Source organism: Heloderma suspectum, chromosome 8 (genome assembly GCF_057233095.1).
Source record: "Heloderma suspectum isolate Gila_16-S chromosome 8, 16-S_ref, whole genome shotgun sequence".
Lineage (NCBI taxonomy): Eukaryota > Metazoa > Chordata > Lepidosauria > Squamata > Helodermatidae > Heloderma > Heloderma suspectum.
In genome coordinates this window covers 6,744,190-6,815,933 of record NC_139465.1, presented here as the reverse complement: position 1 = coordinate 6,815,933, position 71,744 = coordinate 6,744,190, and the positions used below count along the sequence as shown (strand labels likewise).

The 71,744-nt window shown below is 45.7% G+C and overlaps 2 protein-coding genes across 2 annotated transcripts; one reads left to right on the top strand and one right to left on the bottom strand.

Moving 5' to 3' along the window:
• Positions 1–17,083: 17,083 nt before the first annotated feature.
• Positions 17,084–19,710, bottom strand: FOXC2 (forkhead box C2). The gene has a single exon (XM_084812397.1). The coding sequence runs from the start codon at positions 19,708–19,710 to the stop codon at positions 18,124–18,126; it is 1,587 nt and encodes a 528-aa protein (XP_084668523.1). The 3' UTR covers positions 17,084–18,123.
• A 5,490-nt stretch (positions 19,711–25,200) lies between these two features.
• On the top strand, positions 25,201–64,126 carry MTHFSD (methenyltetrahydrofolate synthetase domain containing). Its single transcript, XM_084812834.1, has 8 exons — positions 25,201–25,311; positions 28,642–28,745; positions 40,350–40,463; positions 41,702–41,815; positions 43,133–43,223; positions 48,908–49,020; positions 51,023–51,148; positions 62,466–64,126. Exons 1-8 carry the CDS (start codon positions 25,281–25,283, stop codon positions 62,961–62,963), a joined length of 1,191 nt encoding a protein of 396 aa, XP_084668960.1. The 5' UTR covers positions 25,201–25,280; the 3' UTR covers positions 62,964–64,126.
• The last annotated feature ends 7,618 nt before the right edge of the window (positions 64,127–71,744 follow it).

Here is a 71,744-nt window from a genome sequence, read left to right as displayed (position 1 = left end):
GGTGAAGTTGATGGTATATGAGTCCCCTTTCATCTCCAGACTTTTTGATTACTTGTGAATTGAAAATGGAATGAACTTAATTGACTACTAAGATCAGTAAGGTTGGCAGGTGCAGGGGGGGCACTTCTCTGTGGTGGCCCCTACCTCCCAGGAGATATACAGCTGGCCTGTGTTCTGACTTTTAATTGAAAATGTTTTGTTGTATTTGCTATGTATTTGAGTTGACATTGCATTGCATTGCATTAATTTAAGGTGGTTTTATATTTTGTTGGCATTGAGTTTTATTGTTTTATATTGTAAGCCACCTTGGGAGGACTACCATCTTGAATGGTGGCTAAGAAATAAGTTAAATAAAATTAATAAAAATAAATGCACCTTTCCTAGATTTTTTTTGGAGCAAAACCTGTGCTCCTGAGGCTCTCTATGCTTAATGATGTCTGTCAAGCTTAAACCTATGGACATTTAGTCAGCAATAGGTCCCATTGCTATTACAATGAGACTTACTCCCAAATAAATGTGATTTGTTTTGTCCTCTACTCCCAGGCATTTAATGGTGTATGATGGGGCATTTATGCCAGCCATCTAAACAGGTTTAGTATTGTATTGAGACTGTTTTAGCTGTCTGTTTTAAATATTGTATATTTAAATGTTTATGCTGTGTTTTATGCTGTACTTTTGTGCTATATTTTATTGTCATATGAATTGTTGTAAACTTCCCAGAGAGCTTCAGCTATTGGGCAGTACATAAATGAAATAAAATAAATAAATAATTTCAATGAGCCTTACTCCCAAGTAAATGTGCCTAGGATTACACACAAACATCTTTAAGGCATTCCTTGAAGTATTATACAGAGTTCTTTTATTTGTGAATCCATTTCCTTCTATCGTCACTGGAATAATTTAAACTCGAGATCCATGAACATCAGCAGCTGAGTGCAAGTCAGGAATTATTATTGTTGTCCTTTAAATATTAGGAAGGTAGATTAAACAGGCCAGCTACTAAGCGCCCAATGTCAAAACCTCGGAGTCAGCTCTCCAAACAAATCAACGAAACAGTGTAAGCCTGTCTATACAGGTCTATTGAGAAGCAAGTCCTATTGAGTTCAGTGGAATTTACTCCCAAGAAAGCGTGCTTAGAATTACAGCCTCAATTTATTTCCGGACACCATCGCTATATTACTGAGACAGTATATGCCCATACATTATCTAAGGCAAAGCCGAAGGGAACGTGCCGAAGGGAAACCTTTTTATTTTCCCAGGCATTTTAGCTTTCTACATTTTTATCTTTGCTGTTTTAAATCTGTATTTTAAACTCCTGTACTGCTGCTAGGTTTTATTGTGGTTGTATTGTTATATTGTGGTTTTAATGTTCTATATATTTTAAATTGTTTTATTGTGTGTTGTTTGGTTTTAGTTTTTGTGAACCGCCCAGAGAGCTTCGGCTATTGGGCGGTATAGAAATGAAATAAATAAATAAATAAATAAATAAATAAAATAAAGGTGTGGATTTTAAACCCCAAACCACAGAAGAAAGAAAAAATAACGAGAAGAAATTCCACATCGCCATCCCACCTAAACTCACTTACCCGGAAATAAATGCCATTGAAACGAATGGGATTTCTTTCTGAGTAAAGCGTGTTAGTTCGGGATGTCCGTCCCGAATGAAACGGGAAAACAATCGAAAAGGTCGAATCCTTGTTGCCTCCTCCTCTTTTCTTCCTGCGGCTCGTGGACACATTCAAGAATTAAATCCATGTGATGATTTCCACGATATTATTACATCATGATTTAGGAACCATGAGTCTCTGCTGTATAAATGCAACCGGGGGGTGCGAACTGAAGTGAAAAAAGAGACTTTGAGAACTAGTAATCCGCAGCATCCCCCCTGGGTTCAATGTGGATTCGGGTCTTGGAACCATCAATTCGGATCAGTGTCCCGGGAGGTTCGTCCCTTGCCAGTCTTTCGGAGCTGAGATCGGCGGGGAAACTGAAAGCCGAAGTGAGGAAGAGCTTCTTAAACCTTTGGAGGAAAAGGTTTGTTTAAAATTTCCGAGTAGCTCTCTCCTTAAGCGGGGGGAGGGAGGCGGAATCTAAGCAATACCTATTCAAATAATAAATACTCCCTTTAGAAATCCAGGGTGGCCGGATTTAGGAGCATGTTTACACGAGTCCAAGAAAAATGAAGCTGGTCATGTTTGTGAGGGTAGGGGAGCAGTTTTAAAGGTAGATAGATAGATAGATAGATAGATAGATAGATAGATAGATAGATAGATAGATAGATAGATAGATAGATAGATAAATAGATGCGGGAACTCCCTGGACGTAAGAGAAATACGGTAGGATGGTAGGGACGCATAGGCCACCAATCAGAGGCCCCCGAGCTTGCGATTGGCTCCTCGGGTGTCTTTTTCATCCCTTTGTGAAATTTACTCGACCGCCTCGTGGCAAGAGAGGGAGGAAACCGAGGCTTTGATCTGGAAGGCGTGAAGCGCTGAGAAAAGCAAGTGGTTCCTGAGCATATCCAAAGTATTTTCCCCCGCCGGTTTAGGATTAAGGGGCAGGGTCCCCAAAGCCGAAGGCAGGAATTCTGCGGCGGACTTCATGCCCGGAAGCTCTCGGGGTTTTAGGCGTTAAAAGGAACAGGGAGAGAGATCGTAGCTCAGGGGCGGAGCTCCCGCTTTGTACGCAGAAGGTCCCGGCTTCGATCCTCGCATCTCCAGCTAAGAACGGATTAGGTAGCAGGTGATAATAAAGATGATCACTCTCTCCCTTTTACCTTGGCTGGATAGACAAGCAGAAGGCAACTGGGAGAAACATATGAACCATGTCATCGTCACCCCTACGCATAAGTCAGTCCCAGTAAGTGTGTGTAGGATCTGGAGCCTAAAACTGCAGTCCTATGCTCACTTACCTGGGAGTAGGCTCCATTGAACTCAACTGGGGTTATTTCTGAGTAGACTCGAATGAGATTACACAGTGCACTGAAGGTTTTCTTGGGCGTCCAAAATAGTTGCTCATTTAGCAGGCCTTTGTAGAGCTGAGCCAAAATTTCTCAGAAGACATTTTTCTATGAAATTCTGCAACTTTTCTTTTTCATACCCCCCTCCCCAAAAACCAGTTTCTCCTTATTTTAGAAGAGTTTTTTTTTCCCCCTCCCTCTTCCTCCTGGAGGGTGATTTTTCTCTGAACAATCACCACCTTTTATTTTTTTATTGTTGTAGCTTCAACTCCACACATACAGCCCTGCATAATGCCCCAGAATGTTGCTAGATCTGGGGCATTATGTGGGGGTCTGGGGCATTAATGGGGTGTGTGGAATTGACAGATGACATGGTTGCCAAAGCAACTGCTGCAGCTGCAGACACACACACACACACACACACACACACGTTATTGTGCAGGGGGAAAGAAGCTATGCTACTGCTGCTGATGATGTTGAGCCTATCCTAGCAAGTGGTGGAGAATTTCTCCCCCTCCTGTACAAATGTGAAAAAATAGTCTCCCCACTTTATCTGCCCATAAATTGTGTGTGTGTGGGGGGGAGGGAATAGAGAGGCCATTTCCACATGGCTCTAGTCCTCCACATGAGTCTGGCCTTGTCTTCCTTTCAACGGGCTCCACAGCCCTCCTGAAGGGGAGGCTACGCTTTTCATTTGAGGGATGGGGGCAAGTCAATCATGCGATCCTTCCCAGTCTGACCATGCTTCCACATGGAAGACTCCTAGGCAGGTTTACACGAGCCCAAGAAAAATGAAGCTGGTCATGTTTGTAAAGGTAAGGGAACAGTTTTTAAAATAAATAAACAAAAATAGTTGCTGGAACTCCCTGGAGGTAGGAAAAATATGGTAGGATGGTAGGGACACATAGGCCACTATTCAGGGGGCCCCAAGCTTGCAATGGGCTCCTTGGGTGTCTTTTTCATTAAGGGTAGCATGGTCAGGCCCCTGCCCAAGGCCCCCACCACAGCAGGAACCCCCTAGAGTAGCTCCTCCGCTTCACCACTGCAACCTGCTCTTCACGTACCTCTCGCTCTGGCCCCGGCAATGATGGTGGTGAGAAGGTGGAGCAGGAGATGTCATCGCCTACTTGCTCACTGGCTCTCTGCCTGTCAAGCAAGCAAGCTGGAGCAATGATGAGAACGAGAGGATAAAGAGGAGCAAGAGCAGCTGGTGATAGCGATGGTGAGAAGGAAGATGCACTGAGTGAGGAGGCCCATTGAGCATGTCTTCCCCAAGGGTCCTCCAAAACCTGGAGCTGGCAACTGTTCCTGGCACGACCAATTAAAAAACAATTACACAGCTCTTCCATTTTTTCCTTCTAAACAGTTTTTGTTGTTGTTTGGGTTTTATGTGGAAAGAAAAAAGATGGAAGGGGTGGGAAAACACAGGACATTTTACAAGATGTAGACAGTCATGTCTGGTCTCCTGAAACATTATTACTTATTTTTTATTTATTGCATTTACTTCCTGCCTTTTTTCCTCCAAGGAGCCCAAGGCGGCATACATGATCCTCCTCCTCTCCATTTTATCCTCACAACAACAACCCTGTGAGGTAGATTGGGCTGAGAATCTGTGACTGACCCAAAGTCACCCATTGAGCTTCCATGGCCGAGTGGAGACTAGAACCCAGATCTCCCAGCTCCCACTCCAACACTCTTGCCACTACTGGCTCTCTAAAATTATATAAATGAGGCAGGGTACTTGAAAGAAAGAAAGAAAGAAAGAAAGAAAGAAAGAAAGAAAGAAAGACTTATCTGCAAGCACCCCTGTACTCTTCTGAGAATTACTCAGAAAAGATTGCTGAGGCCTGTTTCATGCCTGTATGGTGCTTGCAGAGTGCTGCTGGTTCTCACACACTCTAAAAAGAAATCATTGTATGGTGACATTTGTTTCCCCTGGGTTATTTATTTATTCTTCAGCTCTCCGACTTTGGGAAGCACAGCACAGGTACCTAGAACATGTGCTTGGAATAAAAACTGTAGTCAGGCTTTGAGCTTCCAGAAAATGCTTGCCAATCCATGCTCCTAGTAGCCATGTCAGTAGAAATTACCACAATACCAAGGACAACAAGAATAGTTCCCAAGGCCTATATCCATTCGGTGAGGTCCCAGCTTCCAGAAGGCTTGTCATTTTAGTCTGTCAGACCAGAAACAAAATGAGTCTTATGGAATCTCAAAGACTGACCCATCTTTTATTGCAAAAGGTTCTGACATAAGAAATCTGTTAATCTTCAAGGTGCCACAAGATTCTATGTTGTTTGCTTTTAGTCTATTCTGAACCCAAATGGTTGCAAAGCCCTAAAATAATGATCTAAGGCTGACTTCAGGCTTGTGTGATCTATGTTGCTTTCATCCCTGGTTTGAATCTTGCCTTAGGCATTAACTCACTAGGTAATCCTAGGCAAGCTGTTTTCTATCAGCCTCACTCCTCACCCTATTTAGAATATGGGGATGAATAATAATTCTGACCTACCTTACAGGTCTGCTGTAAGGAACAAGATAAATGTGTGAGAAGAATTTTGAACTTTCAAAACTGCCATACAAATGCTTTGGCAATGGTACCACTTGGAGGAACTTCAGTTGAGTAACTGTTCCAGCAGTTGTAACAATGGTAGTTATACAAAATGGAGGCAGCGATGGGTTCAAATCCCAGTAGACATTTGCTCTCAGCTGCAGTTTTCTACAGTCTGTAAAATGGGAACACTAGTGAAGTTTCTGTCACGATGGTTGCGAGGACAAAATGTCATAAGGCATTTTGCTTTCTATAACACTACGTAAATGATAAACAGTCATGGTTGTTGGTAGTCATAGTAATTGTGGTGGTAAAGTACTGAATCAGTACAGTAAATTCCACCACCCCTTAACTACTGCTACAACCTGATTCAAGAAATGTGAATTAGTAAGGAGTGTCAGTCAATCTATCAATTAAATTTGCATATGGGTAAAAACAATATTGCTAAAGCAAAAAGCATGCCTGCTTTGATTGTTGTTATGTATGCTTCCCAATTAATTGGAGCATCCTTTTAGTCAAATAAGTTTTTTTGTAATCAACGTATTTTTTTTAAAAAAAATCAATTTATTAAAAAAATATATTATAAAAGGGCTGGGCAGACTTTGGGCTTATGGGATGTACTTTGTTTTTCTCTAGAACCTCATATCCACCAACTGAATTCAGGTGCAAGATTGTGGCGCAGGAAGACAGACCCAGAATTACAGACTAAGGGGCCTCTGAGCACATGTGTAGCCCAGAAATTTGTGTTCAGAACCAGAACATGCACACAGATCCTTATACAGAGAAATCTACTCCTATCCTCCCACCCCCGACACCATGGATTGCTGCCCCTAATCATAGTTTAATTCAGTCTGATCTCTCTGCAATACAAGATTAAAGTTGCTTTGGCTATTCCCTGAATTTCCACAAAGCAGGATGGCTGCTCTAATTTCCATACATGCCTGCATGCCGTATGACTTCCCTCTACTCATTCATGCCGAACGATTGTCAGATGAACACGTACATTGACTCTTTTGAAAAGCATATTTGAGGAGAGTCTCAAGGTTTTATCTCTGTGATAATGTTGCTTACATTGCTGGCCAAAGACGTTTTGCTACCTGAGGACAAGATGATGCCCCCTTCCATTCCATGTACAAAAGCTAACTGGACTGACAGTTGAGTCTTTCTTTGACACTGGCAGTGGGACATTATCCTTCACCCCACTCGAAGGCAGCAGCCTAGCTTGGGCGGCACAGGGTAGGCTGTCTGGAACACAGCTGTCTCTCCTCCAACAGCTTGCTGCCACCTCCCAGAATCTGCCACCATCTGCCCCACTCTGCCTAATGGTAGGGCTGGCCGTAGTAGACTTCACACAGGCAAATTATCCCTTCCCACTGCAATCATCGAATGATGAGCATGCCTGTGTGAGCCAGACCTACACAGAAAACAAGACATTAACCATCACAAGAACCATTATACATGGTATGGAGAAAGTGGATAGGGAGACATTTTTCTCCCTCTCTCATAATACTAAAACACGGGGTCATCCCATGAAGCTGATTGGTGGGAGATTCAACATTCAAGACAGATAAAAGGAAGGACTTCTTCACATTGCATATAGTTATAAACTATTCACTGCCACAAGATGTAGTGACAGCCACCAATTTGGATGCTTTAAAGGGGATTGGACAAATTCCTGGAGGAGAAGGCTATCATGGCTACTAGTCCTGATGGAAATATGCCACCTCCAGTATCAGAAGCAGTATGCCTATGTACACCAGTTGCTGGGGAGCTTTGGAGGGAGGGTGCTGTTGCACTCATGTCCTGCTTGTGGGTTTCTTGTGGACAGCTGGTTTACTCCACACACACACATGTATGCGCACCAGATCAACCTACGCAACCCAGACCATCAAGTGCCACAACCCATGAGTAGCAGTGTGCTAATGCCAAAGGATGCTTGCAAGGGAAAAAATTATCCAAGAGACTGACACAAGCGAGCCAAGCCACAGGCCAAAACAGAAGCCAAAGATAAAATAAATAAAAGGAAAATGCAGGCTCTCAAGCCCAGTTGTGTGGGACTTGTGGCCATCCAGGTATTTGTTGGACTCCAATTCCCATCATCCCCAGCCAGCATGGCCAATGGGCGGTGATGATGGGAGCTGTAGTTCAACAATATCTGGAGGGCTAGGGGCTACCCCTCTTCTACTCCATCCAATCTGATGCTAGCGGAGGCGGCCTGTCTATGCGGTAAGCCGAGAACATTCCAGATGGTGTATTAGAGCCACCATGAAAGCAATCAAAGTGGGGGATAGACTGATCTGGTCCATGGGCCATGCAGCCCAGTGAAAAGTTCACTTGCACAAGCCTTGCCAAGATGAACAGCAGTTGTGCTTGATTTCCAAGCACATCTCCTTGGTGGGACATTCAGGACAGATTAAAAAAGGACTTCTTCAGACAGCACATAGTTAAACTATGGAATTGACTATCACAAGACGTAGTGATGGCCACCAATTTGGCTGGCTTCAAAAGGGCTTAGACAAATTTCTGGAGGAGAAGGCTATCAATGGCTACTAGTCCTGATGGTTATGTGCTTCCTCCACTATCAGAGGCAGTGAGCCTATGCGCACCAGTTGGTGAGGAACATGGGCAGGAGGGTGCTGTTGCACTCATGTCCTGCTTGTGGGTTCCCCATCGGCAGCTGGTTGGCCACTGTGTGAACAGAATGCTAGACTAGATGGACCCTTGGTCTGATCCAGCAGGGCTCTTCTTATGTTCCAAATTGATTGTTATTTATTATTATGGAATTTTAATTGCATACATTTCTGTCCTGTCATTTTCAGCACATATGTTCACAAGGTTGAACCCCAATGTTTGGATTTTGATTGACCCATTTGAAATGCAAGCCACCAGAAAGAAGAAAAGGGGAAGAAAAGGTTTTTTTAAAAAAAAATACAACATGGTAGCCAGGGTTTAAATAACTGTGCATCTAGTGCTGTCTGCCCAGCGAGAGTTTGGCTTTATATATCACAGAGCCAAAGCACACGAGGCCAGGATCTAATCAGTATTGTCCACTCTGAATGGCAGCACTTCTCCGGGGTCTCAGTCAGAGAGGGGACTTTCCTATCACCTGCTAAGGGATTCTTCTACCTAGAGATTGCAGGAGATTGAACCTGCTGGGACCTTCCTCATGCAAGGCCGGTGCTCTAACACTGAGCTACAGCCTTTCACTGCCTATATTAGACTCTGCTTCTCAGTCAGGCAACAATGTTGGCTTGCAGTGCAATGTAGGAGGTTGACCCCTCCACTTCAAAAGTGGACTTATGCAATTCAGGAGCCAGGACTGGATCTCTCCCTTCCTTAAATCACAGCAGGTAATTTTCCAGAAAATAATTTCAACTCCGGTTGGCCGTGTCATAATGGGAAGGAGGAAGCACTCTTGTTTGTTGCTTTGGCTGATAGCACTGGAAAGAGATACATGATACAAAAGAGCGCCGATTGTTTGTCAGGACTTGCCCAGATTAAATAGGGAAATTGGGGGTGGGGGATAGAAGCTTCTTACGCCCTCTCCTCCTCCCGTCTAAAGTTCTAAGTGATTTTGGCTTTTGGATTTCTTGATATTCCCTTCCACGGGCTCGTCGAGGCCAAAATAAACTTGAAGCACAAGCAGGGGAGCACAGGGCATGTCTTATAGAAACTGAAGTAACAAACACACCATTGTTCGTAATGGAAACCTCAGTCTCCCTACAGCCATTCCGCTAGAGCAGGGGCGGGAAACATGTGGCCCTCCAGATGTTGTTGAACTGCAACTCCCATCATCCCTGGCCATGGGCCGTACTACCTGGGGTTGATGGGAGCTGAGATCCATCCTAAAGAACAGTACCTCCATTGTGTTTCATCACTTTTGTCGTACAACCCCCAGCACCACTTCTGCACTATTGGCTATGCTGTCCAGGGCTGACAGGAGTTGAAGGCCCAAACAATGGGCCATAAAAGCTGCCCAGTGCTGTGCTTCAGCAAAGAGAGTAGGATCCCCATCCTGTCACACTAAGTAGGCAGACGCTTGTCAGTTTTGAAAGAGCCACCTGGTTCTTGGAGGCAGAGATCAGGTGGTATCTTGTCTTAGCTGGAAGAGAAACCCCAATCAGGATCTGTTTCAACCAATTAGTTTGATCCCTGAACATCAGTACAAATGTAATTATTAAATGGACAAACCCACAGTCCATTTTCTGCTAAAATACTACAGTCCTACTCTGTCCCTAATTAAAATACAAAGCAGCAAGGGACGGGGAAATCTATCAGTTCTGCTTTCTCCTGCATTTGATTTTTTTCTCCAAGTTCTTTCTCTCCCAGATATGAACTTTGACAGTTTTGGTAAATTCTTATCAAAAACAAAATGAAATGAAAATCTCACCCATCTGCACAGGCTAAATTCAATCGGTGAAACTCTTCCCAGCATGGAGAGGACCGTGCTGTACCTGCCTGCCTTGCAGCTGTTAAAGGTGAAGAGCCTGCCAGGAGAAAAGAGGTGGCCGTCCCAGCTGAGCAGCACCACTATGGTTGGATACAAAGGGATTCAAAGCCAGACTTTTAAGAAGCAGTCACTCAAATCCCTGAGCTTTGGTGGATGAATCTGTTAGTTTTGGTTTCTCCCAAGCTAGATCTTTTTAAGAAGTTCTTTCTGTCCCAAATTCAGAAAACTTTGTGAATGTTGGTAAATTCTTATCAAAATGAAACTGAAGCTAAATTCTCACCCTTTACTAAAAGCAATGCATCCATTGTGCTTCATCAGATTCTTGTACATAGAAGTACACAGTTCTTCCAACTATGTATGTATTGTAAGGGGTGATATAGAGGAGTGGAAAGGTCCCGTTCTTCCATTTCCAACACTAGCTGATTCAAGATGCTTCCTGAATGCCCACATGAAGGGCATCAAAATCAATGGCCATACCCCATTGGTTCTCCCCAGGATATAGTATTAAAGCAAAGGTATGCTGCCTCCAAGCATGGATGGTCCATGTAGCTATTGTTTTATCTGATTCATTGTAAGCTGCTTTGAGTGTCTTTATTGGAAAGTCAGAGTATAGTACTCACGTAAATATATCATGGTTAATTATAGCTACTGAAATGTTGAAAATATAGACAATAGAGCTGTATGGGATTCCCAGGTTGGTTTACAATCCTTATGTCCCCTTCTTTTCCTAGGAGTTTATTTTCTCTCTTTCTGAATAAAAACACTATCAATATGTAATAATAACCATTTGGTCTGGTTTAATATTAGACAGCCCTGGACTCACTTTTAGCAAAGAAAAGGGTTAACAAGATCACATTTCCAAAACATGGTGAAGAGAGGCAGTCTTCAAAAGTCCTATTCCCTTTTAAAACTTGGTATTAGATTTGAAATTATCCTTCTTTATTGCCACTGAAATCTAAACTTAGTTGTCTCTTTCAAGTCGGGGGTGGGGGAATAACTGGAAGTAAATGGTGAAAGCTTTTGTTGCTAAAAGGCAAAGAGAGCAGAACTGGAGGGTTGTTTTTTTAAAAAAAAAAATGACTGCAGCAGTTTAGGCTTATATGGATGAAATCTGTTGTAGACAGGGATAAAAGAAGGCCATGGTCTTAGGAATTTTTCCTCAGATGCATGTTGCATTGAAAACATTGGGATTTACCTCCAAGCAACTGAATGTAATTAGGACTGACATTTTTTTAAAAATCAAAACAAGTGCATTTCATTTAATTTATTTTAATTAAACTTTAATTTAGATCGTAGCAGCAGCAAAGCAGTAAAATGAAAGTAAACCTTCTTACACTGAAAACTAATTTGAGCACCCCTCGTTAGTTAGGAACTATTCTCAAAAACTGAACTTTTATACCGAGAGAAACTTGATGCGGGAACATATTTAATGTCCCTGCAGACTCTGTTTCCTACTTAAGGATAGCCTTCCTGTTAAGTGCGCTGCAAAAAAAAGAAAAAAAAAGCGGTGGTGGGAAGAAAAGAAAAATATGCTGAAGGGGGAGGGGGAAATCTAATTTTGAAATGTTATATAAGCCCATGAAAAGGCCACAGTCATCAATGCAAAAAGACGATAATGACTGCAGCTTCAAGTCACACATGAACGAACCATCACAGATCATGCATCGCAGACTGAATTTTCATGTCAGCTCCAATACAATATTGGTCAGCAGAGCCATTTTGCACATCCAGGTATGAATCACGTGATTTAGACTCAATGGGATATGGGCCATACATTATGGCTCTTGATCACTAGGGACGAACAGTGTTGAATGCCCCATCCATGTAAAACCCATAAACTCCCAGCCACAGATCCAGTCACTTCAGAGATTACCAGGTCACCTTTTGGATCCTCTATTATAAAATCAACCTAAAACTGACCTTTCAATTTGTAGGAGGGAAATTAGCTCCAGTGGTAAGTTTCAAGCAGAATCCAAGGTTAACTTCATTCATCCTTGCCATTGGCTCTCACACTTCCACACTTTGTCAGAAATGATGGGTCCCAGAGCTGAAAGTTGCCTCAAAGTCATGCAGCTATCTTGGAGGCCTTCTTTTAGTCCTGAGTGTGAATGGCAACTCTTAATGAGGGGGAAGCAGTCTGCGTGAGCTCAGAGGTACCACCTGCTTTATTTCACACCTTGCAGAGCTGAGCCTTGGCAAAACAAGCAAGGTTTGGGGGGTGGGGGGTGGATTGTGTCCTAACACAACTTCAGCCGCATTTGCACACAGCAGTGAGGAATAATAGCAGCTGTTATTTTAGAATGGTGGAAAGCTATTTCTCACTCTCTTCTCTTAATAAGAGAGGCTGCGCTTTGCGTTTAAATTGGAGGATCAACCCCGCACCCTGCACATGCCAGTGCCCCCGTCTACATTCTCATGTTTGGCAAATCAGTCCAGGTTTCCAGCTCATTCAGCAGCAAGAGCAAGATCCATGGACCAATTCTGGCTTTAAACCCAGAACCTCCTTAAACCAATGTTTAAAACACATGAAACTGAGCAGGTCAGAAATTACCCCGGGAAGAAGTATGAAAGGAGAAGGGTTTTCTCTGTCCCACAGCGAAACACCTCTGAATCCTAGGGCATATTTACTTGGAAGTAAGTCCCATTTCCAGTGTAATCCGTGGAGGTGTACATCAAGAATCCAGGTGTCATTCTCCCTTTAACTGTAGCACTTATTTGAAGAAGGGATCGCGGTATGACAGCATACTTTCTTTAAAAATCTCCTATTTTATAATGCTCTTTTCAAGAACACAGGCAGTGATCCCGAAGAAGGCAAGCCACCAAGAGGTTATTGCAAGTGTTATATTCTTGGGCACTGTAAATCATTATTCCTTATTATAATTTCTGACTTCAAGTGCAAATAGCTAGTATTCCATTGCTGGTACTGAAAATATCAGTATTGAATTAAATGGTCCTAACAGCACTTTTTTTCTTCTTTTTTTGCTAGGATCTTGAAGGGGTACTTCGGATTAGTATCACAAGAGGCTAAGAGTGCAATCCTATGCATGTTTAGACAAAAAGTCCTACAACTCCCAGCATTCCCTAACCAGCAGAGCTAGCTGGGGAATACTGGGAGTTGTAGGACTTTTTTCTGTCTAAACATGCATAGGATTGCATGCTAGGATGCTGTCCAGGACAAGACATCACACTGCATTTAAACAGAGCATGATTCCAGCACAGGAGTTAAGATTGGGCTGTCAGGTGTATTACCGGTTCATATAGCAAAGGTTAGCTGCTATAGATAATAAAACAGGGTATACCAGCCAGAGAGAGAATTCTAATTGCTTTACTTAAATTAAATTAATTGGTGATCGATTTGCATAATTTAAAAAAGCCCTCAATGTAGGTGCATCATTAAGATATTGGAAGAATAAGAATTAACATGAACTGCCACATTATTAGAAGAAAAGGCCTTTAAAAAAACAATTACAGTACCAGAGCTAAAATAAATACTCTGAAGAAATTAACAAACATGCCCTTAATATGCATCTTCACAAATTTAAAATCCCCCCCCCCCCCGAAACCTTTCATCTCCTGGCTATGTAGCTTACAAGTTTTAAGCTTGCAGGCTTGCAAGAACTGCAATTCTGTGCCCATTTACCTGAGAGTAGTTCCCCTTAAGCAAAGTGTGTCTTACTTCTGAGTCTACCTACTTAGGTGGGTTGGAAGTCTATCATATTGTTGGATAGATAGGCAAATAGAAAGGTGGCATTTCTATTTATAAATAGAAAGATACAAAGAATTTTAACATTTGTATGTTAAATATAGTCAGGGGTAAATTAAACTCTGTTTTGAGAGGTTTAGAACTGCTGTGGTTTACAAGAGTCCCCATGATCTACTGATGTGTATTAAATATACAAAGCAAGAGTGTGTACTTTGGATCTCTTAACTCAAAAAGGATATATATCAGAGCTGGGGAAAGTGCCGAAAATGGCAACCAAATAGGTCCAGACTCAGAGTTCCCTGCATGGAAAGATTAAAACACTAAGGGGATTTTCAGTTTAGAAGAAAGATGATTAAATAGGGATGTGATGTGATAGGTCATTATAAAAGTTTGCACGATGTGGAACGGGAGGCAGCCTGGTTTTGGGCTACAGCTTCCATCAGCTCCAGCCAGTATAGTCAATGGCCAGGGATCATGGTAGTTGTAATCCAAAACATCTGCCTACCTCTGGTGTGGAGTAAGTAGACAGAGAGCTTTTCTTCTTTCCTAATACTAGAATTCCAGGGCCATCCAATGAAATGGATGGGCTGTCCATTCCAAGACAGACTGAAGAAAATACTGTTGCACACAACACATCATATTTATTGAATCTGCCCCCATCCCCGCAAGATGTGGTGACAGCTGCTAGCTTTGACAGCATGGAAAGGGACATTTGACAAAATTCATGGAGAGGAGAACTATCAGTGGCTATTAGTGATGATGGATAAATGAATCTCCCACATCCAGAGGTAGGATATCTTCGACTACCAGTTGCTAGGAACAGCAGGCTGGCTGGGGATGCTGGGAGTTGTAGTTCCACACATCTGGATGGCGCCAGGTTGGGGAAGGTTGGATTCAGTGGGATTTGGGGCAGATCTAAAAAAGGCACAACTGATCCATAATCCTGTGCTCCTGCATGGAGAGCTTCCACTTAAGAACATAATTTGGCTGGTGAGCGGCCTCCTGCAAAGCCCTGCCTGCCATGCATTTAGCTTGTAATCCTTTCCACCAACCCTGTGAGGTTGTTCCTCAGGATTATCCCCATAACACAGGAGTGAAACCAGGAGGGAGCAAGTTATCCGAGGCTACCCAAAGAGGTTTTATAGACCCCCCACCCCCACCCCGCGATTTTATTCTTTAGATGTATTTCTTTGCTGCAACTCTTCCCAGCTAGCCCTCGAATTGGCCACCTTTTCTAATCCTCTTCCTTGTAAAGTGGAAGGGCTCGAAATAAATGCAAATCCATCCAACTCTTGGATTCACTGGGGAGGGGGGGGGTAATAACTGGGAAAGATCTTTAAAACAAAAAGCTCAAGAAAGGGGTAAATGCAAAGAGGGAAGACAGAGAAAGACAGAGGTTCCTAATAAATTACAAGAAAAACACCGATTTCAAGGAAATGGGCTCCCGAAGTGACTTGAGAGAGTTTAACTAATCCAGAGTTGAAATGCAAGCTTAACTCTGGGAGTGAAGCGACGGCTGCTTTATAAACAGGGAGACCTGCCGGGGCTCAGATTCGCCTGCCTGAATATCACCCCAGGACTTCGCTCTGTTGCCAAATTTTTGGTTGCACTTCGCACATGCCTAGAGAACGTAAACAAATGGATAGAAGTAGGATGCAAGGACTACGGTCCCACACTCCATTTTCTTGGGGAGCAGTAGGTCCCATTTTCGCTTAGTGGAACTGACTTCCGAGTAAACCTCCATATAAGATCTGACAAAGTCTCTCCGATTCGAACCACCTTTGCTCGGGAGTCAGATGGCCTGATGAAATCGCTAGCGCTTTGCATCCGAATGGGTTGCTTCGGAATCAGGACAACACCAATTCGAATCCATTGGGTTTGGGAGAACTGGTGTTATTATTATATGGCTTTCCTTTAGCAAAGAAACCCAGTTGACTACATTGGGGCTTTCTTCTATCTGAGCTGTGTAGGAGCTGAAGAGCATTCGTTTCTCTAAACACATAGATGCAGAAGCTTTGCTGTTACTAAGACGCATCAGTGACAAGACTTCCGAGTCAAGAGAAGATGCAGTGCGCGCAAGCCTATGCAGGTCGACTCAGAAGTAAGTCTTCTTGAGTTGAACGGAACTTACTCCTGGGTAAAGGTATATCAGATTGCAGCTAATTTGGAAGTGAACATCTTTTTTCCTATCTTCTAGCCCCGAGCGACTTTAAAACGCGCTCCTAATAACGGGGCAAGAAAAAAATAGCCAAAGTAGTGAAGAACCATCGACAAGAAAAGACACACAGAGACACACGGCCAGAGGGGGGAAAGGAGCATGGAAGGGCCATGGGGGGGGGGGGGTAATTAAATTGCTTCCTTAAAAAAAAAAAAAAGATGATGATGATTATTATTAATTTGCCTACTTTTGGAACTTGGCCTGGTCTGTGGATTAGGATCGAGGTATTAGACGTTTACATGTCGACCGTTGGAGAAGAGGATTTTTCACTCCGATTTACGACTTGACGGGGGGGAGGGCGGGAGAGAGAGAGAGAGAGAGAGACCTATTAAGGGAAACTGTTCTAAACAGTGATACCGCCAGGGTGGGATTTGGGGGCAGAAGTCAAAAGGCCCCCAAACGCAGCAGGGCTAGCTTACCAAATTTTAAAGTAAGCGAAGTAATACACATTGCCATCAAAAGAGTGAGCCTGTTATGTCCAGAGTCTAAAATCACCGAACAACACCACTGGTGCTAAACCAACTTTTGCAACGGTTGTTTTGGGTTTTTTTTTTTTTAATTCCACTGACAAAAAAAATAGCAATGCCTTTCCTGGGCAGCGTTAAAGTGCTGACGGTGGAAGTGACCTTACTTTGGAACAGGTCGATTGCATTCACAAACTGACATTTACTGTTACCATCATTTATTAATTATTATTTATGCAGCGCCATCTATGTACAAGCTACTTTACAGCACGATCCTATATGCATGTTTCCTCGGAAGTATGTCCTATTATTCCTATTAAACTAACTATTAATTATGCACCGAAGGCTGCAATCCTACACTCACATGCCGGGGGGGGGGGGGGGGGGATGGGACTTGGTTCTGAGTAAACCTATAGAAGACTGGGCTGTGCGTTTAGGACTGCAGCTTTATCTCGGATGTTTATTTCCCTCATCTGTGGTTCGGAAGCTAATCCTACACTGCCCAAAATGCACGTTCTCTTCCTAGTCCCGCATCCACATCAGTTTTAAGGGATGCCTTCTCCTCCCTCCCTCACCTCCAGTTCAGGCTAACTGGTCTGAATTTGTCATCCTCCTTTGCCCTGTAGCCTCCACCATAAGTTGCCTCTTCAAGGATGGGGAGGGGAAAAGAAAAAGAAGAACCTTGTCATCAGGCAAACTGCAAAAATTCACACAGATATGCGTCAGACATTTTGAGGAGAAATAAACAGCACGGATTTATTATTATTATTATTATTTTCAAGAATGAGTACAACAATTAAGACCACATAAGACAAAACAAATGAGAAGTAGAATTCAGAAGAGAATGTTTGATTGTTTGTTTTTAAAGGTTGGTTCAGAGTGGAAGCCTATTTTACAAAAATAAAAAATAAAAGAAATCACACATGGGTTGTTTGCTCTCTCTCTCTCTCTCTCTCTCTTTCCTTTTGAAAGTATCAGATACTTTTAAAATGTTTTTTTCCCTCTCTCTCTATCCCTCCTATCCATAAAAGTTCATGGGGGGGGGGAATAAATTATTCATATAAAAAAGAATAACTTTAAAAGGAAAGGACTTTTTTGATGGTGTTTTTGTACACAAAACCAAAGAAATGCACTTATAATTAATTTGGCATTTGGAAGTAGATGGTCAACATTGGGGGGGGGGAACAGGAATAATCCAGTGAACGCAACTTTAAATATTATATTAATGGCTCTCCACATAAGCCTGATTCGAAATCAACACATATTTACAACACCATAAACAGAACAATCCCCCACTAAAACAAAAACAAAACCCAACACCAGGACATATATTTTTATATAATGTATCTATAATAATTATCCCCCCCCCCTTTCAAAATGGTATCAATGGTCGTTGTCGAACTGGTTGGTGATCCACCATAACTTAACATTGTCTGAGATCACCAACATGATATATAAGTGTTGCCACTGTTTTTACTTATCTATTTGCTGTTATTTAAAAAGACAGCCCCTTTTTCTTTGTTTTCTTCCCCAAGTAGAATTAACTTGAATGGAAAGAAGACCAGTCGAAACAAAAAAAAAGGGGATTTTAGGGTCCATAAAATTCTGCTGACTTTTTGGGGGGGAGGGGAATCTCTTTTTGCCCGAGTCTTTTTTGTTTGAATGAGAGATCGTTTTTGGAACCCGCGCGCAGCTAAATTCCGTCTAATCGGACCGAAGCGTTCGATTGCGCGCCCCGGGTTCTGTCTGTGTGTGTGTTTGTTACCAGGAGGCGCAGGTCAATACTTAGTGCAGTCATAGGAATAAGGGGTGGTGTGGCGGTATATGGAGGGCGCCGCTCTGTAAGGGATTTGACAGGTGGAGTTGGTGCTCACCTGTTGCTCGCCCAGCGCCGTCGAGGTCTCTAGCCCCAGCCGGTGAGAGCTGAACATTTCCCGGACGTTGGGGAAGTTCTGTTGCTGAGCCGCGCCGAAAGGGTGGCCGGGGAGGTGATGGTTGATCTCCGAGCTGTGGTTCAAATACCACGAGGCGGCGGCCGAGGCTTGCCCGCCGGCCTGGTGGTGAGCCAGAGGGGAGTGGTGGTGGTGGTGGTGATGGTGGTGGTGGTGGCTGGGCGTGAGGGTCCCCTCCTGCTGCTGCCCCGGGGCGAGGTTCATGGTGGCCAGGGGCGAGGAGGTGCCGTTGGCCTGCTGTTGCTGCTGCTGCTCCGACATCGACGCCGCGGCTTCCTCCAAGGTGGCGGGCACGCACATGTGAGCGTTGCGCTCGCCCGTGTACAGGCTCATGGCGCGCATGCTGCACTGGTAGCTGGCCCCCGCCGCCTCGCCCAAGCCGCCCTGGCTGCAGGCCTGGCTGTAGATGGACGAGGCTTGCGCCTGGGCGTAGCCGAGCGGCAAGGAGGGCACCATCCCGGCCGCCCGGCCGCCCGCGGGGCCGCCTTCGCCCGGCGGGGAAGTCCGCAGGGTCATGATGTTCTCCACGCTGAAGCCCGACAGCCCGTTCGTGGCGGCGCCTGCGTGGTGGTGGTGGTGCGGGTCGCCCGGCAGCGAGCTCTCGGTGGACACCGACGGCGTGGAGGCCACGCTGCGCGGGCTGTCCTGCAAGGCGCTGCCGCTCTCCGGGCTCAGCGTCTCCACTTTGGTGATGATGGGGAGATCCGGGGAGGAGGCCTCGCTCTTGATCACGACCTTCTTCTCCGACGGGGCGGCCGCGGAAGAGGGCGTCGCGGCGGCGGCCGCCGACGCGGCGGCGGCGGTGCTGCTGGACGGCGCGTCCTTGGCGGCGTCCGGAGCCTTGGCGGCCTCCTTGAGGTGCCTGTCCCGGAGCGCCTCGTCCTTCTCCTTGGAGACGTCCTTCTTCTTGAAGCGCCTCCGGCGCCGCAGGAAGCTGCCGTTCTCGAACATGTTGTAGGAGTCCGGGTCGAGGGTCCAGTAGCTGCCTTTGCCCGGCTTCTTGTCGTCCCGGGGCACCTTGACGAAACACTCGTTGAGCGAGAGGTTGTGGCGGATGGAGTTCTGCCAGCCTTGCTTGTTTTCCCGGTAGAAGGGGAAGCGGTCCATGATGAACTGGTAGATCCCGTTCAAGGTGATCTTCTTATCCGGCGCGTTCTGGATCGCCATGGTGATCAAGGCGATGTAGCTGTAGGGCGGTTTCACCAAGTCCTTGGGCGCCGTGGGCTGGTGCGGATGGTAAGGCCCGTAGGAGCGCCCCATGCCGGCCGCGTACTGGTCGGGGTGACCCGAGTAGACCCCCATGGAGCCCGCCATGCTGCCGTAAGTCCCCGCCGTCCGGTAGTAATTCTGCTCGCTCAGATAAGGTACCACTCCCAAGGCGTTGGGATCCGAGACCGAGTAACGAGCCTGCATGTCTGGTTTGGGGCAGATCTTTCTCCCCCCTCCAAAATTATCCCCCCAAAAGTCAGATTAAAACAGACAGGGAGGAGAAGAGGGGAGAGGGGCGAACGGCCCCCCCTGTGAACGAGCCGTGTCTCTCGGTGGAAGACCAAATCGCCTTTCCGATCTCCGCAAGGTCTCCTTTCTTTTTAAAACCAAGACACGAGCCCCATTTTCTTTAATTGTTTTTTTGCAAAACGGTTGAAGTTCTCAGATCTCTAAGGTTGCGCTCGCTCTTCCCCCCCCCCCTTCACTTTGTAAAAAAGAAAAGGAAAAAAAAAGACTGCGGGGGTGCTGTTGGAAGCGAAGAAAGAAGAAGGAAAGTCGACGGGCAAAAATAGAGATGCACAGATATTCTCGCGAGTGGAGAAAGGGCGGGGGGGGGGATCTTGCAGGAAAACACGACGTAAGCAGCAGCAGGAGCCGGAGCAGGGCGCTTGGTTGGTCGCTCCCAAATGCTACGCCGCAGTAGCGCCGCTTCTCCCGGGCGAAAGTGAAGAGCGAGAGCAGGAGCGCGTAAACAAAAACAACCGCCCCGAATCAAAATAAACCACTCCGGAGCGGCGCGCGAGGCGAGCCTCCGGGAAGCCCCGCGCGAGGCGAGCTCCCCATATATAGCCGCGCTGGGGGAAAGTTTCAAAACTTCCCTTGCTGAAGGGCAGTTTTTACTCCTCGCGGGCCACGCCCCCGCCCTCCGCCCTCCGCCAATGGCGGCCGCCCTCCGGCCCGGGCCCGCCAATGGGCGAGCCGGAGGAAGGCGCCGTGAGGGCACCGCGTCGCCGGCAGAAGCGCTGCGAGAGCCCGCGGCCCGGTGGCGCGGCCAGTGCGCCGGGAGGCCGGCGGGCGGGCTTGGTGGGCGGCGGGCAGCCGGCGAAGGGGCGATCTGGGTCGGTCGAGCTGCGGCAACACGTTTTTTGGAGAAAGTCTCTCTATAACATATTTGAAAAGAAGGGGGGGGGGCAGAATCCGAACCACCACTACAGTCTGAACCACTAAATCCGAATTTAAATGTATTTTTCTGCATGGTCAAATGTCAATTTCCAGAAGCGCGTTCATAACATTTTTTTCCAGAATATTTTACTTTTAAATTAAAATCCGCCCGTATTTTATAATAGTGCTAATAGCGCTCCTCCTCCCCCCACTAGTAGTAATAATAAATAAGAATACGAATAAATAACCTGAACAATCTATTTTCATCCTTGTTAAAAGTAAAGAGCCCTTTAGGCAGCCAGGTCCACAGTGAAATTGTTAGTTCCTCATTGGTGAAGAAGATACCAATCCCAAACGGTTTCCTTTGCCAACTAAACTGGAATGTCCCTAGATTTTGTTAATGGGGTTTTAGGGATCTCATTGACACCTCAGTCCTAAACCCATTTAACACCTCAATCCTAAATACCCGGAATTACGTTTCGAGGGAAGGAAGTGTGTTCACACAACTGGGGGTCCGTTTGGAATGTAATTATGTGTATTTCTTACAAGTCTAATTAAATGTCCTACACAACTTCGGAGATATTGTGTATAATTTAAGGATGTCTATTAATAATAATAATAATAATAATAATAATAATAATAATAATAGGTGGCTTAAAACGGATTGTGTTAGACCACTGAGCCCCTTCTCCCCCTCCCATTTCCCCCTCTAATTATTCCATTAGAAGCCATCAGACTCGGTTAATTAGGAATGTGAGTCTTTAGCCTAGGTGTGATCTTTCTGTATTTCCCGACCTGGCTCTTACCCACTAGCTTAGCTATGAAAAAGAATTACAAAAGCAAACGGGAAAGGGAGGGGGGCGGGTAGAAAAAACCCCACCACAATTCTCCTTTCCACACTTGCCAATTAAAACAAACAAACAAACAACGAAACGAAAAGATCTGAGGGGAGATGCCATATTTTGAAACAAAATTTCCAACCCGTTCATATATTTATTTTCCCCCTTTTTCACTTAGATTTTTCCTTCTGTAAAGTTTCTGTCGCGGTTCTGAAATTATTTCGGGTGGGGAGTGTGTGCCTATGTGCGAAATGAACATTTTCCAGCGCAATCCTATTCGTGTCTACTCAGAAGTTCAACAGGACTCACCCCAGAAGTAAGTGTGTATCGGATCGTAGCCTTCCAGTGCAATTCCTGTGAGAGTTTTACTCCGAAATATGTCCCACTCTGATTAAGGGGGTTTAACTGAGTATGCATAGGGCGGCGTCGCGGGGGGGGGGGGGGGGGCTTCAAACGGACAAAAAGAAGTGGTGATGACAGAATAGTTCATTTTTGCGATTCCCCCCCCCCATGCTGTATCCCGATGATTTGTACATCCTGACCTATTTTTGCCAGAAGTAAGTAACTGCTTTTCAGTCCATTGCTTCAATCGTGTTTTCTCTCCAGCTAAAATATTATGACTCTAGAGTGCAATCCAATACGTGTCTACTCAGGAGTAGGTCCCATTGAGACATACTCCCAGGGTATGATAGGATTGTCGACTTAGGATCTTAAGAAAGAGAACCCCGTTTTCGGTGCATTGAGAGATCACCGAGGGTTGCCACCACAGGCTGAAAAGACTTGAAGCTGAGGAGAAAAACTGACGGTGGACTTCGGAGGGGTCAATTTTGTGATTTTATTCGAAAGGGGTGGGTGGGGTAAAAACCACAGTGTATGGAGAATGCTCCCGTATAATATTCACAAATGAAAAATACCACGTCCAGGGAACCCTCGAGGGAGAGATTCCTGGATACCTACTGGGGAAAAGATGGAAGGAAGATCTGTCATTTGGTGATTTGATGGCCAGTTGTCTTGTGGAGACGGCAGAAAATGAAAGGATGGAGAAATGAACTTGGAAGGAATATTAATAAATACCACCCCCACCCCGCTGCTTGTTTCGAGATTTTCAGGAAGCCCTTCTGAGGACTCCCACAATACAGGAGGAAAGAAAGAAAGATGCTAAGGAAATTTGGCATATTAAATTCAACTCAAGGAATGCCAATACTTGAAACATTGTTGAAATAGCCTCTTCCTATTTCTGTTCTGTTTAATCTAGTAAATTACTGCAGTTAAATCCAGTTCTCAGATATTTGATTGAATATTGGCTGAAAATATGTAATACTGGATACAAGTGGGGGTACTGAGGCAATGGATAGAAGCTGAACCTACAGCTGCGGAGAAACTAGATCCTGTTATGCATCAAAAGAAGGCATGCAAGTATCTTAAAGAAATTGGAAGGGAAGTGGGGAACAACCCCCTCCCTTTTGGGGAGGACTGATCCTCTCCCTCCTTCCTTTGTCCTACTGAAGTTTCTGGAACAAGACGGTTTGTATTAACCTACCAAAAAGAAAAATAATTATTTATGGCTTCCCATCAAACACACAGACACATACACTTCCCACATCTTTAAATAAGCCACTATTTTATTTCTACACATTGAGCATTTATTTATTTTTAAATGGCACCATCCAATTCCCTATTTGTAAAAAATATAACAGAAGGGATATCGTTTACTGCAAGAGTTAGTTTTTAAAACCCTGGGAGCAAGCTTTCCAGTTATACAGAGCGTTTCTTCGGGCTTCAATATCCAGATCAAAATAATTGTAAAAGATGTTGCATTGGTAAAGTGGTGTTTACCTTTACATAGGTCGCTTCCTCCTTTCCCTTTTAAAATACCCTCATTGCTGCAGAGCCTTCGGGGATAATGATGCACTATCATCTCATTGTTTGTCGGAAAAGACAAACAGTAATAGTGCCAATTGCTTTGCCCCTTGAAATATCATCTCTTCTGTGTAGCCTAAGTTCAATGACAGCGCTGCGCAGCCCAGGCCCACTCTCTGGAGTTTGGTGCCCTCTATAGGCCCAACGGACGAATTAAAAGTTGCCCCGGAAATACCTCCCGTCGATAGAAGGGCTAAAATGGAGGCAGCGACACCTCGTGGATTAACCGTAGCAGCACACACAGAATTTGACCTTCCCTCCAGTCCACCACCCCCACCACCCCCCGCCCTGTTCCTATGAAAAACGGGGATATTTAAAAACAGAGGTAGGCATCTTTTGGCCCTTCAGACGTTTTGGCCTGCAATTCCTATCAGCACTAGCCAGCATAGCCAATGGTGATGGATGATAGGAGTTACAGGCCAAAACATCTGGAGGGCCACAAGTTGTCCATTCCTGAGATGGAAGCTTTGAAGGGCTACTGTGCCTTTAGTTAAAACTTTCCTGCTTGTGTCTTCAGCCTCTTTATTTTTTCCCATGCAGGTAGGGAGTGTAGTAACGAATTGCCCCAGAATCTCCCCTTAGTCAGATTATGTTGCCCAAGTGGGGAAGGGAGATTAATTACTGATTTCCTTTCATGATTTTTTTTTTTTTTTAGAATGAAATAGTGCTGTTTTGGGCCACAAGATGCTCATTTCTGTTTTTAAAAAAAAAAAAAAAATAGAGCGAAGGACATCAACATTTAAAGTCTGCAATCCTAAACCTGCTTATCTGGGAGTATGCCCCACTGAGCTCAGAGGGACTTACTTCTGTGTAGACATGCCTATGACTGTGTGTTTAAAAGGTGCAATCCTACTCACACTCAGAGAAGAAGTCCCATTCATCTCAGTGAAACTTGCACCCAAGTAAAGACGAATAAATAGGATCCAGCATGTAAAAAGTTGTTCTACCAAGGTGTGTTCTGTGTTGCCAGATTAATTCAAGAGGGGTAGCTGTGTTAGTCTGTTGCAGCCTTCTGCAACCTGGTGCCCTCTAGATTTTTTTGATTACAACTCCAGTAAGCCAGATCTAGCATACCCAATGGTTGGTGATTATGGAAGTTGTAGTCCAAAACATTTGGTTGCCTACCCCTTGCTTCAACACTACTGTTTTGTTTTTACTCATAGGCAGATTTTGACTGATAAATCGATTGATTTCAACTCATACAACTAATCCACTAAAGGCGCAATCCTATGGATGTTTGGGCAGAAAAAAGTCCTACAGCTCCCAGCATGCCCCAGCCAGCCTTGCTAAACATCCATAGGATAGCACTCTTAAGGCTGCAACCCTACACATATTCACCTAGGCGTAAGTGTCGCTAAATTCAGCGAGGCTTACTTCTGAGTAGACATGTACAGGACAGCACTGTAAGATTTATTTAATTGGGGATGATGATGATCATCATCGAATCATAGAACAGTAGGGTTGGAAGGGCCCTACAAGGCCATCGAGTCCGACCCCATCTGGTCAGGAAAGCCATTTCTGGAGAAAGTCTATCATCCCGTTAATTTTCTCCCACTATTTCCCCCAGGGTGCCACAGAGGGTCAGTTTGCCTTGCCCCCCTTTGTCCCGGCCCATCCTTTCTGGAACCTGAACTGCATGTACAAGTCCCAGAAGTTCCCGGGGCTGGTCCTTCTCCTTCTCCTTCTCCTCCTCCTCCTCCTCCGTCGTCCGGTCCTGTCCCTTCTCGGCTGCCGTAGTTCAATGCGGAACACGTGGAGCAAACGGCAGCTGGATACAGAAGGAGGAGCTACAATGTAACTGACCAGGGAGACCTCGCCAGTTCTGTCCGCTGGTGCTGTCGGTGCGGGAGACGCATGGAGCTCGGGAAGCAAGTTGGCAGTGCCGGTATATTACTGATACTACGGTGGGGGGGGGGGACATAGCTCATTGGTAGAGCCCCTGCTTTGCATGCAGAGGGTCTCAGAGCTTAATCCCGAGGGTCAGGTAGCAGGAGGTGGTTGAGACCTCTCCCTTTCTGAAACCCTGGAGAACCTGTCTGAGTACAGTACGCTGGGTGAGCTCAATCGACAAACAGTTCAATCTGGGTATTAGTCAGAGCCAGCCAGAACTCTAAAGGAGCTATCCAAAGGGCTGACACCTACCCCGCCCAAAGGACCCAGAATGGATCCACAGCCCCACTGAAATTGGAGCCTCCCGCCTCCACTGTGTAAGGCAGTTTCCTATGTAGCCATGAACGTGAGAAAAAATTATCTGGGGCGGGGAGGAGGGGAGGAAAGAGGGGAGTTGAACTGACCTGGTGGTTATGAGTGATTCCTGACTTTCCATACAGACTTAGGAACACCAACAGTACCTTGATCAGGACCAACCCTGTATCACAAAATCATGTGGGCAAGCTGCACACGTCAGCAGAACTCTTTCTCAGGCTGGATATGAAGCTTAATAATGACTTACCGTTAAGTCATTCACTATAGTGATGTAATGAAGTATTAGTTCCCCTCTACTCAGCACTGGTTAGGCCTCTTCTTGAGTACCGTGTCCAATTCTGGGCACCGTACTTTAAGAAGGATGCAGACAAACTGGAGAGGGTTCACAGGAGGGCAAAGATGTTCAGGGGACTGGAAACAAAGCCCAGTGAGGAGAGACTGAAAGAATTGGGCATATTTAGCCTTGAGAAGAGAAGACTGAGGGAGATGTGATAGCGGTCTTCAAGTACTTGAAAAGTTGTCACAGAGTGGAAGGCCAGGATCTCTTCTCCATCATCCCAGAGTGCAGGACATGGAATAATGGGCTCAAGTGACAGGAAGCCAGACTCGGGCTAAACATCAGGAAGAACTTCCTGACTCTTATAGCAATACGACAATGGAACCAATTACCTGGGGAGGTGGTGGGCTCTCCCACACTGGAGGCGTTCAAGACGAGGCTGGACAGCCAGCTGTCAGGGATGCTCTGACTGGGATTCCTGCACTGAGCAGGGGGTTGGACTCGACGGCCTTGTAGGCCCCTTCCAACCCTACTATTCTATGATTCTATGATTCAGTTTATTTCTTTTATTCTTACATTATATCCTGACTTTTCTCCCACTCTTGCAAAGAGCCTAAGACAGTGTATGTGATCCACCTCTTCTCCATGTTATCTTCACAACAATCCTGTGAGGTAGTTCAGGCTGAGAGTCAGTAACTGGCCCAAAGTCACCCAGTGAGCTTTATGGCCAAATGGGGACTAGAACCTGAATCCAGCACTCTAACTACTACACCACACTGATAATAATGAGGAGGACCTCATCTACAGCTTCTAGCTGTGATAACTAAATGATATGCTATGTGCAGGGGGGCCTACCCTTGAATGCCAGCACAGCCAGTTGCTTTCATAACTTGCTTGTGGGTTTCCCAGAGGCAATGTAGTTGGCCGCTGTGGGGAAAAGGATGCTGTTTGTTCTGATCCAGCAGGGCTCTTATAATTCAAATCATCTGCTGTGTAAAAGCCATAACTGCCCAGAAAACCAGTGATTCTTTTCAAAATGAAGAGGTTCAGGGGTCTAGCTGAACCCACTCCCTGACTTGGCTCTGGATATGTGCAGGGAGAACTGTCTTCATGTGAAAGGCACTCTGTCCATGCTCAAAGATTACTCTGTTATTTGCTGTTACTTCTCAGAGCAAGGGCTTTGTCACAGGACCCAGAGTCCAGGCCTGAGACTTGGAAACCTATATGGTTTTTAAAACAAAATGGTGCCATTAAAGAAAACAAAAAAAAAAAACCCTCATAATAATGATTCCTTACATAAATGCACTCAAAACATTCTTTTACTAAGTCCTATATTTAACTTAAGGTTACCAATGAGGGCGAAATGCTTCTTTCTATTCACTTGCTCCACAAGATACAGAGAAATCGCTTCAGGGAGGGGTAGAAATAGTAGCAGGTTCTAGAGTATGTAGCATTCATGTACTCTAGAGATGGGCAGAAAGTAGATTTCCAGTTGTTTTGGACTTCAACTCCCATAAGCCCCTGCCAGCATGGCTAATGGTCAGGAATGCTTTCTGCCCACCCCTGCTCTAGAGTACATAGTGGCAGGTTCTAGAGTACTTCTGCCCTTCTGGGTAGGAATCATAGAATCATAGAATAGTAGGGTTGGAAGGGGCCTACAAGGCCATCGGGATAATTGTGCAGGAATAGTTGTGCAGAGTAACACATGTCTCTGCCCCTTCTAATGCAATGGGATCTTGGATACCTACTTCTATTATTATCACTGTAAACTAAGGACAAAAAGGAGCAGTCGATTAATCCTCAACTGAAGTAGCATTGGTCACATTTTTAAAGAGAAGCACTGCCCCTGGATCACGTTTGTGTCTTGGGAGCTGCACTGGATTCACAGGGGGCAGCAATAACCAGGAATGCCATTTACCAGCTTTGGGCGATACATCCCTATCTAGGGAAAACAGAGCTAGCCTCACTTATGCATGCACTAGTTACATCCAGAGTGGACTACTGTAATATGTTCTACGTGGGCCTTCCTGCCTATGAAGGCAACTTGGAAAGGCTGGCTGGTGCAGAATGCGGCCACTTGAGTCCTTGTTGGGGCTGGACAGTCAGATCATATTACACCAATTCTGTACCAGCTGCACCGGTTGCTGGTGCATTTCAGGGCCCAATTCAAAGTGCCTGATTTGAAGTTTTGACCGTTAAAGCCTTAAGTGGTTTGATTCCAGCTTATTCGAAGTACTGCCTACAACCTAATGAATCTGCCCATGTGTGAAGATTGTTGTTGGAGGCCCTGCTTGCTAGTCCACCTTTAAGATCTTTAAGGTTCGTGGGCTCTAGAGATAGGGCCTTCCCAGTGGTAGCCCCTGCTCTCTGAAACTCCCTCCAAGAGATATATACAGCTGGTTTGATCTGTTCTTATTTTTAAGAGGGTTTTTAAAATGTGTATATTCCCTTTGGTTTTAGTTGAATAATAATAATATGTTAGTGCTTCATTTTTAGATTGGCTTCAAAACTGAATTTATGATTTTATGAACTTATACTGATGTAGAACTGTATGTGTTTTATATGGTAAACTGCCTTGGGAAGACTCCAGTCATGAAAGGCAGCAATGGAATTCATGAAATAAAATAAGCATTTTACTGCTTGGCTTAGCATGAAACAGCACTATTGTCAGTTGGCAAATCTAGGTGTGAATACATCTTAACTGTTACCCTCCTCTTTCATGCTCCGTGTAAGGAGTTTCCAAGTGGGACATCCGGCATAAAATTTGGGATTACATGGAAGCAAAGAACTTGGCTGATTTTCCAAGACCTGTTCATCACCGGATCCCCAATTTCAAGGTATGGTGGTATTCAACACTCCCAAAAATGAAAATTAAAACTACAGGACCTCCTCTTGGAAGCTTCGTTATCACATATTCCGTGTCATCAAGAAATATAGAACAATGCTACCAGTGTTGTTATTTGTACCATTTTTAAAAGATACGCTGAGAGCAAGCTTTGGAGTAGCATATCATTCTTCCCTGGGCTTAGATGCTGAGATGAAAACAGAGAATTTATTTTATGTTTGCTTACTGTAAATGACTGGGAAAAAAATCACTCCACGAATCCCCATTTCTGTGTGATGATGTAACCTTTTCACTAACTAGTGTGTGTTATGTCTGTCCACAAGGGATGAAATGATGCAGCTCTGTGCTAATGATGGTGGATGGGGAACAGGAAGGACCCTTCAGAAATTCACCCACAGCTGCCCGCCCCCCGCAAGTGCCAGTTATTGAAATGTCAATTTAGTGATGGGCAGAGCTAAGATTGCTTTGCCCATAATTAAATTTACATTTCAATAGTTGGAACTTTTTTTCGGCCAGCTGTGAGTGTACATATATATGTGCTATTTATGAAACATATGACCTGTGTTCCACCCACCATCATTAGCAGAGAGCTGCATAATTGCAGCCAGAGGAGGAGACCCACTGCAGACCCACTGTGGCATCTGGAGTCATGTCAGGGCAGGATTTGGGATTGTTTTTACTGGTTTTCCTGTTGACAGTTTTTCCTACCCTTCATTTCATTTCATTTTTCAGTTATTACATTGCCATACCACCCAACAGCTGAAGCTCTCTGGGTGGTTTACAGAGATTAAAACCTTAAAAATACATTATAGAAATTATTTACATACAGACAGCATACACACAGACACACATATATCTAAAACAGTTTTAAACAATTGACAATAAGAAAAATCCGGGACCTGATTAAAACCTCATCATGTGCTGCCAAATGCTTGAGAGAAGAGGAAGGTCTTAACCTGGTGCTGAAAAGATGACAACATTGGTGCCAGGTGAGCCTTGTTGGGGCGATCGTTCCATAACTGGGGGGCTACCACTGAGAAGGCCCTCTCCCTTGTTGCTGCCTTCTGAGCCTCCCTCGGAGGAGGCACCTGGAGGAGGGCCTTAGACGATGAACATAGTGTATGTGTAGGTTTATGCCAAGAGGTTCACCCTGACCCCAGAATGCCCCATTTTGAAGCCTACCACTGGTTACCACTATCTGAAACACCTCTGGTGATAGATCTATGCTCACAGATGGTTCCCCGGGTGTAAATGGGCATCTGGGGGGAATCCACACCCACATTGTTGGAGGGACACCTGCACACCATCCAAGCACCCTCCAGCCAAGTGGATCTGATACTAGGATTGTGCTCTTACATTGTTGTCAAGATATGTGACTTTTGTCCACCATCCATCTAGACCAGCCTTCCCCAACCTTGTGCCCTCCAGATATTTTGGATGAGAATATCCACCATCCTTGGCCACTGACAATCCAGACTGGGGCTGATGGGACTTGAAGTCCAAGACACCGGGATGGAGAAGGCTGACTAAGACCCTCAGTTTAGGAGCACAATAGAACTAGGGAAGGGGGGGCAGAATCCCCTTGAATGGCTTTAAAGGAGGTTTGGAAACATTCTTGGAGGAGAAGGCTATCAATGGCGACTAGTCCTGATGGCTATGTGCTACCTCCAGTATTAGTGGCAGTGTGTCTGTGTACATCAGTTGCTGGGGAACATGGGAAGGAGGGTGCTGTTGCACTCATGTCCTGCTTGCAGGTTTCCCATGGGCAGCTGGTTAGCTGGACCTTTGAACAGAATGCTGGATGAGATGGACCTTTGGTCTGATCCAGCAGGACTCTTCTTATATTCTTATATCCCTTCAGTTCACATTTTACAAATGACTTTATCCAGGTTGCTCTTCTCAGTAATTCCCATATAGGCAGATTTATCTGCTTGAATATTTATATCCCCCTTCATTATACCCTTTTATCTGGAGATGATTGGAACAAATGGGATGAGACTCTATATAACCTCTCATTAGACTACCCAGAAGCATTTGCTCATTTTATGTGGGGATTTTAACGCCCGGATGGGCGCTAATTGTCAAACTCTGGGAAAGGTAATGAAATTGGATATTGAGGCGTTTTCTACTCAGATATGGTCATTACAGGACAAAAAGGTCAATAAGGCTGGTCAGGCATTGTTTCATTTTAATGAGAACAGAATCATTGTGCAAACTGACATCCAGTTATCCTTCAAGATTTGCACTTTATTTTTCAGTGTAATTCTCCAATCAAAAATTGCATATAAAATGCACATATTAGGGCAAATAACATTGAAAATGCAAGAGCCAGTGTAGTGTAGTGGTGAGAGTGACAGACTGGGAGCTGGGAGATCCGGGTTCTAGTCCCCACTTGGCCATGGAAGCTCACTGGGTGACTTTGGGCCAGTCACAGACTCTCAGCCCAACCTACCTCACAGGGTTGTTGTTGTGAGGATAAAATGGAGAGGAGGAAGAAGATAACGTAAGCCGCCTTGGGTTCCTTGCAAGAGGAAACAAGGCGGGATATAAATGCAATAAATAAATAAATAAATATTAAAAAATAAAAAATATATATTAGGGAAATCGCTTGCAAAAAAAAGGTATATATTGGGCCAAATTGCATACAAAAATGCATGCATTAGGAGAAATGTGCCCAATAATGTTTACGAATTGTCATGCAAACTTTTAAAAAAAATCTCAGCATTTGGGACGCACTGAACTGAAGGCTGGAGAGATTTTCAAAGTCTGAGGCAAACCAGACATAAGGTTGGAGAATGAGAAACTGAAATGGGCAGATTCATCCATCCCTGGGTAGAACTATGTTAAAATGCACATGAACGTTGTGAGGGAGGTTGCTTCCCCCCACATAAATTTGCTTGATTTTTAAGATCATCAGAAGACTTGCTTGGAATAACCCCTCTCTTGGGGGGCAGGGGGTGAGCATTCTCTGTCTGTCTGTCTGTCTGTCTGTCTGTCTCTCTCTCTCTCTCTCTGTCTCTCTCTCACGCACGCACGCGCGCACACACACACACACGCTGGGGGAGGAGACAACAAGTGCCTTTCAGTTGTGGCACCTTGTCTGCAGAATTTCCTCCCGTGATCCCCTCACCCAGTTCCCACTTAGATGGCTTTTGGATACTGGCTAAAGACACGGCTGGTTGTACAAGCCCTGAACATGGTTTAGTTCTGCTTGAGTTATATCTCTCATTGGTGGTTTGTTTTTTTAAAAAAAATCTTGGTGTTGATAAGCTGTTTTTGTTGTGGTTTTTTAGACCTATGTCTTAGTTTCTCAAAACCAAGCAGCCAACGTGAGAAATGGTTATCGACACCATTAAAAGCATGTGTCTCCCTGTGTCTTTAATCATATTGTAACCCACTTGGAAATTGAGACTGAGTGGTGGGGTATTAAATTATAGATAAAATAAAAAGATAAAAGGGATCCTCTGTGTATTGTAACAACACTCCTGGGTTACCACTGAACTTGAGCTTTCCAAGTAGCTTACATAGTATTTCTAGGAACAGCTGCCCATAGGGATCACACAGCTGCAATCCAGATGTTGGGTGCTGATGATTTTTTTTCCCCTCCCCTTCGACAGTGTCTAGTGTAGCATAGTGCATCTGAGTGCTGGATTTGTACTGAGAAGGCCTGGGTTTAAATCCCTGTTTAGCCATGAGGCTTACTTGGGTGGTCTTGGGCCAGTCATTGATGTCAGCTCCAGGTTTTGGGGGGCCCTTGGGCAAGGCACCCCCAATGGGCCCCTCCCTCAGTGTGTCTACTTTCTTGCTGCCATTGTTATCAGCTGCTTTGCTCCTCATCCTTTTTCTCACCATTGCTAATGCTTGCTTGCAGGGGCATTGGTAGGCCTGGGCACATGGGGCCTGGGCCCAAAATCTATTTCCCAGTGCCCTGGATCTATTCCATTTATTTATGTATTTATTTATTTATATTACATTTGTATCCCACCTTTCTCCCTTTGTGGAACTCCAGGTGGCTACATGTGTTCCCAGGTGGTCCCCCCTCCAAGCACTGACCAGGCCCAGACCTGCTTAGCTTCAGCACGGTGGCTGCCTCATGTGCCTTTAGACCATGACTCAGGACCACTGATGCCAATAGAAGGTTTTTTCTCTCTGCTCAATTGCTGGATTGCAGCTGGGGAGGGAAAGGTTAACTCTCCCCTCCCCACATTGTGCAACACTGCCCCCCCCCCCGTGCAAATCTTCCCCTAAAGGGCAATTAAGCTGAGAACTTTTTCTCTTGGTTTGGGATGATCTGGGGCAGGATGCAAATCACCTGAAACATTTATTTTATTTGAGATGATTTGGATAATTAATAAATTGGCTACTGTGAAATTTCAATAAAACCTCATAATTCTTTCTACTTTTGTACATATAGATATAAATTATCAGATTTGTGCCCTATGGGCCTAGGCCCCAAATGTTTTCAGTGCCTAGTAACACCCCTGTTTGCTTGGCAGGCAAAGAGCCAGTGAACAAGTAGGCAGTGGCATCTACTGTTCCTCCTTCTCACAACCTCCTTTGCCTGGGCCAGAGCGAGAAGCAGGTGAACAAGCAGGTTGCAATGGTGAAGTGAAGGAGCAACTCCAGGGGGGCTCTTGTCAGTGGGCCCCAGCTGGGATGTGACCCTTGGCAGGTGCCCAACCATGTCCACTCTTGACAACGGCCCGTCCTCAAGCATCCTAACCTACCTCACTGGGTTGTAAAGTGGGAGGAGCTTACATACTTCATCCAGAACTCTTTAGTGGGATATAAACCTGATGAATAAACAAAATACTTTCACTAAACCCCAAAACTGTTTCTGCAAACTGCTTCTTCCTTCCCTCTGTGCCGATCTCGCTTTGCTATTGTCTGCTGTGCAGCTAATCCTGCTCACTGGGAAGGAAGGTCATGTTCATGGGAAGGCATGGTAACTTTGTTGTTGTTGTTCAGTCGTTAAGTCATGTCCGACTCTTTGTGACCCCATGGACCACAGCACACCAGGCCTTCCTGTCCTGCGCTCTCTCCCAGAGTGTGCTCAAGTTCATATTCATTGCATCGGTGATGCTATTTAGCCATCTCATCCTCTGCCGTCCCCTTCTCCTTTCCCTTCAATGTTTCTCAGCATCAGGGTCTTTTCCAGGGAGTTTTCTCTTTGCATTAGGTGGCCAAAATATTGGAGCTTCAGCTTCAGGATCTGTCCTTCCAATGAGCACTCAGGGTTGATTTCCTTTAGTATGGACTGATTTGAACGCCTTGCAGTCCAGGGGACTTGTAAGAGTCTTCTCCAGCACCACAGTTCGAAAGCATCGATTCTTCAGCGCTCAGCCTTCCTTATAGTCCAGCTCTCACAGCCATACATTACTACTGGGAAAACCATAGCTTTGATTAGACGGACCTTTGTCGGCAAGGTGATGTCTCTGCTTCTTACTATGCTGTCTAGGTTTGCCATAGCTTTCCTCCCAAGGAGCAAGCGTCTTTTAATTTCATGGCTACAGTCACCGTCTGCGGTGATCTTGGAGCCCAAGAAAGTAAAATCTGTCACTGCTTCCATTTCTTCCCCTTCTATATGCCAGGAAGTGATGGGGCCAGATGCCATGATCTTCGTTTTTTTAATGTTGAGTTTCAAAACAGCTTTTGCACTCTCCACTTTCACCCTCAACAAGAGGCTCTTTAGATCTTCTTCGCTTTCTGCCATTAGGGTGGTATCATCTGCGTATCTGAGGTTGTTGATAATTCTCCCGGCAATCTTAATTCCGACCTGTGATTCATCCAACCCGGCGTTTCTCATGATGTACTCTGCATATAAGTTAAATAAGCAGGGCGACAATATGCAGCCTTGTCATACTCCTTTCCCAATTTTGAACCAATCGGTTGTTCCATGTCTGGTTCTTGCTGTTGCTTCTTGACCCTCGTACAGGTTTCTCAGGAGACAGGTCAGGTGGTCTGGTACTCCCATCTCTTTCAGAATTTGCCACAGTTTGTTGTGATCCACACAATCAAAGGCTTTAGTGTGGTCAATGAAGCAGAAATAGACGTTTTTCTGGAATTCTCTTGCTTTCTCCATGATCCAACAAATGTTGGCGATTTGATCTCTAGTTCCTCTGCCTCTTCGAAACCCAGCTTGTACTTCCGGTACTTCTCGGTTCACATACTGCTGAAGCCTAGCTTGTAGGATTTTGAGCATAACCTTGCTGGCATGTGAAATGAGCACAATTGTATGGTAGTTTGAACACTCTTTGGTGTTGCCCTTCTTTGGAATTGGAATGTAAACTGACCTTTTCCAGTCTTGTGGCCACTGTTGAGTGTTCCAAATTTGTTGGCATATTGAGTGCAGCACTTTAACAGCATCATCTTTTAGGATTTTAAATAGCTCAGCTGGAATACTGTCATCTCCGCTAGCTTTGTTGTTACTAATGCTTCCTAAGGCCCACTTGACTTCACTCTCTAGGATGTCTGGCTCAAGTTCAGTGACCTCACTATCATGGCTATTGGGGACATTAAGATCTTTCCTGTATAGTCCTGTGTATTCTTTCCACCTCTTCTTAATCTTATCTGCTTCTGTTTGGTCCCTGCCTTTTTTGTTCTTCATCATGCCCGTCTTTGCACAAAACGTTCCCTTGAGATCGCCAATTTTCTTGAGGAGATCTCTAGTCTTTCCCATTCTGTTGTTTTCCTCGATTTCTTTGCATTGTTCATTTAAGAAGGCCTTCTTTTCTCTCCTTGCGATTCTCTGGAACTCTGCATTCTGTTGGATATATCTTCCCCTTTCTCCCTTGCTTTTCGCTTCCCTTATTTCCTCAGCGACTTGTAAAGCCTCATCAGACAGCCACTTGGCTTTCTTGCATTTCTTTTTCTTTGGGATGGATTGAGTTGCTGCCTCCTGAACAACGTTACGGACCTCCGTCCATAGTTCCTCAGGCACTCTGTCTATCAGGTCGAATCCCTGAAATCTATTCCTCACCTCCACTGTATATTCATAAGGGATATGATTTAGGTCATACCTGAATGGTTTAGTGGTTTTCCCTACGTTCTTCAATTTCAGCCGAAATTTTGCAAGAAGCAGCTCATGATCTGAGCCACAGTCAGCTCCAGGTCTTGTTTTTACTGACTGTATAGAGCTTCTCCATCTTTGGCTGTAAAGGGCATAATCAATTTGATTTCGATATTGACCATCTGGTGATGTCCATGTGTAGAGTCGCCTCTTGTGCTGTTGGAAAAGTGTGTTTGCTATGATCAGCGTGTTCTCTTGGCAAAACTCTATTAGCCTTTGTCCTGCTTCATTTTGTACACCAAGGCCATGCCTGCCTGTTATCCCGGTGATTTCTTGACTTCCTACTTTAGCATTCCAATCCCCTATGATGAAAAGGACATCTTTTTTTGGTGTTAGTTCTAGAAGATGTTGTAGGTCTTCATAGAACCGATCAACCTCAGCTCCTTCAGCCTCAGTGGTTGGGGCATAGACTTGAATTACTGTGATGTTGAATGGTTTGCCTTGGATTCATAGAATCATAGAATAGTAGGGTTGGAAGGGGCCTACAAGGCCATCGAGTCCAACCCCCTGCTTAATGCAGGAATCCAAGTCAGAGCATCCCTGACAGATGGCTGTCCAACCTCGCCTTGAAGGCCTCCAGTGTGGAGGAGCCCACCACCTCCCCAGGTAATTGGTTCCATTGTCGTATTGCTCTGACACTCAGGAAGTTTTTCCTGATGTTCAGCCGGAATCTGGCTTCCTGTAACTTGAGCCCATTATTCCGTGTCCTGCACTCTGGGATGATCAAGAAGAGATCCTGGCCTTCTTCTCTGTGACAACCTTTCAAGTACTTGAAGAGTGCTATCATATCTCCCCTCAGTCTTCTCTTCTCAAGGCTAAACATGCCCAGTTCTTTCAGTCTCTCTTCATAGGGCTTTGTTTCCAGTCCCCTGATCATCTTTGTTGCCCTCCTTTGAACCCTCTCCAGTTTGTCTGCATCCTTCTTAAAGTGTGGTGCCCAGAACTGGACACAGTACTCCAGATGAGGCCTAACCAGTGCTGAGTAGAGGGGAACTAGTACTTCCCGGGATTTGGAAGCGATGCTTCTATGAATGCAGCCCAAAATAGCATTTGCCTTTTTTGCAGCCACATCACATTGTTGGCTCATATTCAGCTTGTGATCGACAACAATTCCAAGATCCTTCTTGCTCGTAGTGTGGTTGAGCCACGTATCCCCCATCTTGTAACTGTGCATTTGGTTTCTTTTTCCTAGGTGCAGAACTTGGCATTTGTCCCTATTAAATGCCATTCTGTTGTTTTCTGCCCAGCACTCCAGTCTATCCAGATCACTTTGAATTTTGTTTCTGTCTTCCAAAGTATTAGCTATCCCTCCCAATTTTGTGTCATCTGCAAATTTGATCAGCATTCCCTGCACCTCCTCCTCCAAGTCATTAATAAAAATGTTGAAGAGCACTGGGCCCAGGACTGAGCCCTGCGGTACCCCACTCGTTACCTCTCCCCAGCTTGAGAAGGTCCCATTGATAAGCACTCTTTGAGTCCGATTCTGTAGCCAACTGTGGATCCACATGATCGTTGTTTCATCTAGCCCACTTTGAGCTAGTTTGCTCATCAGGATATCATGGGGCACTTTGTCGAAAGCTTTGCTGAAGTCGAGGTATATGATGTCTACAGCATTCCCACGGTCTACAAGGGAGGTGACTTGATCAAAAAATGAGATCAGATTTGTCTGGCAGGACTTGTTTTTGACAAATCCATGTTGGCTTCGAGTAATCACGGCATTGTTGTCAAGGTGCTTCCAGATGGATTGCTTTATGATCTGCTCCAGAATTTTCCCAGGGATTGATGTCAGACTGACTGGTCTGTAGTTCCCAGGTTCGTCCTTTTTACCCTTTTTGAAGATAGGGACAACGTTAGCCCTCCTCCAGTCATCTGGCACTTCCCCCGTCCTCCATGATTTCTCAAAGAGAATAGACAGCGGTTCTGAGAGTTCTTCTGCCAGTTCCTTTATGACTCTAGGATGCAGTTCATCTGGCCCTGGAGATTTGAACTCATTCAAAGTAATGAGGTGTTCCTTGACCATATGCCTGTCGATCTCAAGCTGCAATCCTGCCCCTTCAGCCTGTACTTCGCCTTTGCCAGGGGGGTCATAGACCCTCTTTTGGGAGAAGACTGAGCCAAAGTAGGAATTGAGCACCTCTGCCTTTTCTTTGTCATCTGTTATCGTTTTGCCATCCTTATTTAATAGCTGAACAACCATTTCTTTCCTCTGCCTTTTACTATGCACGTAGCTGAAGAAAGCCTTTTTGTTGTTTTTAGCATCCCTCGCTAACCTCAGCTCGTTCTCCGCTTTAGCCTTCCTGATGCCATCCCTGCAATTCTGTGCTACCTGCCTGTACTCTTCCTTTGTTACTTGGCCTTCTTTCCACTTCCTCTATGTGTCCTTTTTTGTTTTCAGGTCATCCCTAAGCTTTTTGTGAAGCCACATTGGCTTCTTCTGTTGTCTTCCACCTTTTCTTCTTGTTGGAATTGTTTGTGATTGTGCTTTGAGAATTTCCTTTTTTAAAAGTTCCCACCCATCTTGGACTCCTTTTCTCGTTAGCGTCGCTTGCCATGGGACCTTACTGATCATTGTTCTGAGTTTATTAAAATCAGCTTTCCTAAAATCCAGGGTACGCGTTTGACTACACTCGGCTTTTGCTTCCCTTAGAACCAAGAACTCAAGTGCAACATGGTCGCTTTCCCCCAGAGTTCCTGTAACTGCTACTTTATCCACTAAGTCATCTCTGTTGGTTAGGATCAAGTCAAGGATAGCCGATCCTCTAGTTCCTTCCTCTACTTTCTGTAGGAGGAAGTTATCCGCCACACAAGTCAGGAATTTCCTGGAGGGGCCATGTTTTGCAGAATTTTTGCATACTGAGATCATTCTGTTATTTTTGAGATTGAACCCCAGTACTGCTTTTCCCACCCTTTTGTTGACTATGAGTGCTACTCCATTTCTTCTAAGGGATTCTTGCCCACAGTAGTAGATATAATGGTCACCTGAATTAAATTCGCCCATGCCTGTCCATTTGAGTTCGCTGATTCCCAAGATGTCGATGTTCAATCTTGTCACCTCATGTTTGACCACCTCTAGGTTACCTTGATTCATTGACCTTACATTCCAAGTTCCTAAACAATATTGTTCTTTACAGCATTGGATTTTCTTTTCACCACCAGACACATCCACAGCTGAGTGTCCTTTCGGCTTTGGCCCAGCCGCTTCACTCTTTCTGGCGCTACTTGGAAATACCCTCTGCTCTTCCCCAGTAGTATATTGGACACCTTCTGACCTGAGGGGCTCATCTTCTGGTGTCATCTCTTTGAGCCTTGTGATACGTTCCATGGGATTTTCTTGGCAAGAATACTGGAGTGGGTTGCCATTTCCTTCTCCAGTGGACCACATTTTGTCAGAACTCTCCGCCATGACCTGTCCATCTTGGGTGGCCCTGCACGGCATAGCTTATGGCTTCACTGAGTTATGCAAGCGCCTTCGCCACAACAAGGCAGTGATCCATGAAGGGGGGTATGGTAACTATGAACCCCCAAATCTGGTATCCCACAAAATTCTCTCAAGACTTTGACATAGGTTTGGAGGGGGTACAACATCATTGGGAGTGTGCTTTTTTGTGTGTTAACTATGAGCCTACATTTCATGTGTCCCTTGCGCACCTGTGTGTGGCAGCACAACACATGGCATTTGTGGCACAAAACAGCACAAAACGTTGGCATAGCTTTGGAGGGGGTACCAGATGGGGATATCAGAGAAATCCGCAATGGAATCAAATTAGTTCGGATTTCTATGAATCCAACCCATGGATTCCAGAGCGGACCAACTTTTCCTGAGTTGCACGGATTCCATGGACTTGTGGACCATTCTTCTTACTTTTTGGAATTTTATGCAAATTTAATTGTAGGGCGGGGGGGGGAAACACTGGCCAAAAATACGCATTTCCCCCACAGGCTAAAGCATGAAAATGCATATGGGGGGGCAGGATTTGTACATTGGGGGGATTTCCGCATTTGAGGGGTATTTGCGCATCCCCCAAAATGCACAAATTACATTTGGATGTGCACATTTGTGCAAATTTTGGAAATTGCAAAAATATCTGATTCTGTCAGTGAGCGGATGACAGAGCAAAAGGCACCTGACAATCTGTGAAGCACAGAGAGAACAGAATTTACAAAATCTGTAGAATCATAGAATCATAGAACAGTAGGGTTGGAAGGGGCCTACAAGGCCATCGAGTCCAACCCCCTGCTCAATGCAGGAATCCAAGTCTGAGCATCCCTGGCAGATGGCTGTCCAGCCTCATCTGTACATCCCTAGTACCAGATTTGTGCGGGGGGGAGGGTGTAATTAACACACCTGCCTTGGGGCATCACCTGCCCAGTGTATCTGAGACTGCAACTTTCTATCCCTGCAGTAAGAGGGAATAGCACCGTGAAAAGATGGCTTCTTCTGCAGCAATAGCTCAGTGGCAGATCACCAGCTTTGCATGCAAAAGGTCCCATGTTCAATCCCTGATGTGATATATCTTGCCAAAACAGGCCGCCCCTCAAGCTTCCGCATGGCTTCCAGATTTGCAGGCGTTCCAAAGTGCCAGAGCTGTTAAAGTCAACCCTGACGCCCCCCAGAAGAATGCCCGCTTTTTAACTCTGGAAGTGAGTATGCTGTGTTGCTGTTTTTCACTTTCTCACCCATGTAGGGATCTTTCCAGATGAGTGGCTCCATCTGAGCATGTGATGTGTTTGATCTAGCCAGAGAAGTGAAAGTGGATCCCGACAAGCCCCTAGAGGGGATCCGGCTGGCCGTGCTCCAGGTAAGGAGACCTTCTCTCTCCGAGGGGTGTTCCATACACTGAGCCCGGGCTCAGATCAAGAACGTTAAGAAGCTCCTGCTGGATCAGACCAAAGGTTCATCTAGATCAGCCTTCTCCAAGCTAGCATCCTCTGTATTTATTTTATTTTGTTTAAAGTATTTTTATCTCACTCCTCTGCCAAAGGGCATTCAGGAGTGGCTTGCATATAATCAGTAAAACAAGAGAGTCCCTGCCATAGGCCTACAAATTACAAAGAGACAACACACAAGGATAGAAGGGTGTGGAGGGAAGAGGAAAAAATCAGTAGTCTTTCAGCAGAGCAGGTGGAATGGCCCCGCTTCCTCCCCTCCCCTACTTTCCCCTCCTCTGTACAACCTGCTGGGACAGCTGTTGGTGGTGATAGTTGAGTAAGAAGGAGCCTTCATGGGGGAGGTTTGTCAGCAGGGATGGTGGGAAAGCTGGGGATTATGGGAGTTGCAGCCCAACACATCGGGAGAGCACCAGACTGGGGAAGGCTGATCAAGTCCCATTGGCCCACCAGGTGCCCCTGAGAAGCCCACAAGTAAGATCCAGGGACAATGGCCTTCTGTCCCTGTTCTCCTGCAACTGGTATGGAATGGCGTGCCACCAGTGAACTTGGGGATTGCATGCAGCCATCACAGCTAATCACTATTGATAAATGTGACCCTTTTCCATGAACTCATCTAATCCCCTTTTTAAAGCCTTCTAAATCCCCTTTTAATTGTCCCCAGCATGCTGGGAGTTGTAGGACTTTCTCCTGTCTAAACATGCATAGCACTGCATCCTAAGCTAGGGATCCATCACCACTTTCTTGGGGCAGTGAGTTCCATCAGTTAATCATGTCTTGTTTAAAGAAATACCTCCTTTGGCCTCTCCTAAATCCTAGTACTGCTCAGTTTCATTGGAAGACTCTCTGTTCTAGTAAAATGTATAAGTGGGGGGTGGGGACATCTCTCACTTTCTTCACCTTTGCAGTTGAGAGCTCTAAAGGAAGGACACCACCAATGTTCCCTATCCTGGTTCTAATTCCTTGCTCTTCCCTGTCTTCTTTTCTCACAGGCCAGGAAAACACTGTTGGTGCCCACCCCTCGCCTGAGAACTGGGCTGTTCAACAGGATTGTCCCTCCCCCTGGAGCAACTAAGGAGATCCTAAGAAAATGTGCCACGTCTCAAGTAGGAATCAGAAACAAGGATTGAGATGGTGTGGGTGTGGGGACTCTGGTTTCTCGATTACACTCCCTTGCAATTTTCGACTGTCTTTCCAAAACCACTTTCAGGACTTGGCCAGTTCGGCATCAGTGAGACCAACTGGAAGAAGGTATAGAAGTGATTCCAAAGGGATGTGGCTCTGTCCCTTTGCTGGATCAAGCCAGAAATTTCTGAAGACCCCCCCTCCCCTTTTGATTTGGTGTGTGGATTTGCTCTGCCATATACCATAATATGGCACTTTGGTGCCCTCTAGTGCTGAAATGGGCCGCAGTGGCTTAGTGGTTAAGACGCTGAACTGCAGACTGGAAGGTCGGCAGGACAGCAGTTCGAGACCCGAGTGCCGGGTGACGGAGTGAGCTCCCGTCTTCATTCCCAGCTTCTGCCAACCTAGCAGTTCGAAAGCAAGAAATTGCAAGTAGATAAATAGGTACCGCTTCGGCGGGAAAGGTAGCAGCGTTCCGTGCACCTCGGTGTTCAGTCATGCTGGCCACATGGCCACGGAAGCGTCTTCGGACAGCGCTGGCTGTTCGGCTTAGAAATGGAGATGAGCACCACACCCTAGAGTAGGACACGACTGGTTGGGGACACCTTTACCTTTACCTTTTTAGTGCTGAAATGGCTGACACTCTTAAGTGCTATGGAAAATCTTTTCCAAAGGGGTGGCATAGTCACTGACACGTACTTACTTACTTACTTACTTATTTATTTATTGTATTTATTATATTTTAATCTGCCCAAATAACAAAAATTCTCCAAGCAGATTACAGAAAATAATAAAATGCAATAGGAATAGGAATAATGCGAAATGACCATTCACAACAACAGTACTTGATGGTAATGAAAAATTCCAGCATCGCTAAGCTAATTAACACCTCTAATAGGATAGGAAACCATTATCATGATTCAAGCCACAGGTGAGAGTATTAAAAAAAAAATTAGAAGTTGCATTTCAACAGTTTCATGCTGGAGCATCCTTTTAAAGTTCCTTTGTTCAAGAACAGCCACTTTCAGGTCGGCAACTGGGTGAAAAAATGTGTATTACTGAAGTAGGGTTTGGGATGGGATTTCATTCAGCCCCAAGTCCCAGATCTTCTCAGAATGTTAGAAGAACACCTTGGCAGGCTCCCAAGAATTGAACAGAGCCAGCTGTTGTGGATGTGGAAGGTTTCTGTTCTCCTTCAATAGACCAGGCGGGGATTTTTGGCTTGCATTTCATAACTGCCCTCCTCTGTTGATTCTCACTGCGTCCTCCCCCTGCTCAATATTGGTTTTCTGTTTCAGGGTGTCAGGGATTACAGCGTACCTGTTGGTTTAGATGCAAAGGTGCATGTGGACCTGGTTGTGGTAGGATCAGTGGCTGTTTCTGAGAAAGGTATGTGGCACAAAAACATGTGACACTGATGTCAGCCCTCAGGGTAAACAGCTAAATGTTGGAAAACTGCAGAACTCCCAACACCGAAATCTTGGTACATGGAGCTGTGGCTAATAGCCATGCAAGGCCGGCATCAAGGGTAGGCATGGTTGGGCACCTGCCAAGGGCCCACACCCCAGCGGGGGGGCCCTGACAAGAGCCCCCTGGAGTTGCTCCTCCTTTTCACCACTGCAACCTTCTTGTTCACCTTCCTCTCGCTCTGGCCCAGGCAATGGTGGTGGTGGGAAGAAAGAGCCAGAGATGCCTCTGCCTACTTGTTCACTGGCTCTCTACCTGTCAAGCAAGCAAGCGGAGCCATGATGAGAGAGAGGATGAGCAACAGCAGCCCGTCACAATGATGGTGAGAAGAAGGTTCAAGGGCCCTCGAAGACCGGGATCCGGGACTATAGCCATAACAGACAATTTGACATAGCATCTGAAATTAGCTTAAGGCAAAATCTCTGATTTTTGCTATGGTCTCATTTCATATTTCATAAAACATGGTATGGTTTTATTTCATATACAAATCAGGGACATACACGGAAATATTGGTCAAAGCCTTTTGTCCAATTATAGAAAAGAGACGAACAGTGCGATCCTATGTGTGTCCACTCAGAAGCAAGTCCCACTTTGTTCAATGGGACTTACTCCCAGGGAAATGGGTATAGGATTGAATCCTACGTAGAATTTGTTATTATGAAGAAAACCTCCAGGCAGCCAATATAATTCAGTTATATTTTTGTCTGTAGAGTTGGGCGGGGGGGATGTTAAATCTATTACTCTCTGTCAATAACTAGATTTAAATTTAATTGATATATTTTCCATTTCTTTGTTTGTTTTTGCATTTGGAAAATTGATTTCATTTTTACATTTTATTAATCAATAAATAAATACATGTGGACTCAGGAACCTAAAGTTAGGTACCTGCTAAAGATAAATTCTCAATAGGGCTATCAACAGCTACCATCCAAGACATGATAGAGAAGCACCTTGGATAGCTCCTTTAGAGTTCTGACTGGTTCTGACGGAAGCCATCAGAGCCACCAGACTCCACTACCTTTACCCTAACCACTGATTATTTGGTGGTTTCCTAGTTTTTGTCCATTTCTCCCCCAGCCCCCAGCCCCCCATTCCAAAAGGCTGAAATGCCTCTCCCAAGGCTTAGTTACAGGCGGCGGCAGCAGCAACAGGAGGAGGAGAAGGAGAAGGAGGAGAAGGAGAAGAAGAAAGGGGCAAATGTAGATCTTCACTTGGTCCTTAGCTGTTGCTCTCTCTTTTATATTGCTTTATATTCTATATTTTAACATTTTTAAGATGTGCCTGGGAAATACATTGAGTAACTCAAGGGGTCGCGGGTGTGTGCCACCATAACTGTGGTCACAGGTAGGGGGAGGTATGGCACTGGGGGATCAACAGACCAGCTGACGAGAAGAGGGGTGAGATACCTTACAGCTATCCCCTCTTCTGGTTCTTCCCCCAACCAGGTAGTTCCTGGTGGCCTTGCCAGCTTGCCCTGGGGTCTGGTGGTGGTGCTGCTGCTGAATGCCACGTCGGTCCAAACTAAAATCTCCGTCATCCATGATTTGATTGTGGATGAGGGGCCTGACCTGGTAGGTATTACTGAGACCTGAGTGGGGGAACTGGGAGGGGTTACTCTCTCCCAGCAGTGCCCTCCTGGGTACTCGGTGCAGCACCAACACCAACTCAAGGGTCGGGGAGGGGGGGTGGCCATGGTCTATAGGAATTCGATCTCCCTCTCTAGGCTTCTTGTTCATTCAAGTGTGGATCTTGGGTGTCTGTATCTTGTGATGGGTACCTGGGACAGATTAAAGATTCTGCTGGTATACTGCCCGTCCCACTGCCCATCAGACTCCCTGCCTGAGCTAACAGAGGTGGTTTTGGACTTGGTGTTGAGGACCCCTAGGATGATGGTTCTGGGGGATCTCAACTTCCATGCTGAGGCCATTGTATCCGGGGCAGCTCAGGACTTCATGGCCTCCATGACAACCATGGGGCTGTCCCAATATGTCATCAGCCCAACACATGTAAAAGGACACATGCTTGATCTGGTTTTCTCGACTGGGCAGGAGGATGGTGATCTGAAAATGGAGGAATTAACATCTGTCCCCTTGTCATGGTCAGATCACTTCCTACTGAGGTTTAGACTGTTGACAGCCTTTTCCCTCTGCAAGGGTGGGGGACCTATTAAAATGGTCCGCCCCCAGAGGCTAATGGATTTCAATGGATTCCAGAGGGCTCTGGGGGACTTTCCTGCTGGTATGGCTGGTGCTCCTGTCGAAGCCCAGGTCGCTCTGTGGAATGCAGAGATGACTCGGGCGGTTGACACGATCGCGCCCAAGCGCCCTCTCCCTCTGAGCAGAGCCTGGCCAGCTCCTTGGTATACACCTGAGCTGAGGGCAATGAAGCAAGAGGGGAGACGGCTAGAATGCAGGTGGAGGAAAACTCGTGCCGAGTCTGACTGAACACAGGTTAGAGCTCATTATTGAGCCTACTCTGTGGCAGTGAGGGTGGCAAAGAGACAGTTCTTTTCCACCAGCATTGCATCTTTTCAGTGTCATCCAGCGGAGCTTTTCCTATTGGTTCATGGCCTGTTACATTCTGGTCCAGGGAGAGAGACGGTGGAACCCTCGGTAGCACGCTGTGATGAGTTTGCACGGCACTTTGAAGATAAAGTCGCTCAGATTTGTCATGAACTGGACACCGCTGTTAATGCAGTTCCATTAGTAGAGGCGTCCAGAGCACTGTCTGTTCCAGTTTTATTGGATGAGTTTCAATTATTGAGGGCCGAGGATGTGGAGAAGGTGCTTGGCCAAGTCCGGTCGACCACCTGTGTGCTTGACCCTTGCCCTTCATGGCTTATTACATCAAACAAGGAGGGGATGTCTGGCTGGGTCCAGGAGGCTGTAAATTCCTCCTTGAGAGAGGGAGTGGTGCTGACCTCTTTAAAAGAGGCAGTAATCAGGCCGCTCCTGAAAAAGCCTAACCTGGACCCAGAGGACATTAACAACTATAGGCTGGTGGCCAACATCCCCTTCCTGGGCAGGGTGCTTGAGTGGGTGGTTGCAGGACAATTCCAGGCACTCTTGAATGAAACAGATTATCTAGATCCATTTCAGTCAGGCTTCAGGCCTGGTTTTGGAACAGAAACTCCCTCAGTCACCCTGACTGCAAGGAGAGGGACAGGGGGAGTGTGACCCTATTGATTCTCCTGGACCTCTCAGTGGCTTTCAATACCATCGACCATGGTATCCTTCTGGATAGGTTGTCTGGGTTGGGAGTTGGAGGCACTGCACTGCAGTGGTTCCGCTCCTACTTGGACGGCCAATTCCAGAAGGTGGCGCTGGGGGATTATTGCTCTGTGCCTTGGCAATTATGCCATGGGGTTCCACAGGGCTCTATTTTATCCCCTATGCTGTTCAGCATCTACAAGAAACTGCTGGGGGAGGTTATCCGGAGGTGTGGGCTGATATGCCATCAATATGCGGATGACACCCAGCTCTACCACTCTCATCAAACCCAGGTGAGGCAATGGCTGTTCTGAATCAGTGCCTGGGCATGGTAATGGACTGGATGAGGGCCAATAAACTGAAACTCAGTCCAGATAAGATGGAGGTGCTGTTAGTGGGTGATTTGTCTGCCCAGCTAGGTGATATTCAACCTGTTCTGGAGGGGGCTGGATCAGGTTCATAGTTTGGGGGTGCTCTTGGACCCAGAACTGTCACTTGAGGCACAGATGAACTCAGTGGCACAGAGTATTTTTTATCAGCTTAGGCTGGTATACCAACTACGCCCTTATCTGGACAGAGATAGCCTAGCTACAGTTATCCATGATCTGATAACCTCTTGTCTGGATTGCTGCAATGTGTTATACATGGGGCTGCATTTGAAAACAGTCTGGAAACTTCAGCTAGTCCAAAATAGGGCAGTAAGATTGTTAACAGGGACCGGCCAACAAGATCACATTATGTCAGTACTTTTCCAGCTGCACTGGCTGCCAGTCCATTTCTGGGCCCAATTCAGAGTGCTGGTATTAACATTCAAAGCCCTTAATGGCTTGGGGCCATGTTATCTGAAGGATCTCCTCCTCCCATATGTGCCTGCCCAGACCCTAAGGTCATCCTCAGGAGTCCTTCTCTGGGAGCCCCCACCAAAGGAAGTGAGGCTAGTGGCTACCAGGAGGAGGTCCTTTTCTGCTGTGCCCCCCCAGCTGTGGAATGAGCTCCCTAGAGAGGTTCGCTTGGTGCCTACATTGTTCTCCTTCTGGCGCCAGGTGAAGACCTTTTTATTCTCCCAGTATTTTAGCATTTAAGTTTCTTAATCTTTTAGCTCTGCTGTTTTCAATCTGTATTTTAAACCTCTGCATTGCTGCTAGGTTTTATTCTGGTTGTACTGTTATATTATGCTTTTAAGCTTTTACATTTTATATTGTTTTATGCGGCACTTTGTGGTTTTAATTTCTGTGAACTGCCCAGAGAGCTTCGGCTATCGGGCAGTATAGAAATGAAATAAATAAAATAATAAAATAATAAATACGAGCTTTCAGCTAAAAAGTACTTGCATTTTGGTCCCACCCTTTTTGCCTCAAGCCCCACCCACCACTGGAATGCAGCCCCTGAAAGCTTCTCCGAAATGGAATTTTGGCCCTAGGGCTGAAAGAGGTTCTGCACCCCTGCTCTGGGCCAGAGATGGGAATGTGTGGGCCTTCAGATATTGTCAGACTGCAACTCCCATCAGCCCTCACCATTGGCTATGCTGGCTAGGGCTGATGGGAGTTGTGGTCCAACAACATCTGAAGCATTGCACTGCTGGATTGCAGCCTGACCTAAGGTGAGTCACAACTGAAGCATGACCTCCATACAAATATGTGGTTTTGAATACATGAATTGGGAAGTGAATCTCCCAAGTGAATATTTGGGCTAAAAAGTGCCTCCCAGAGCTGAAAAGGTTGATAACTATTGCTTAGGCAGAATCACAGTCAACGACAGGATTTTCACGCATTCTCCAGAAAAGTGTGGATTATTTTTAGATATTTCCAGAAGAGTAGGTTGCATACGCCCACTCAGAAGAGACATCACACTCATATCTATGAATGCACAGCACACACACACAGACATGCATGCTTGTACACACCCTCGCATATGCGCATGTATGTGTGTGCACACAGAAGTCCTCTCACATGCGACACGTGGTCATGTGGTTTGCAAACAAAGCAAGTCAGATTTCTTTCCTTCAGGTTTTATTCATATGTGCAAATGTATGTGGATTTAATTAATGACTACATCAATAAGGAAAAGCTTATGTTGCTGAACTGACTATAATTTCTGCAATTTGGTGCAACCCCAAGGTGTATAGGTCATGTGTTCTCCATCCCTGATATAGACTCTATTCTACCTCCAGTATCCAAGTATACCTATGTACACCAGTTGCTGGGGAGCATGGGTGGGAGGGTGCTGTTGCACTCATGTCCTGCTTGTGGGTTTCCCATCAATAGCTGGTTGGCCACTTGTGTGAACAGAATGCTGGACTAGACAGACCCTTGGTCTGATCCAGCAGGGCTGTTCTGATGTTCTTATGTACAAACAGTGCATCCCTGTAGTCATTGGATGCTCCCTCTCTCTCTGTAGGTTGGCGGATTGGGAAAGGGGAAGGGTTTGCGGACATGGAGTACGCTATGATGGTCTCCATGGGAGCCGTAAGAGAAGACACGATAGTCGTCACGGCTGTTCACGACTGCCAGGTAATGACTGTGGTACGGAAGACAGCGACCTGCCTCCTGCCTGGCAGAGGGGTAAGGACACCTGGGTGCAGTGTGTGATCTGAGCTAGGACACAAATGAATGAATCGGATGAATTCTCTGGACCAAGAAGAAAAAAAGAGCCAGATTTGGTGACTGTTTGATGTTACACTAAGTAAAGATTTTCCATAGTTAAATTCTGCAATGTTTTTGGCAGGGATCAAGAGCCAAGCTGAGCACCAAAGCACATGCTTTGTATCCCAGCAGAATGGGGCTCCCCACAGCCCCCAAACAGCTGTTTGGGGGGGCTGTGAGGAGCCCCATTCTGTCAAGAAATGGGGTGTGCAATCCCCATGAAGCATGTTTTGCTGCAAAAATGCTGATTGTGCTGGGAAACAATTGCTGTGGTAGCCATTTTTGGTGGCACAGCAGCAATTTTTGGCAACATAGGTGTGACAGCTACCAGGGGTGCACAAATAGAAGAAAAACAGAGCAGGAGATCATGAGCTTTTAGGAGGAGATGGGTGAGGCATCTTGGCTAGTTTGCATTCTTGGCTCTGAGTACGAAATGTAACTTCATTGGTTAAAAATGGTCAGTTTTGTCTCATAAAAAGAGTTTTGCAGTGTACAAGGCCACTGCCACTTTCTGCATCATTCTAGTATGCTTGATTTAACGATGGTTGAGGCCAGTGTAGTTGTTAGAGGGTTGGGCTAGGCATAGGGAGACACAGGTTCAAATCCCCACTCAGCCATGATGCTCACTGGGGTGACCTTGGACCAGTCACCATCTCTCAGGCTAACCTACCTCTCAGGGTTGTTCTGGGGATATAATTGGGGAGAGAATCATGTACACCCCCTCAAGCTCCTTGGAAGAAAGCAGGGTGTAAACATAAGAGATGATTAAGTAAAATAGGGTTGCTTCCACGCTAGCCATTGTAGTCAGGAATTGCCATCCTTTGTGGAAGCTATGAAAGGCAGAAGCCACGTGAAGGAAGCTACTAATTAAAGTTGCAGGAAAGCTTTCTTGAACTAGACTTTATTTCTTTGAAGTATTTTTATCCGATTCCTCAGTCAAAGAGGCTCCTGTAAATGCATAGTAAATCTACTTTGCAGCTACATATGATCAGTAAAACAAGACAGTCCCTGCCTACAGGCTTGTAGTCTAAAAAGTCATGACACACAAGGAAAAAATGATGGGAAGGGAAGAGGAAAAAACAAAGCAGTCCTTCAACAGGGCTGAAGTAGACTTCTGCTGTACATCCTTACTTCTGAGTGAGTGATATTTTGGACATAGCCCAATAAGGAGCCACCATTTTAATTCTGCTTCCAGCTGGTTGCAGAAAAGTAATGCCATGGCAGTGCTAGGATGGAAGCAACCCACAGATGTGATACACAGCCTATCACTCCAATATCATACCATCTTCATTGGTTCCAGTTGCCTTCTGGGCTCAGTGCAAAGTGCTGGTTTTGATCTTTAAAGTCCTCAGTGGAGTGGGGCTAACATTTTAGTTCCACTTCCAGCTGACCATGACTTAAGGGTCTCCAATGTGGAGCCCGTGGGCACCAATGTGCCCATGGCCATCTCTCTTGGTGCTCACCAGGTTCCCTGGTTTGAATTTGATTTCTTAAGGTTTTTTACCTTTTTTTTCCAGTGGTGGGCTGGTAGGCTGTAAAGCCAAGTGCTGCTCTCCAGCACCACCGTTCTTTGGGTTCAAAGGAGTGGCTTCATGTTTCAGAGCTCTTCCCGCCTCTGCCTTCCACTTAGGCTCTTGGGCAAGGTATTTTTCTTTTAGCCCCACCAGTTTGCCTTCTGGGAAACGAGTGTTTAGTGACCAGCCATGGGCCCCACCACAGCCATTTTGTGAGAGTGCCCACAGCACTCATTGAAATTTCCAATGTGCCCACTGACCCAAAGTGGCTGGGGACCCCTTTGGCAGCGCCGGAGGACCCTGGTGTGGAAGCAGCCTACGGACCAGTACTATATCTCTTCTCCTCCTTGCCACAGGTGGTGGACATACCAGAAGAACTGCTAGGTGACCATGATCTAACTGTGGATTACATCCTTACCCCAATGAGAGTAATCAAGACTGGGTGCAGGCGCCCAAAACCGCGGGGGATCCTCTGGCATGAGGTAGGATGCCTCTGCTGCAGGCTGCTTGGGGCAACAGGCAGTTCCGGGGGAGGGGGTGAAAATGTCTGCATTTTAAAAGTGTCTCAGAATTTGCATGGGGTGTTCTGTAAATGAACATGTCATAATCGGACGTGGAACCAAGCTTGTGCATACTATTGGACTACTATTTGCTGAGCTGCAGTGTTTTCATCAGTTGATGAGTTAGACCAATATGAGCATCCTGTGGGACCCATGAGATGCTTGGTGACTCTGTGTGGCCTGCGGGAGTCTCACCCACTGTCCACAACGGCTGATGGGCTTGGCTGTGGGGAAAAGGTTGCCATAGCAGTGCCAGGAGAGTGATCCCGATTGGGGTCAATGGGGTGCGGGGAGGAGACTTTAACCTTCCCCTTCCTCAGTTATCCCCATACAGCCACCTTTCCCCATCACTAATGGAGGCAGGGAAGTAGCGGTCCCAATGGGGGTCACTGGGGGGAGGGGGAGACTTTTAAAGTCTATTAGATCAGGGGTGGGAGGAAGGTAGATCTCCAGATGTTTTGGTCTTCAACTCCCAGAAGCCCCCACCACGCATGGCCAATGATCAGGAATGCTGGGAGCTGAAGTCCAACACATCTGGAGATCTACTTTCCCCCCACTCCTGTGTCAGATTAACTGATTTTAAAAATTGTTAGATTAAGGAGCAATCCGATGCATGTTTAGACAGGAAAAAGTCCTACAACTCCCAGCATGCCCCAGCCAGCATCCATTTTTTTATTGTGAGTTTCAACAAAACAAAAACATAACAAAAATAAAAAAATAAAAATACAACAACATATTCTAAAATCATCAGTTTCAAATATTACAATATTTGAGAGAGGGAGGGAGGGGAAAAAATAGGTTACACATACACTTCAGTAAAAGCAGACCAAATACTCACATATAAGTCCATCTGCAAGTTACACCTTGCAGAGCCTGTGAAGGTGAAAGAGCCTCTGATGATGTGATGGTGTGGGCTCTCCCACACTGTAGGCATTCGAGATGAAGCTGGACAGCCATCTGTCAGGGATGCCTTGACTTAAATTCCTGCATTGAGCAGGGGGTTGGACTCGATGGTCTTATAGGCACCTTCCAACCCTACTATTCTATGTTGCTATGATGCTCTGAATTGACAGACACATATGGAACAAGACAGTCTTTCAGAATAGGATACCTTGATCCCAGACCAGTAGTACTGGTACGCTTCTGAAGTTCCCAACACTTTAAAAGCACTGTGTGGGTACTGAAAGATAAAAATTGTCCTTGACCACATGCTCACCATCTAATAGATATGATACAAGAGGAAAATGGAATGAGAATGGAAGAGGAAAGCAAGCATCAGAACAACAGCACCTCCTCTGCCTGATGGGTGGGACCAGGTTGATCTCCCCTGTGCCACGGAGATCGTCCTGAGAGGCAGGAGTTCAGCCTGCCAGTGGCCCTTGGTCTCCTGGTCAGGGCAGAGGTCAGTGTGTGCCTCCTTTCTGCTCTGCAGGGGAAACTGGTTTTTATGGCTTTCTAGGTCAAAACCAGTACAATGAATTGTGTCAGATGGGAGGAGAGAAAAAGCTAGAGCCGTTACTGGAGAAATATGTACCTATGGCTAGGGATGCTGGAGAAATCCGCTGTGGACTCAAACAACGTGTTGTTGTTCAGTCGTTCAGTCATGTCCGACTCTTCGTGACCCCATGGACCATAGCACGCCAGGCCTTCCTGTCCTGCGCTCTCTCCCGGAGCGTGCTCAAGTTCATATTCATTGCATTGGTGATGCTATCTAGCCATCTCATCCTCTGCCGTCCCCTTCTCCTTTTGCCTTCAGTCCTTCCCAGCATCAGGGTCTTTTCCAGAGAGTTTTCTCTTCGCATTACGTGGCCAAAATATTTGAGCTTCAGCTTCAGTATCTGTCCTTCCAATGAGCCCTCAGGGTTGATTTCCTTTAGGATGGACTGATTTGACCTCCTTGCAGTCCAGGGGACTCGTAAGAGTCTTCTCCAGCACCACAGTTCGAAAGCATCAATTCTTCGGCACTCAGCCTTCCTTATAGTCCAGCTCTCACAGCCATACATTACTACTGGGAAAACCATAGCTTTGATTAGACGGACCTTTGTTGGCAAAGTGATGTCTCTGCTTCTTACTATGCTGTCTAGGTTTGCCATAGCTTTCCTCCCAAGGAGCAAGCGTCTTTTAATTTCATGGCTAAAGTCACCATCTGCGGTGATCTTGGAGCCCAAGAAAGTAAAATCTGTCACTGCTTCCATTTCTTCCCCTTCTATATGCCAGGAAGTGATAGGGCCAGATGCCATGATCTTAGTTTTTTTAATGTTGAGTTTCAAAACAGCTTTTGCACTCTCCTCTTTCACCCTCAACAAGAGGCTCTTTAGATCCTCTTCGCTTTCTGCCATTAGGGTGGTATCGTCTGCATATTGGAGGTTGTTGATAATTCTCCCGGCAATCTTAATTCCGACCTCTGATTCATCCAACCCGGCATTTTTCATGATGTACTCTGCATATAAGTTAAATAAGCAGGGTGACAATATGCAGCCTTGTCGTACTCCTTTCCCAATTTTGAACCACTCAGTTGTTCCATGTCTGGTACTTACTGTTGCTTCTTGACCCTCATACAGGTTTCTCAGGAGACAGGTCAGGTGGTCTGGTACTCCCATCTCTTTCAGAATTTGCCACAGTTTGTTGTGATCCACACAATCAAAGGCTTTAGTGTAGTCAATGAAGCAGAAATAGACGTTTTTCTGGAATTCTCTTGCTTTCTCCATGATGCAGCGAATGTTGGCGATTTGATCTCTAGTTCCTCTGCCTCTTCTAAACCCAGCTTGTACTTCCGGTAGTTCTCGGTTCGCATACTGCTGAAGCCTAGCTTGTAGGATTTTGAGCATCACCTTGCTGGCATGTGAAATGAGTGCAATTGTGCAGTAGTTTGAACACTCTTTGGCGTTGCCCTTCTTTGGAATTGGAATGTAAACTGACCTTTTCCAGTCTTGTGGCCACTGTTGAGTGTTCCAAATTTGTTGACATATTGAATGCAGCACTTTAACAGCATCATCTTTTAGGATTTTAAATAGCTCAGCTGAAATACTGTCAACTCCGCTAGCTTTGTTGTTACTAATGCTTCCTAAGGCCCACTTGACTTCACTCTCGAGGATGTCCGGCTCAAGTTCAGTGAGCGCACTATCATGGCTATCAGGGACATTCAGATCTTTCCTGTATAGTTCTTCTGTGTATTCTTGCCACCTCTTCTTAATCTTATCTGCTTCTGTTAGGTCCCTGCCTTCTTTCTCCTTTATCATGCCCGTCTTTGCACAAAATGTTCCCTTGAGATCTCCAATTTTCTTGAAGAGATCTCTGGTCTTTCCCATTCTGTTGTTTTCCTCGATTTCTTTGCATTGTTCATTTAAGAAGGCCTTCTTGTCTCTCCTTGTCTTGTCTCTGGAACTCTGCATTCAGTTGGATATATCTTCCCCTATCTCCCTTGCTTTTCGTTTCCCTTCTTTCCTCAGCTCCTTGCAAAGCCTCATCAGACAGCCACTTGGCTTTCTTGCATTTCTTTTTCTTTGGGATGGATTTCGTTGCTGCCTCCTGAACAATGTTACGGACCTCCGTCCATAGTTCCTCAGGCACTCTGTCTATCAGGTCTAATCCCTGAAATCTATTCCTCACCTCCACTGTATATTCATAAGGGATATGATTTAGGTCATACCTGAATGGTTTAGTGGTTTTCCCTACGTTCTTCAATTTAAGCCGAAATTTTGCAAGAATCAGCTCATGATCTGAGCCACAGTCAGCTCCAGGTCTTGTTTTTACTGACTGTATGGAGCTTCTCCATCTTTGGCTGCAAAGGACATAATCAATCTGATTTCGATATTGACCATCTGGTGATGTCCATGTGTAGAGTCGCCTCTTGTGCTGTTGGAAAAGCGTGTTTGCTATGATCAGCGTGTTCTCTTGGCAAAACTCTATTAGCTTTTGTCCTGCTTCATTTTTTACACCAAGGCCATGCCTGCCTGTTATCCCGGTGATTTCTTGACTTCCTACTTTAGCATTCCAATCCCCTATGATGAAGAAGACATCTTTTTTTGGTGTTAGTTCTAGAAGGTGTTGTAGGTCTTCATAGAACCGATCAACCTCAGCTTCTTCGGCCTCAGTGGTTGGGGCATAGACTTGAATTACTGTGATGTTGAATGGTTTGCCTTGGATTCGTACTGAGATCATTCTATCATTTTTAAGATTGTACCCCAGTACTGCTTTTCCCACCCTTTTCTTGACTATGAGTGCTACTCCATTTCTTCTAAGGGATTCTTGCCCACAATAGTAGATATGATGGTCACCTGAATTAAATTCGCCCATGCCTGTCCATTTGAGTTCGCTGATTCCCAAGATGTCGATGTTCAATCTTGCCATCTCATGTTTGACCACCTCCAGCTTACCTTGATTCATTGATCTTACATTCCAGGTTCCTAAACAATATTGTTCTTTACAACATCGGATTTTCTTTTCACCACCAGACACATCCACAGCTGAGTGTCCTTTCGGCTTTGGCCCAGCCGCTTCACTCTTTCTGGCGCTACTTGGAAATACCCTCTGCTCTTCCCCAGTAGTATATTGGACACCTTCCGACCTGAGGGGCTCATCTTCTGCATCATATCTTTTAGCCTTGTGATACGTTCCATGGGGTTTTCTTGGCAAGAATACTGGAGTGGGTTGCCATTTCCTTCTCCAGTGGACCACATTTTGTCAGAACTCTCTGCCATGACCTGTCCGTCTTGGGTGGCCCTGCACGGCATAGCTTATGGCTTCACTGAGTTACGCAAGCCCCTTCGCCACAACAAGGCAGTGATCCATGAAGGGGCAAACAAGGTGGGATTCCCACAAATCCGACCTGTGGAGTCCACAGCCAACTAGCTTCCCTGACCTCCGCACCTGCTGGCTTCTGTGCGGGATGGCTTCCAGGTTTTAAAAAGACAAGGTCCACGAATGATGGCTGTCATTCACAGACCCTGGGAAAATCATGGCCGTAAATTGTGTATGTTATGCCATTTGCGGCCATAGAGCACTTACCTCTACGTAAGTTGCAGCCATAAGAGCACTTTTACAGCTGCAGTTTGCATAGATGTGTCTGATGGCTGCAAATGGTGTAAAATACGTAATTTTCAGCTGCAGTTTTCTCAAGGTCTGCAAATGGCAGCCGACCTTGCCTTTTTAAAACCAGGAAGGTGCTCTGTGAAATCTGGTGTGCATGCGCAGGGCTCTGGGGAAATGTGGTGAGCCCAGATGGCCTGGATTTCCCCACAGTGGACCCCCACCCCCCATGAACCAGACTTCGCGGGGCTCGCCCATCCCTATCTGTGACAAATGGTACCTCACAGTAGTTAACAGTTGGTTTCTAAGGCAGCTGAAATTTCTGAACACTCCTCAGAGACGGCCCCACACCAGACCCCAGAGATGGACTGCTCATCTTGCCTCTGACAATGGCTGGTTTGGGGCTGCCTGTTGTGGGGAGTGGAGAAACCAAGCAATATGCCCCTGTGAAATAGCCCTGAGAAAGGCTGATCTATGGCTCCTACACAGAGCAATAAATGTACCAAAAGCTCAGAGGCGGCCGTTGCAGCACTCCCAGGGGGCCTTCCTTCCCCGCTGTGATTGCACCCAGTGGTGCAGCTTGGGGTGGGCCTGGCACCGAGGTCCAGAGCCCTGCAGCCAGGGGGGAGCAAATGACCTCCCAGACAGCGTCAGGTGGAGCAAAGGCTTCAGAAGCAAACTCCATTTTATTTCTGTAGTCAGGATGGTGCTATGATTTAAGTGAGCTGAACATTCAAAACAGCACATGCTCAGAGTGTGTGTGAACGAATGAAAATATATTTTACCTTCAGACTGATGGTATCCACAGTGGATCCGGAGCATCCTTACTGCTTTGCTGTTGGGCTGCTTTACACCAGCCTCCCCTGCCCACCACCTCTTCCTCTCTCTATAAATCAGGCTTGGCAAACAGTTGTTGCTGTTGTTCTAACATATTCTGAATTAGAGCTGTGCACACATGGCCTTTCAAAATTCTCCACCCTATTTGTCGGCAGAGAAATCAGTGGGACAATTTCACCACCTTTCTCGGGGGGGGGGGGGGGGGGAGAGATAAATTCTCCAGTTTCTCACAGGCAGGGCACTCCATTGGCAAGGGTTGTAGCACAGTTTTTTTCTCCTTTCCTAAGGGTTGTTTGTGGCAGGGCGGGGGGGAGATTGCGCTGCCACTGCAAGTGGCAACAGCAGCAACTGTATTGGCAACCTGACATCGGCTTTTACATCGTCCTTTTACATCGTCCATGATGTCCCATGCCTAGTGTAGTTCCAGGGCCTTGTGGGGGAAGAGAGGAAGAGTAGCCACCATATAAAATAATTAAAGTGTGGGAAGCCTTGGAGGCTGCCGGCTGCCAGAGAGATGATTGTGCAAGGAAAGACAGGACAGTGGAACACACTCCTTGGCCACCTCATAAGTAAGGGAAGCACAAGAACCCTGAATCCAACCCATGAGAATTTCTCTGAAATATTCTTCTCCTTTTGAATTTCTTTTTCAAAAGAGAGCCAGTGTGGTGTAGTGGCAAGAGTGTTGGACTAGGAGCTGGGAGATCCAGGTTCTAGTCCCCACTCGGCCATGGAAGCTCACTGGGTGACTTTGGGCCAGTCACAGACTCTCATCCCAGCCCACCTCACAGGGTTGTTGTTGTGAGGATAAAATGGAGAGGAGGAGGATAATGTAAGCCGCCTTGGGTTCCTTGCAAGAGGAAAAAAGGCGGGGTATAAATGCAATAAATAAATAAATAATGAATAAAACAATTTCTTTTGTATCAGTTTGAACAGCCATCTAACACATGGATATACATGGCCATCTAAGGCGGATAAGACTACTAACTCCAGAGTCTAAAGTGATAGCTGCACCTCTGATTATGCCATGACTGTTTCTCTGGTGCTACCGTTCTTGGGCTCTTGCACTCCATCCATCTCTTTCTGAGGCTTTGATTCCCCTGCTGTGCTCTAGTGTCAGAATTCGGCCTCCATAAATAATTCGGCCTCCGTAAATACTTTCTCGGCCATCTTTTGACTCCCCCGCTTCTAATCGCAAGTGATCTCTGCTGAGCTCTGGCAGGGGCTGCCCACCCCAACCCCCCAGGGACCCTTTCATCTCAGTGCTGCTTTTGACACTTTGGCAGACAGGGCCAGTCTGTGGTGAAGCCTGCTTATCAAAACCCTGCTTCCTTCTGCATTTCTTCACTTATCAGAGGGACAGCGAGAGAGCGAGAGAGATGAAAGCCTGCAATCTAACTTGGGACAAAGGAAAGATCCCCCTTCCCCTCCAGGCACTGCCATCTGTTTGCTGGATTTGAAATGACCCTTTTTAGCACGGCACTGCTGTCTTCCTGGTGGGTAATCCGGATGGGAGAACATCCGAGAAACCCCATGGAAGAGCGAGGCAATAAGCATAATGAACAAATGGTCCCCACCCACCCCCACCCAGTTTTGAAAAGGAGAAAATGGCTGCTTGAAAGAAAACAAGAGCTATCCTGGATCACGACCAAAGTCCTCTCTAGTCCAGTATAGGAAAACCCACAAGCAGGACTTGAGTGCAATAGCAGCATCCCGCTTGAGTTCCCCAGCAAATGCTGAAAATAGTTACACTGCCTCTGATACTGGACGTGACATATAACCAACGTGACCGTAGCCATTGACAGCCTTCTCCTCCATGAATTTGAGAGCAAGGGAAGACAGAGACAGGCCTCTTGAGAGCACAGCCCCACAGCCACCACCAAAAAGCTCTTGTTCTGAACAGAAGCTGGTTTCAGCCCTAGAAAGATGGAGAGGAGAGACTTGGTGAGATGCCCATGTGCCCTGGCACTTCAAGAATGCCCTTTGCCTGCTTTCTTTAAAAGCAGACGCATTTGTGAATGTCTCTCCGGCATGTATCATCAGGAGATGAGCGCATTTCATTCGAGTGTTAGGCCCTAAAACTGTAGGTTTACAGCTGGCAGCCCATGAGCTGAATCTGGCCTTGAGGGAACTGGCACTGCAGTCGATATCTACGTGTGCTGTCGTAGAGAGTTTTTAAGACCACCCATTCTAATGAGCAGCTCCCTTCTTTCAGTGGGAACTATGCAGCTTGTGCCTACAGCTGGGCATTTGGCCTCAGTTCTCCATCTGCAAAATGGAAACAGTGATCTGCAGGTTGCCCATTAAAGGTGTTTAATTAAACCAAAATGGTAATCAGCCCCTTAGTTCTAATCCCAGGTATGTCATGATTATGGTTATGTGTTTGCCTTCTACTAGGTCCATCTAGCCCAGTATGGTTTGCTTCAGACTTGCTCCAGTTTTCCTTGTTTTTCCCCTCTTCCCTCCCAATCCATTTTCCATTTGTGTCATGTCTTTTAGATTGTAAGGCTGAAGCCAAGGACAGTTTTATTATTAATCTTTGTAAGCTGTTCCGGAAGCCTTTTTTTTTCTGACTGGAGAGTAGGCTAAAATAAACCTGGTGCCTTCCAGGTGTTTTAGCTTACAACTCCCATGATCCCCAGCTAGCACGGCCATTGCACTTAAATTTCATATGCCACCTTTTATTTTATTTATTTATTTATTACATTTATATCCCACCTTTTTTCTTCTTTAAGGAAACCGTCCTCTCCATTTTATCCTCACAACAACAACCCTGTGAGGTGGGTTGGGCTGAGAGTGTGTGACTGGCCCAAAGCCACCCAGTGAGCTTCCATGGCTGAGTGGGGACTAGAACCTGGATCTCCCAACTCCCAGTCCAACACTCTCGCCACTACACCACACTGGCTCTCCACCTTCGGAGGATTTCCCTAAAAGGTGCCTTATGAATCTTTCTAAATATGGTGTGAGGTGTACTCTTACAGACTGAAGATGATAGGCCTCTGAGCATGCACAAGTTGCTTTTCCCTCATCACACTTGCCACTATCCACAGCTGGGATTCAGAGGTAGCACCTCTGTTTTGTATTTCCAAGCAGGGTTCAGCTTCCATTTCAGTAGTGAGCCTATGTACACCGGTTGCTGGGGAACATGGGTGGGAGGGTGCTGTGGCACTCATGTCCTGCTTGTGGGTTCTTGGTCAACAGCTGGTTGGCCACTGTGTGGACAGAATGCTGGACCAGATGGACCCTGGATCTGATCCAAAATGACTCTTCTTACGTTCTTATGTTCTCTTCAAGCAGATTAAAACACTGAATATCAAGCTGAGAATTTCTACAATCCATAGGGAGGGAAAAGCACACAGCACATCCTCAGAAGCACTCTTGTTTCTTACTCTTCACATCAAGATTCCAAGCATAAGCCCCGGCTTAGACTTGGGACAAGTCTGTGAATAGTTTATGCTTATAATAAGATCAGAATTCTGTGCATATATAGCTCAGCTCATGCACCCAGAAAGGCCCAGATATTTTAAATGAAAATTAAAATATATTTTGCTTATTTTTCCTGATTGTTTTTTTTCCTTCTGCTAGCCATAGGAGAGCTTGATGTTACTGCCGGTTGGACCTGACATGGCTGCAGAAGAAGACCCCAGAATAAAGTGGTGGGGAAGGGGAGAGAGGTTGTCCTTGGAGAGAGCACAGAGGCACATTCTTCCCATGTTCTGGGAAGAACAAGTCTGCTGTGATTTGTCTAAATAAAGACTCCAAATCCACATATGAATTAAATCTGACGCGAGAGGCGAGAGGCATTTGCACTGGGCCCAGGTCTGATCAGTTATGTGAAAACAGAGAAGAAAATGTTTGGTCAAATTAGCGTAGAGTTTGTCCATTTCACAAGGAAACTTGACGAAAACCAGCAAACAGTTCTAAATCTGAGCTCCGGGGAAGCGGAGCAAAAATGGCGCCAGCCTGTTGGTGCTTCTTGCAGGGTGATGTCATCAGAGATTCTCCAGAGGATGGGCTGCACAGCTGAGTCTGTGGGGCCTTCTCACGAGTTGGCAAGAGGGTCCTTCGACAGTTGGCGGAAAACTCCACAGTTTTCTCACGCTGCTAATGTTTGACCTGGGAACGACAATCCTGTTAGACAAGAGATAGTGTGGTGTGGTGGTTAGAGCATTGGACTAGGACTGGGGAAATCCAGGTTCGAATCCCCATTTTGCCACACATCTTGGGCCAGTCACCATCTCTCAATCTAACCTACTTCGCAGGATTGTAAGGAAGGGAGAACCATGTACACTAGGGGTGTAGAAACCTTTTCAGTTCAGAGAAGCTCTCAGGGGTCTCATTACAATAGTGGGCAGGGCCAAAGGCAAGAGGGGAGGAGCCAAAAAAACCCTAAAAATTTAAGCTTATGGCTTTTACTGCAGTAACAAAGCCTTGGAAGAAGCATTTCAACCTGTAGAATGGGGAGAAAACTGCACAAAAGCCAGGAAACCACCAACCGATTTGTGGTTGGGGGAAAGAGAGTGAGGCCAGAGAAGGGGCTGTTACCTTCTAAGGAGCCCTGGAGGGCTAGATTGAAAGCCCCAGAAAGCCACAATTGGCTCCCGGGTCTGAGGTATAGCACCCTTGGTGTACACCTCCATGATCTCCTTTGAGAAAAAGCAGAGTATAAATAAATGAGTAGTGTTTTAGTATTATATAAACAGCATGTTTATCAGTGAACATGGTGCTTTAATCAGAGTTTCTCAAGCAAAATAATAATAATAATAATAATAATAATAATAATAATAAAAAGAGGAGGAGGAGGTCTCCTTTCACCAAAAGAACTTACAACCTCACTGTTGACAGAGGTGATAGAGAAGCTGACAAGCGAGACAAGGGGGTGCATAATCTTTGACAAATAGTAAGCAAAGGATGTGTTCATTGCCAGGACTGTAGATCTCTGAGCTTACTAATGGGAGAGAGAGGTATAAGTAGGATAAATACAATTGCATGTGGCTTTCCTACCCACGCAGCTGTCTGCACAGAGGAGGGAGGCCTGGGGGGGGGGGGAATTGGTGGGAGGGTGAAGGTAAGATCCAACAAGGCATTCCATCATGCCAAATGCATCTGTTTCCAGGCAGCAAAAACAAGCCAGTGTACTGCAGTACTTATCACCATCGTTGTTGAAGTGTGTAGTACTTCTCGGCCCCGGCTTAGTCTTCCCAGATCTTGGCTCTCTTCTGTGAATCTCTTGTCAGCTGGTGAAGCTGATGCTACTGACAAAATGGCATCATGGCCAAGTCTACAGTGTGTGTGTATGTTTTAAAGTTTGTGTGCGTTGGCGGGGGGGGGGGGTAAGAGAAAATAATAACCACTTTTTTATCTCTCTTCATTTTAGATCAGTCATGAAACACTTATAAAAATCCCAATCCTCCGGAGCCTTCACTACAGAGAGAAACAAGAAGGCAAGGATGTTGTCCTCAAAGATGAACAGCCAGAAGTTCCAGTTGCTGACAAGCCAGCAAGAGTAGCCAGGAAGAGTAGGCCAGAAAGTACTGAGTTGCAGGGTGAGACCAGCCTGACCCAAGCGAGCCCGGAGAATGAGTCTTCATCCAGCCAAGCAGACCTACCTGATGCACCTACCACTGTGTATGTGGGCAACATCGCTCAGGGTACCAGAGTGAGTGAGCTAAAGGATGCCCTCAGAGAGCACCATGCAGTTCCCACACAGCTCACCTGGCGTGGCGCACATCGCCAAGCGTTTCTCAGTTACGACAACAAATCCGCGGCTGACATTGCTGTTGTAGCTCTGCAAGGCTTAAGCCTCCGAGGTAGCCCCCTGCGAGTTGAACTGGCCAGGAACCAGTGCAGCAAAAGGGCACGCAGAACCCGCTAGGCAGAGGAAGGAACAGGACAGGCGAATGCAGCTCTCGGTGTGGGCATGGAGCGGAAGAGTGCAACCAAAGGCTTGTTGTCGATGTTGGAGACTGCCTGTTCAAGACAAGGATGGGGCATGCTTGAACTGTTCAACTGCCATGAGTGTTCCTGCAAAGGAATGGTAATTCTGTGAAGGCTGAGGCTCTAGGACAGATTTGCTGTCACTTACTCCAAGCTACATTACCCAGTGTCTTTGGGCTGGTGGAGGTGGGGGGTGGGGTCTGCATGGCAGGGTCATGTGGTAGTTTCTGCAGGTAGGGGATGCCATTTCTGAGTGCTTCCCCTCAAGTGGAAAGCTAGCACATCAAGAAGATGGTTCTAACTTGATTATTTTTCTACTTGCAGGGATGTGAGGGGGCATTTGGGGTGTTTCATTTTTTTTACATAGGCATTCAAAAATGTGACCCTTCACTACCACCACCTAAAGTGGAGCATGCCTTATACCATCTCATAACTCTTAACACCACATTCTACTGCACGTGCGTAAACCAGCCCTTGGTTGAAACCGCTTCACCTATACATTATAAACTTACCTTTAACTATGGGAAACCAGTTTACCACTTTGTGCAAGACCTGTTTGGCCATACGATGGCTTGGCAAACCAGAACCATGGGCAGCTCTTGAGTTATTTTGTTGTTGTTGTTGCCCTTATATCCTTTACTACATTTCAGTCTTTGCCAATGAATTCTGATTCTCAGTGTTTTGAGTCCAAGAAGGTTTTCTCTATAGGGAAGTGTTGTTGTGAAGAGTAAATTTGGAACATACATGCATACACAAATGCCTTTGGAAAATCAAGCCAATATATACTGAAATATATTGGCTTGATTCTGCAAATGCATTTGTCGAAACACCGCATTTGGGAAACAAAGAAATATATATTTCTTTGTTTCCTCTCCAAAACAAGATGGATTATAGCTGATCTTCTTTTGAAACAGAAGCACTTCTATGGATGATCTCAGGCAAAAAGTCAAAATAAGCACTGAAATGTTCTCTTACATTAAAAAAAAACCCACAAGAGCTGGAAATATTTTTTCGTAGCTCCAGGGTGTACTACTAAGTATATTTTAAGCACATTATTATGCCCCAAGAGAGGCAGGCCTTTCATAAAGCATTAAAGGAAACCTCCTCAAGGTTGTCGAGGGCTCTCTGTACAATATCCCATAGACTGTGCTGCCTTCTCCTGCTCCTTCTCCCCCTCCCGTTGTTTTTTCAAGGAAAGCAAAAGCTAGAAGCGATGACATTTGGTGCTCTCCAGATTGTTTGAAAGATGAGGGAGCAATGGGAAAATGCCCCTTCCCTTTCCTTTTGCTCAGGAGCCTGGGCTTCCATCTTCCAGAACTGAAACATACAGACATAATAGCAAAAACTGTGCTACTAGTTCCCTCCGCCCAAAGGGGCTCGTAGCCTAGCGATGTACAGATTTCATAAAATCTGTTCCATCTGCATTTCACAGACTGTCAGGTGTCTTTCGTTCCATCATCTGCTCATTGGTGGAATCAGATTTTTTCCGATTTCCTGAATTTGCGCAAATTCATAATAATGAAAATGTGCAAATCCTCCCCCCCCCAATGTGCCAATCCCTGACAAAATGCACAAATCCACCCAAACTGTGGATTTTCATGCTTTAGCCTATGGGGAATATACACATTTGGGGCTGGGGTGTATATGTGTGTATATGCAAGTGTGTGTGTGTGTGTGTGTGTGTATTTCTATGACTAAATTTGCATAACATTTTGGAAAGTTAAAAAAAAGTCTGCAAGTCCGTGGAATCCGTGCAACTTAGAAAAAGCTGGTCTACTGGGAAATCCATGGGTCGGATTCAAAGAAATCCAAACTCATTTGATTCCATTGTGGCTTTCTCTGACATCCCTATCATAGCCTATTCTTCTCCTGGAAAGATGCCTTCTCCTGAGTAAGACCAAGGGCCTATCTCGCTCACTCATTATTGTCTGCACCTGCCCTGCCCAACCTGGTGCCCTCCCAATGTTTTAGACTAGAACTCCCATCAGCTCCAGCCAGCATGGTCCATGGTCAGGGATAATGGGAGTTGTAGTCCACATATCTGGAGAGCACCAGGTTGGGGAAGGCTGGACTAAGGTTTTATTCACTGAGAATTTCCATTTAAAAAACAATTGGCCACAGACCACCATTGTGTCCTAGGACAAGCAGTGGCTCTCTCCCCCACCAAAAGATGGTGAGTGTGCCAATCGAAAGACAGCCAGAGTGTTAAGGGCTGATAAGAGATCATGGAGGAGAAGGCTATCACTGGCTACTAGTCCTGATGGCTCTAGGCTACCTCCAGTATCAGATGCAGTATGCCTATATACACCTGGGGAACATGGGTGGGAGGGTGCTGTTGCATTCATGTCCTGCTTGGGGTTTCCCATGGGCAGCTGGTTGGCCACCGTGTGAACAGAATGCTGGACTAGGGGTGTATGAAACCCCACTTACCTCCATCCGCTGGGGTCCGTGGGGGGGGGAGGTGATCTGTCCCTCCCCCCCGGAATCCTCCCTGGCCGCAGAGCTGCTGGCTGGGGCCAGCCACAGCAGGACTTCTGGCTGCAGCTGGGCTGCGGCCACAAATGGCGGCCGCTACGCCGGCCACCATTTGCGTCCCTGCCAAGCCATGATAGGCTATGTAAGTATCTAGGTAGCCTATCATGGCAAAAGACAGGGATGCAAATGGCATAGCGGCCGCCATTTGTGGCCCTGCCTTTTGCCATGATAGGCTACGTAGATACTTACGTAGCCTATCACAGCTTGGCAGGGACGCAAATGGCGGACGCTATGATGGCTGCCATTTGCGGCCGCAGCAGCCTGACAGCAGCCAGAAGACAACCCAGAGCCGCCACCGCCACCATAGATCCATTCCGGGGGGGATTTCAGGGGTTGGTGGGGAGTAGTGCGTTCCGCCACAGACTCCGGGGGGGGATGGATTCTAAAGAATCCAGCCTCACTGGAGTCCGTGGTGGAATTCTCCAACATCCCTATCCTGGACTAGATGGACCCTTGGTCTGATCCAGCAGGGGTCTTTTTATATTTTTAAGGGCTGAACTCATGTCATGTCATGCAGGTTGATGTGATCTCATCATCCCGAGGCAGGAAAACGGGTGTACAGGTCTTGTAAAAAGAAAAAAAGGAAAAGAAAAAAGAAGAGAAAAAAGAAAGAAAAGAGACTTTCCACTTTTTGGAGGAATATAGTGATCTCAAGGGGCAATTGCCTTCTTCGAAGAGTTCTGCAACTTTGGACTGCTTAGTTTACAGAAAGCGAAGTTTTCGTCTCCCAAAAGGAAACAATCACTCAGGCTGTTGATGTATGGGGTCATTCTTTGCTACCACATGTAAACAGGCACTGCAATTCCTATTGTACATCAACTCCTGGTTCCTTGCAAATCCCTGTGGGGGCATTATTATATCCTGGTCTTCCAGGTGTGGGCTTGAATTCTGATCATTAGATTCAAAAGCTTTTTGCAGAAATGAATTTTCCAATAAGCTAGGGGCTATTTTTGACATTTCAGCATTAATTTCCTATTCCAAACAGTGGTGGGACTTAAAATATTGAGAGTCAGGAAACCAAGGCAAATCTCCAGCAATCTTTTTTTTAACTCAATGAACTTTAATGTTATGATCTAGGAGCATATTATCTCTGTTTAGCTACAATTACCTCTCATCTCCAAGGTTTTGTGGGTGGGTGGGTGGAGGCTGGAGACATTTACAAATCTATCAACCCCATAGGTTAGGCAGGTATTATCTTTTTAAAATATTTTTAAAAAACATTACAGCTAGAATCCTACGCACACTTGCTTCCAAATAAACTTGTGCAGGTTCAGGATGTAAATTAAACAATTTTCTAGGGCCCTCTCTCTTCTTAGCCATCACCAATTCTACAGGTGTCCAGCAGGTGGCAGAATTGGTGCATCAAACATTATTCTAGGGAAAGTGGCTTTACCCATTTACCTTCAAAGATGTCTCCTTCCCAATACACTTTTATGCGTATTTTTTTCCCCTCTACTTCCTCCCACATTCCCCAGCTGGGGGGAAATTGTTTGGTTTGTTGGTTTGTGTTTATGATTTTTATATTTGATCATTTGTTTTGTTGCAAGCCACCTTGAGTACACTTCAGTGTAGGAAGATGAGATAGACATTATTTCAACCAACCAACCAACAAATAAAATTGACTACAAAGTTATAATGACTGAGAGTTTGCTTGTTTAAGTATTGAACAAATCTGGAAATGTTCAATGTTCCAAAAAGGTGATGCTGAAATAACAGTAATGTCACAATATAAGAAGAAACAACCATAGATTTGTTTATGGAACATGTATCAACATTCAGAACAAGTCGTCATTACCATCATCATCATAAAAATATAATACCGTAATAAGAAGAAAGAGAAACATATAGCTATTTATGGAATGTAAAAACATCCAGAGCAAGTAGTCATCTGATGATAATGATAATGGTTTTAATAACTTAACAACTTTGATCTCACCAAGTCCTCTCCACATATCTCTAGGGATGGTTGAGAATTTCATTCAGTTCATTTTTTTATTAGAACTTACCAAAATCTGCTAATTTCTGCATAAATCAGACAAAAAGAACTTAAGGGGGGTGTTACAAAAAAAAAAATGAATGTAGGAAAAACTGAAACTGACAGATTCGCACATCCCTAGCTCAGCTCCCACCTCTAGCTTAACTACCTCTGCACGCCAACTAACTAACTTTCTGATCATACTAACTGGTTTTCTCAACTGACACTAACTCCACCCATCATTCCATTCTGGCCTCTGCTGTCAATCATTCCTCCATTCATTCTTCTTTCACAGCTAAGTTAGGCTGTGTGTGTGTGTGTGAGAGAGAGAGAGAGAGAGAGAGACCCAAGGTCACCCATGGCTGAGTGAAAATTTGAACCTGGATTTCCCCAGTCCTAGGCTAGCACTCGTAATTCCAAGCTGCAGCTCTTGCTTGCTGTACAACAACGGTGTCCAACGTATCTTCATGGGGGGAGCAACATGACATCAGTGGGTGTGACCACTGAAAGGGGACCAATTTGATAGGTGCAACAGGAGCCTATGCAGAAAATGTAAGAACATAAGAAGAGCCCTGCTGGATCAGACCAAGGGTCCATCTAGTCCAGCATTCTGTGCACACAGTGGCTGACCAGCTGTCGACCAGGAACCCACAAGCAGGACACGAGCCCAACAGCACCCTCCCACCCATGTTCCCCAGCAACTGGTGTACATAGCTATACTGCCTCTGATACTGGAGGTAGCACATAGCCATCAGGACTAGTAGCCATTGATACCCTTCTCTGGGAATTTGTCTAACCCCTATTAAAGCCATCCAAATGGGTGGCCATCGCAAATTCCATAGTTTGACTATACACAGTGTGAAGAAGTCCTTCCTTTTATCTATTCTGAATCCCCCACCCATCAGCTTCATGGGATGACCCTGTTTGGTTCTAGTATTATGAGAGAGGGAGAAAAATGTCTCCTTCTCCACCTTCTCCACACCATGCATAATTCTGTAGACCTCTATCACGTCTCCCCTTACCCTCCTTTTTTCCAGGCTAAACAATCACATCTGTTTCAACCTTCCCTCATAGGGGAGATGCTCCAGCCCCTTGATCATTTTAGTTGCCCTTTTCTGCACTTTTCCCAGCTCTACAATATCTTTGTGTCGATGTGGTGACCAGAGCTGTACACAGTATTCTAAGTGTGGTCGCACATAGATTTGTATAAGGGCAGTATGGCATTGACTGTTTTATTCTCAGTTCCTTTCCTAATTATGCCTAATACGGAGTTTGCCTTTTTTACAGCAGCCGCACACTGGGCTGACAATTCCATCGAGCTGCCCACCACAACCCCAAGTCCTCTTTCTGCTCTGCTGCACTGAAATGAATGAGGACTCCCGATTGGGTGAGCAGGGGAATCCCCACTGTTATCTCCAGTCTCAGGTTGGAGATAACATGGGGGGTTCATCCAGGGGGCGAAGCTTGAAAGCCAAGCCCTACCCCCTGGAGGAACCCAAGAAGTCTCCACAGGCCATATTGGGAGTTCAGTGGGATGGGGGTTCTGCACCCCTGTTGTACGAAGTGGAAGAGGGCCAAGTTCACTCGTGCAACAGGAGGCTATGCTGAGCTGTCTCTGTGCATTGAAATGAATGGAGACTCCCATGTAAACATGAGAGCACGTCTTCTCCTGCACTCAGCTGAGAGCACTGCATGCCACTATGTTAGCTGCTGGGTGCTATGAAATGCCTTCATGAGCAAAGGAGTAAAATGTTCATGATTGTCAGATAGTCTGGGGTAGAGGCTATCCAGTTGGCAAATTCATGTGTAAAATAAATATCCAACCCTCCCATGCCAGTTTTTGCAAAAGAACAGGGTGACTGCTGTCATGTGCAGCTGAAACGGACTGTAAGCAGATACGCTCTGCCTGATTCCCAGAAGAGATGTGGATTCTTGTGGGGATAAGAATAGAGTTGGTGGGACAGAGCTGACTCAGGGGTTACAACGATTTCTTATACTCTTTGCATGGGCCATTCATTCCTTTGTCATGGGGCCTGGCCTTCAGTAGGGAAGCACGGTGTGGTCAATTCAAGGGATCGGCCCATTTTTAATCTTTGATTGATTAATGGCTACTAGCCATGATGGCTAAATGGAACCTCCGCAGTTGGAGGCAATATATCACTGAATGCCAGGTGCTGGTGGCCTTGGAGGCGGGTGGCTCCCATGTCAGTGGGGCACTAAATCTGCTCTGGGTTCCAGTCAGAACCAGTCAGAACTCTAAAAGAGCTTCACACCTTGTATGGCTTCTTTAGAGTTCTGACTGATTCTGACTGAAACCTGGAGAGGATTCACCACCCCGTTGACATTGGAGTCACCAGCCTCTACTGGCTGGCAGTCAACAGTGTGGGGGGGATGTCTTCAGGCCCCGATTGTGGACTTCCTAGTGACATCTTTTGATTGTCCACTGTGGAAAGCACCAAGCCAGGGGCACAGAACATCTTTCAGCCCAAGGGCTGAATCCCATTTCGGAGAGACTCTCAGGAGCCACTTTCCAGTGGCAGGATGCAGAGCCCCAATCCAGAACGTGGTCCCAATCCATATCTGGGGCCCACCCCAGTCCCCTGCCAAAAATCTCCCTATCTCCATATGCTATTTGCCCCCAAGTGGTGCTATTTGGAATAACTAGCCGGGGGGGGGGCAAATAAGAGGCCAGGGGGTGTGATTTTCAGAAACAAAAAACAAAAAACCCCACACATATTTCCAGGTATTGAATTTTTATTTATTTACTATACTTTTAAACTGCCCAATAACCAAAATCCTCTGGGCAATATAAAATGTTTGTTTCACAAACATTAAAGCAAAACAAAAATAAAAAACACATAATAAAACTAAGATCAAACCAGCAGTAAAGAATACAACCATATAAAATAGGACTATTGCCTGATTAGAGGAATCTTAGCTTATTAATCGTCTGAGTTTGATTGAATCTATCAATGAAATTTGCCTATGGATAAGATTAGTGCTGAATTGAGAAGCCAGCGTCTGCTATTACATGGTGAGCGCATGTGTCATAGCATGCAACGTATCCAACACGTAAGAGGCATTCCCTCTTATGCGTGAGCAAAGGAGAGATCCCTTTTCTAGGAATGTCTCATCTAAGATTTGACTAAATACAACAACAACAACAACAACAACAGCCTACCATTTGTTTAAAAGCCTGATTAATTGTGGCACCTTTTTGGCCAACCAAAAGTTTTGTTTTGAATTGATTAATCAATGAATTGACTCAACTTTGCAGCCCTAGTTATAAATAGAGTTGGTGCTGCCCTTGAACGCAGTTAGTCAGTTAGTCCAAAACAGGGCAGCTCAACTTTTAACTGAGACTGGCTGATACAGTCATATTATGCCTGATTCCCATCATGATATTATGCCTGATTTATGCTTTTAACTTCTGTTACTGTGCATTCTAAAAGTGTTAGTAAATAAATGAAGTTATGGAAGAAGTGTAAAACTGTTTGATTTATTCATTACATTTGCAGTCAGGGCCAGAAATATTGGAACAAGGATAACTGTTTTGGGAGTTGGCCTCTTGTACACCATCACATTGAAGTTGAAAGGAAACACACCCAGATGGGAGCGAAGTCAGGACTTTCAGCTGTAATTCAACGGCATGGACAAAAGTGAGGCACTAACCATTCAGGAGGCACAGCCAGTGGCATACACACACACACATCATTGGTGGCTCATAGGTAATGGAATGAATGGCTGACAAGCAGCTGCATGGCCAGGTGTGGCCTGTTTCCTGGGTACCCCATGACCAATCAAGCAAATAAAAGGCCTGGAGGTGGTTCTGAGTGTTTGCATTTGGTAGCTGTTCACTGGAACTCCCAACATGAGGTCCAAAGAGGTGTCCATGCGAGTGAAGGAGGCCATCATTAGGCTGAGGGAACAAAATAAACCCATCAGAGAGACAGCAAAAACAGTGGGAGTGGCCAACACAACAGTGTGGAACATTTGAAGGATATAACTTGTTCAAAAAGAACAGGAGGAACAGAAAGGGAGGTAGGATTGCACTGTATATGAAAAATACATATCTCTGCACAGAAATACAGGAGGATGAGCTTGGTAGCCCCATCGAGAGCATCTGGATCAAAATAAATGGAGCAAAGAATAAAAGGAACCTGGTGGTCAGAGTCTACTACCGGCCACCCAATCAAGGAGAACACAAGG

Bases quoted from the DNA above. Each gene is read 5' to 3' on its own strand.
- FOXC2 (XM_084812397.1), bottom strand. From the start codon at position 19,710: ATGCAGGCTCGTTACTCGGTCTCGGATCCCAACGCCTTGGGAGTGGTA.
- MTHFSD (XM_084812834.1), top strand. From the start codon at position 25,281: ATGGAGCTCGGGAAGCAAGTTGGCAGTGCCG. The intron at 49,021-51,022 runs GTAATGACTGTG...TCCTTGCCACAG, and splicing joins CGGCTGTTCACGACTGCCAG to GTGGTGGACATACCAGAAGA. The intron at 51,149-62,465 runs GTAGGATGCCTC...TCTTCATTTTAG, and splicing joins GGGGGATCCTCTGGCATGAG to ATCAGTCATGAAACACTTAT.